At 35.2% G+C, this 68,685-nt stretch overlaps 9 protein-coding genes across 14 annotated transcripts; 4 read left to right on the top strand and 5 right to left on the bottom strand.

Moving 5' to 3' along the window:
• Window positions 1-1,253: 1,253 nt before the first annotated feature.
• LOC133871740 (hexokinase-2, chloroplastic) lies at window positions 1,254-6,747 on the bottom strand. 2 transcript variants are annotated; one of them, XM_062309153.1, is made up of 10 exons: window positions 6,591-6,747; window positions 6,062-6,349; window positions 5,593-5,743; window positions 5,320-5,502; window positions 3,415-3,489; window positions 3,172-3,327; window positions 2,972-3,067; window positions 2,747-2,874; window positions 1,884-1,965; window positions 1,254-1,747 (listed from the first exon to the last, which is right to left on the bottom strand). In XM_062309153.1, the coding sequence occupies exons 2-10, from the start codon at window positions 6,328-6,330 to the stop codon at window positions 1,409-1,411; spliced, it is 1,479 nt and encodes a 492-aa protein (XP_062165137.1). In that variant the 5' UTR covers window positions 6,331-6,349; window positions 6,591-6,747; the 3' UTR covers window positions 1,254-1,408. The 2 variants fall into 2 exon arrangements, with proteins under 2 accessions (XP_062165137.1, XP_062165136.1); XM_062309152.1 differs by lacking the exon at window positions 6,591-6,747 and having other exon boundaries at window positions 6,062-6,584.
• Window positions 6,748-10,615: 3,868 nt separating this feature from the next.
• On the top strand, window positions 10,616-12,742 carry LOC133871797 (WEB family protein At1g75720). 2 transcript variants are annotated; one of them, XM_062309216.1, is made up of 3 exons: window positions 10,616-10,642; window positions 10,790-10,945; window positions 12,025-12,742. In XM_062309216.1, exons 2-3 carry the CDS (start codon window positions 10,799-10,801, stop codon window positions 12,520-12,522), a joined length of 645 nt encoding a protein of 214 aa, XP_062165200.1. In that variant the 5' UTR covers window positions 10,616-10,642; window positions 10,790-10,798; the 3' UTR covers window positions 12,523-12,742. The 2 variants fall into 2 exon arrangements, with proteins under 2 accessions (XP_062165200.1, XP_062165199.1); XM_062309215.1 differs by lacking the exon at window positions 10,616-10,642 and having other exon boundaries at window positions 10,658-10,945.
• Window positions 12,743-13,435: 693 nt separating this feature from the next.
• Window positions 13,436-14,301, bottom strand: LOC133870051 (uncharacterized). The gene has a single exon (XM_062307085.1). It carries the CDS (start codon window positions 14,273-14,275, stop codon window positions 13,727-13,729), a length of 549 nt encoding a protein of 182 aa, XP_062163069.1. The 5' UTR covers window positions 14,276-14,301; the 3' UTR covers window positions 13,436-13,726.
• Window positions 14,302-21,054: 6,753 nt separating this feature from the next.
• On the bottom strand, window positions 21,055-23,469 carry LOC133871071 (uncharacterized). Its single transcript, XM_062308425.1, has 3 exons — window positions 22,835-23,469; window positions 22,664-22,764; window positions 21,055-21,877 (listed from the first exon to the last, which is right to left on the bottom strand). The coding sequence occupies exons 1-3, from the start codon at window positions 23,287-23,289 to the stop codon at window positions 21,249-21,251; spliced, it is 1,185 nt and encodes a 394-aa protein (XP_062164409.1). The 5' UTR covers window positions 23,290-23,469; the 3' UTR covers window positions 21,055-21,248.
• A 6,782-nt stretch (window positions 23,470-30,251) lies between these two features.
• Window positions 30,252-39,734, top strand: LOC133870157 (uncharacterized). Of its 2 annotated transcripts, none has more exons than XM_062307216.1 (13): window positions 30,252-30,579; window positions 30,705-30,832; window positions 31,934-32,054; window positions 32,423-32,504; window positions 32,574-32,644; window positions 33,458-33,499; window positions 35,061-35,185; window positions 35,558-35,651; window positions 37,401-37,503; window positions 37,582-37,760; window positions 37,841-37,946; window positions 38,587-38,673; window positions 39,383-39,734. In XM_062307216.1, the coding sequence occupies exons 1-13, from the start codon at window positions 30,455-30,457 to the stop codon at window positions 39,467-39,469; spliced, it is 1,350 nt and encodes a 449-aa protein (XP_062163200.1). In that variant the 5' UTR covers window positions 30,252-30,454; the 3' UTR covers window positions 39,470-39,734. The 2 variants fall into 2 exon arrangements, with proteins under 2 accessions (XP_062163200.1, XP_062163199.1); XM_062307215.1 differs by having other exon boundaries at window positions 37,841-37,967.
• A 1,453-nt stretch (window positions 39,735-41,187) lies between these two features.
• Window positions 41,188-46,738, top strand: LOC133871775 (transcription factor E2FC). The gene is made up of 14 exons (XM_062309194.1): window positions 41,188-41,594; window positions 42,549-42,732; window positions 42,838-42,891; window positions 43,057-43,142; window positions 43,375-43,463; window positions 43,879-43,933; window positions 44,574-44,626; window positions 44,711-44,761; window positions 44,850-44,898; window positions 44,998-45,063; window positions 45,140-45,219; window positions 45,440-45,644; window positions 45,768-45,825; window positions 45,968-46,738. The coding sequence occupies exons 1-14, from the start codon at window positions 41,388-41,390 to the stop codon at window positions 46,027-46,029; spliced, it is 1,299 nt and encodes a 432-aa protein (XP_062165178.1). The 5' UTR covers window positions 41,188-41,387; the 3' UTR covers window positions 46,030-46,738.
• A 3,658-nt stretch (window positions 46,739-50,396) lies between these two features.
• On the bottom strand, window positions 50,397-53,888 carry LOC133871382 (putative HVA22-like protein g). The gene is made up of 7 exons (XM_062308827.1): window positions 53,591-53,888; window positions 52,412-52,452; window positions 52,222-52,320; window positions 52,078-52,134; window positions 51,925-51,988; window positions 51,600-51,809; window positions 50,397-50,961 (listed from the first exon to the last, which is right to left on the bottom strand). The coding sequence occupies exons 2-7, from the start codon at window positions 52,441-52,443 to the stop codon at window positions 50,551-50,553; spliced, it is 873 nt and encodes a 290-aa protein (XP_062164811.1). The 5' UTR covers window positions 52,444-52,452; window positions 53,591-53,888; the 3' UTR covers window positions 50,397-50,550.
• A 5,098-nt stretch (window positions 53,889-58,986) lies between these two features.
• Window positions 58,987-61,226, top strand: LOC133871383 (protein SPA, chloroplastic). The gene is made up of 5 exons (XM_062308828.1): window positions 58,987-59,276; window positions 59,370-59,453; window positions 59,545-59,596; window positions 59,918-60,074; window positions 61,000-61,226. The coding sequence occupies exons 1-5, from the start codon at window positions 59,112-59,114 to the stop codon at window positions 61,019-61,021; spliced, it is 480 nt and encodes a 159-aa protein (XP_062164812.1). The 5' UTR covers window positions 58,987-59,111; the 3' UTR covers window positions 61,022-61,226.
• Window positions 61,227-62,096: 870 nt separating this feature from the next.
• LOC133871964 (L10-interacting MYB domain-containing protein-like) lies at window positions 62,097-65,481 on the bottom strand. 3 transcript variants are annotated; one of them, XM_062309450.1, is made up of 5 exons: window positions 65,288-65,480; window positions 64,342-64,478; window positions 63,552-63,618; window positions 62,979-63,308; window positions 62,097-62,904 (listed from the first exon to the last, which is right to left on the bottom strand). In XM_062309450.1, exons 4-5 carry the CDS (start codon window positions 63,306-63,308, stop codon window positions 62,308-62,310), a joined length of 927 nt encoding a protein of 308 aa, XP_062165434.1. In that variant the 5' UTR covers window positions 63,552-63,618; window positions 64,342-64,478; window positions 65,288-65,480; the 3' UTR covers window positions 62,097-62,307. The 3 variants fall into 3 exon arrangements, with proteins under 3 accessions (XP_062165434.1, XP_062165433.1, XP_062165435.1); XM_062309449.1 differs by lacking the exon at window positions 64,342-64,478; XM_062309451.1 differs by lacking the exons at window positions 63,552-63,618; window positions 64,342-64,478 and having other exon boundaries at window positions 65,288-65,481.
• Between the last annotated feature and the right edge of the window lie 3,204 nt (window positions 65,482-68,685).

The following is a 68,685-nucleotide window of genomic DNA, read 5'->3' as shown; positions in this document are numbered from 1 at the left end:
AATCAGCGCCTACTTTGAACGGATCAGCTCTGATTGGTTAATAATTATATAGTATGTTTGGCAGGATGAAGATACTCTACAATTTTAAAGAAATTTGAAATTCTTAAATTATGTAAATTTAACCCCTTTTTTTATATCGTATAACCGGAAAAATGTTACATATTAAAGATATAACATATTATTTTGGCAATAACAAAAAAAAAAATCATTCCAAAAAATGTATTTTCTTCACTTTTGAAGAGACTCTTATTATTTACTAAATCAAAAGACAGTTTTTTGCTCAAAACTTTTATACTACATAAAGTATAATAATCTGATAAAAATATACTCAATTCTCATTGTTAACATGTCACATTTTAATATATAGCATTTTTCATGCGTTCAATGCATGAAATGACCTAAATTCACATCATTTAAGAATGTCAATTTTTTTTAAACTTAAATAGTCCTGTTTGGAACCCAATTTTTTAAAAACAAATTCTATTAGGTTTTGCTTCTTTTTTTTTTTTCAAAAACAAATCATATTTTATCCAAATTTTTCTAATTTTATTTTACAAAGTCAAACCTCGAAATTTGTGCAATAAATTATAGTTAAATTAGTTTTTGAAAAAATAGAACACCCAAATGCTAGGAGAGAATATTCAAAAATTTTGAATAATTAAATGTGATATAACACACACACACACACACAACAAAAAAAAAAAAAAAAAAAAAAAACCCACACAAAACAAAACAAACAAAAAGAATGATATAATGCATGTTTGGTTTAACCGATTTAAAAAGTGCAATTTTCACTCTTTAAGAATTGTGGCTTAACCCTTTAAAATCGTGTTTTTTTATTTTTAAACCACTCCTTGTTGGGATTTAAAAACGTGAATTTTTTTCATGTTGTCAAACTACTATTTTTATAAACATTGGAAATGCTCCCACAATTTTGTCTAGAAACACATTTTTGTTTTTGGCATGCAAAATCGCGGCACCAAACGGAATCTAGCCAAACTAAGCATGAGGTTGATATTGCCACTCTTAGAAATTCACTTTCATTTGTCAAGGGAGGTTTTAAGAGACTCACATGGTGCACATATAAGGGGAGGATTGAAATGGATCAAAATAATTCAATGTGTGATTGAATACAATTTGTTAACTAGAATTCTTTAATAACCATTCTTAATGCATAAAACAAAACAAAATTGCACCATTTAATGATGGTGCATTTCTTCTACAAAACACTCCTAAATTACAATTTTGAAGAGAATTTTCAACACACACTGTGTTCTTCACTCTTATTCTTAACCCAATGCCAAATCAAATAACAATACAAAACCAAGTTCTCTACTTTCTAGCTTGAAGACAAATTACAAGGCAATATATATCACCGTGTCTGTGATCAGCAAGATGTTGTTAATCCCTAGAAGTCGTGCTCATATTTAGAGTTTGCTGCAGCCAAGAGAGCAGCTCCTATACCAGACCCGTCTTTTGAGTGTTCTATAATTACATTCTTTGATATTTCAAACCCCAAAAGCTCTGTAACCGCATCTTGTAAGTATCTTCTGTACTGGGGATAATGCTCATACAAGCCTCCATCCATAGCCACCACTGTCCTCTTCCCAAAGATGAGACCTTGTGAATCCTCCTCCATCTTCTGCAGAATCCCCACAATTCCTGCACCAGCTAAGCGGCCACCTCGCTTTACAATAGTGTCACATACCTCTACGACAATCTTCCTTGCACTTAAATTGCTCTCAACCTAATCTCAAGATTCGGAAAGAAAACAGAAGTAGGGAAATTTGGTTATTTCTCAAGATTCGGAAAGAAAACCTCTGATTTATTATCACATTATAGAGGCTGAATGTCAAAAGGGTGGGGCAATGTGAGGAGTTTACCCCCGCTATATCATAGAGGATTGATCCAACAGCTTTAAGATCATCAGAGTAGTCCTGCTGCATAGCAGAAAGATATGGGGTCCTGTAAAAATTAGTTCAGAACACATTAGTAAACTGAAAACTATAATATATTTAAATGAGGATTAGCTGCAGAGAAAGAAAGGTAATCCTGAAAAGAGGTCAGCCCACGGCACATGCCAATTGAATAAGTGAAAGCCAAGTCCTCAAGACTTACTATACCTAGCTTTCAAACGAGAGTAGTTAGACAGTATTTTTTGACTTGAAATGAAAATGCAAAGACACAAGTGAAAATGCAACGACACAATATCAAAAAGATTGAGTAGAGACTATATGATGGAAGACGACTACAATGTTTGGAGTCAACTAGCGTTCTTTTCCATGAAAGTCAATTTACATAATCATGAAGCTCATGCAAATAATCAGTTCTTATGTTTCACGTGATCAGCAGTAGAATTTATCTTTCATGGTCTATTGATTCCTAATAAACAGGTTTTCTTTAAGTTATAGCTTTTAGTGTCATTGTAGAACAGAACAAAGTGAAAAGAGGGGGCAACAGAGAGAAAAATATGAGAATATTGTTTTGAGAAAGGGTTATTTTTCCATTCATAACCAAGAGATTTATTCAAAGCATCATAAACATTTTTGTTATGGATGTGAGACTCAAATGGTGAAAAAAAAAAGGTCCAATGGTGGGAAAAAGACAGCAACAGCACAAATTGCATGCAGATTAACTATAGTTGGACCACATAGCAACATAATTGATTTAGATCTACGAATATTACTCGAGGCTAATTTGAACATCTACTATCACTAGATTATGCTGAAGAATTCTAGTCTAGAACCTGAGTACAAATGGCGTTGATAGTTTTTCTGGAATAGAATCACCAAAAGCTCCTGCTTCAGCAATCTTCAGTAGCACTCTTCGTACTATTTCACCGAGATACATTCCAGAGATTGTCTTTTCAAATATCTGTCCATGAAATATAAACAACACTCGATAACTTAGTCTGTATTTCACTAGTACCATCAAATCTAAGTTAACACTGACGGTAGAAACTATAGCTTACCTGCTCACCAGGATTAATGCTAGCAACATCCATATCTCTATCAAAAACTGTTAAAGGAAGACCATTTGAGAATGCACCCCACTCGGTGTTTATAATCTGAATCAACAGATTTTATTTTTTAAATTAAGGATTAAAATCTAAACTATGAGTAGTAGACAAGTTATAAAGATGGAAAAAAGAGTTGGAGTGCTCATATACACCGTTCTTCCAGAAGAAGACACATGGCCCTGAAGTTTAGCAATAGTGTCCGTCCGTTCAACGTAGCAAGCATTGGTTCCAGTACCCAAAATGACAGCAACCATGACATTATCATCCCAGTATCTTGCTCCAGCTAATGTTCCAACAGTATCATTGACCTAAATTGCATTGACTTATAAACTATTGCACTTTATTGTTCTACAAATTTCTTCACAAGGAGAATGCTAGCATGAGAAACAACATACCAGGGCAGACACTCGCATATCCAGTCCTTGCCTTTCCATAGCCTCATTCAAACAAGCCACTACATCTCTTCCTGCCTGTAAGGAGTTTGAAGTTCTCCATTATGCTTGTATTAATTTAACAGTTTTATGCCACCATTCTTAAAGAAATGGCTAATCTCTTATGCGCTATGAGCTCCCCAAGACCGAGGTTATGTCACTACTGGACACTAAGATGCGGAGGTTGAATCATTCTAAAAGTTACCATATCCAGGTTAGTAAACATTGACCCAAGAGTAAAAGTTACTCTGAGTCGGATCAGTGCTAAAACATTATAGTAAAAGTTTGTTCATTGTTCACTTTTCATGGAAATGGAATTGACAATCAAATAATTCACAAAACCATCAATGTGAACTTGATTAGTTTTACCACATCATAAACTGGCTCTATTTCTGCAGTCTCATCAAACAAACTCATGATACAACTTAGATCACAGCATTGAGAAATTTTGAGAAGTTCCTCTGGTATATAAGGATATAACCAACTGTAATAGAGCAGTGGCACAAGAAACTCTATTCCCAAACAGAAACTCACCAACCAAAAAGTCCTTTTCTGGAACTGGAGGGGAAATGCTTGAAAATTTAAGGGAGTATGTTTTCAATAAAATTGAAATTGTTCCTGATATATACTTATGGATGGATAATTGGCATCCTATGGGTGTTTTGGTGGGGAGGTTTGGCTTCAGAATTGTATATGATTCTCATAGCAATCTAGAGGCCTAGCTGAGTACTGTCTTAAAGGATGGTATTTGGTGCTGGAGGCCGGCTCGATCTGACGATCTAGTAGAAATTCAAAGCAAACTATCTGAGGTGCAAATTGGGGTTGTTGATAATCCCATCTGGACTATTGCCCCTTCTGGTTCTTATGTGAGTTCAGCTGGTGGCCTCTGGTTTGGCATTCCTATTCTATACCGAAGCAGGCTTTTCTTCTCTGGGTGGTTTGTCAGAATAGGCTCGTTACTGGGGATAGATTGCTGTCTTGGGGATTTACAGGGGACACTGCTTGTGTGTTTTGCCGTAACGTCACTGAAAGTCAAAAACATTTGTTTTTTGGTTGTGGTTTCTGCTCCCGTATATGGAGAACTTGCATGCAAAGAAGTAATATCCCAAACCCACCTACTGATTGGGATGATCTGCTTGAAGAAGGGTGTCAAACTTGGAAGGCTAAGTCTATGTTGGGGGTCCTTCGTCGTCTGGTGCTTAGTGCCTCTGTGTATGAAATTTGGAGAGCTCAGAATGATATTCGCCATGGTGGACAGCCCAAAACAGAAGAATATATACTGATATTCATTTTCTGGGAGGTTCAATTTAGTGTTTCTGGGAAGGGAAAATTTAAGAAGAATAAGGAGAATATTCGCTTTTGTTTAAACTGGAACATAGATGTGAATCTTCTGGTTTAAGAGGCGGTTTTAGTTGGGTGGTTCTTGTTGTGTTTCGGACTGTAATGTGTCTTGTTTGTTTTTGAAGTTTTGTTTGTACTGATTTGATTCTTTTGATTAATAACATTCCTACTTATTCAGCAAAAAAAAGAAGAAAAGAAATTGTTCCTGATGTCTTTAAGACAATCGTGCTCAAAATCCCCCCCAGTTCAGACTTTCCTCGTTGAACAGAACTTCTCCTTGGGGTCTCCTCTCATCCACAATGGAATTTATATATCATGCTTAGGTATATACTTCAGATATATTGTTCCTGCCACTTTTCAGGATAACAGCTAATTGAGTTGAAGAGGACAAACAGATTTTAGGAGAAGAATACAATGATCTACTTCAATCACGAATATTGTTGCTAACATAAACAGTAGAAACAGGTCAAAAACCGTATATAGCATTTCCTACTTACACAATTATCAGGAAAATGTGAAAATACAAACCGTTCCAGAGACCGCAAAACCCTTTGTCCACTTGATTAGTATGCCGGAATCAATAGAGGTCTGCCTCACGGGGAAAGAAAATGTGAATCCAATCTCCCTTTTCCTTCCAGCTGGAAGGTGAAACTTTCCACCCTCCGTTTGCGCAAATTTAGCCAACCCAGAAGCAATGAAATCGAAAAGATCCTGCAGTTTTGAAACTCAAAAGAATTAAGAATAGCTCATAAAATAATTGCCATAACATTGTCCCCTAAAGTAATTACTGGGCAAACAGACCTCAGAGTTACCAAACATGAGCTCTTGAGGAATGGATACTTGATCGAACTCTGTGGCGATCACACGCTCTTGCTTCCCACCTAACTGCACCCTCAGCACCCGGAAGTTTGTGCCACCAAGATCCAACGCATAAAACAATCCCTTCTCATTCCTTTCAGAACATAACATCTAAATGAGATAACAATTAAGAGAACGAAAGTTTGAGGGGAAAAAAAAAGATTCAGAGAAAGAAAAAGAAGGCATTCTTGATCTTTACCTGCATAAAATTACTTTTGTTCGACATGTAAGAATCAAAAGCAAAAAGAGAGAAACAAAAGTATTTCAAGATTTGCAAGATCAAACACCATACTAAACTAAAAGTTCTACCAAACTGAACTAAACCCAAGTCAAGAAAGTTTACACCAAATAAAAACAACATCAATAGAGTGAGGATCAAAGTGACATGGAATTCCAGAGATAACATACATACCCAGTTGGGAGACTATCAACATAGCTGAGTATCATCTTGAGGTCGCTACCACCATCAACCGCAAGTCCAGCGCGCATATCAGCCGCCATGGCGTCCGCCACGTGGCGGAGAACCGGCAAGGGAGTTGCACACTGGTGTTTTAAGTCGGTCAAGATTGGCGCAACCGAGATCGCGCTGGATCGGACTGCCATCCTGAACCGAGGAAGGCGCGGCGGGGATCGTGGGGCACAAAACAATCCCACGGCTGGAGAGGCTCCGGAAACTGACATTGCTCGTATACGGAAAGATCTATGGAGTAGAAGACGAAAGAAGAAGAAAAAAAGAAAAATAGTGAAAGAAGAGAGGTTGAGAGTTGAGACTGAGGGTACATAGTGACAGAGTGTTTTTCTTGCTCTTTTATTTCTTGATGGGAAGGATTCATGACAATTAGGTTCTAAATTCCATTATTGTAACAATAAAAATAAATAAATAAACAGAAAAGATAGAAGTTTTCTGCTAACGGGTTTTCCTTTGGCTAACTGGTCGTTACCTTCAACAGTTGGGTTCTATATGTTTATTTTTGCTTTTGTGGGAACAAAGCCACCGTCTGGGCGGACACGACGATGTGGGTACAGCATTTATGCTTTGTTCTTGTCCGGTCAAATAGTAAATCATTCTGGGATGAATTATTCTCATATGCGCTTGCGGGCACCATGCCCCCGTTGGTCCCCCGGCCTCACACTCTAATGGTGAATTTCAAAAATAGAAAAACCAGAGCAATATTTCTTAGTAATTCTCATATTCAAATTCTTCTCTTTATCTTTTTACTTTTTGAAATTGGGTATGTGGGTTCATATGAATTCATTACGGGAGTCTCACAAATTTAATGATAATTTTTAAAAGTGGAAAGATGAGAGAATAACAAGAGAAGGATATATAGTATATCAATATAACATTCAACCGTCACTTTTTATTTATCCCTTAGTTAGGGATAAATGTAAAGTCAATCTATTTGTTGGCTTAAAATACAAATCTTTACATGCAATATAAAAGGTAATTCAGAAGTCCTCGGAATAGGTTAAAATAACAATTTAGTTCCTACAGTTAAATTTCTCCAAAACACTTGACGCCATGAATTCCGTTAGTGTACCACGTCAGCACCAATAGAATAATGGCACGTGTTATCTTAATAAAAAAAATATTAAAAATTTAAAATTTAAATATATAAAACTTTAAAAAATATAATTAAAAAATAAATAAATGGGTGGCCTGCAAGCTACCTCATATGAGGCCTAGGGATGCGCGCGGCTACTCCCCTCCCCAATAGAATGATGGGGAGGGGAGTGGCCCTACAGTCAAATTTCACCAAAATACTTGACGTTATGAATTTCATTGGTGTGTCACGTCAGGACCAACATGATGATGGCACGTGTTATCTTAATAAAAAAATATTAAAATTTAAAAATTTAAATATATAAAACTTTAAAAATATATTTAAAAATAAAAAATAAAGGAGTGGCTTGCAAGCTACCTCATATGAGACCTAGGGATGCGCGCAGCCACTCCCCTCCCCAAGGATTGATCATTTTTAATTTCAATATTACCTTAAACCTATTCTTTATTGTAAAGTTATCTATTTTTTACATGAATGGAATACGGAATTAATGGATTATGGTTGATAGATTTGACACAATTAATTAAATAGGTTGAATTAAGGTTGACTAATATAGTGTTACACTCATGTCTCAAAACAACTCGATCGAACCTAATATATAACATTTAAAGCTGTCAATTTTTATACAATCTGCAAACTCAACATAAACCCAACACAAAATAAGCGGATTATAGTTAAGGGGTCTGACTCGCTTATTTAAATAGTTCGGATTGGTATTGACCTATATATATAGTCTTATATTCATGTATCGACATGATCCAAACCCAAAATACAAACTCAAATTGTTGCCCGGACTTTATTGGACACATCGAAACCGCTATTATGTTAATAATGCAATAAGTCAACTGAACTGTGTTATACGTGTTAGAGAATATATTGATACTATATTACGGTACTCTCCATATATTGGAAGATTTGATTTAATCCTCATTAATTGTAATTGATTATAATCAAATCAGATTTGAATACATTCAATTATGATTTGATTATATTCTCTCTACATTCCATTTTGTATTCTCTCTATATCCTTATAAATAGGGATCATTTGTATTGTAAATTAATCAAGGAATAAGAGTATCAATGTAGCCTTTTGGGCTTTACCCTGTGGACGTAGGTCATAGACCGAACCACGTAAAATCTATTGTCTCTCTTATTTTATTATTCCGCATTTTATTTCTTTTAAGTTTTAGATTTCTTTCATAGTATCATAGCCAAAGGTCCTGAGTTTGAACTTCGAACCTTGACTCCGTCATTTACCTCTCGTTTCAATTAAATATTCCACGTGTTAGGCCTCATATATCAAAATGAAGTCTGAGCCCACACGTGAAGAGGAGTGTTAAAGTATTGATTAAGTGATTAAATTTACCTCTTCTTATCAGCTTAAGTTTTTAAGACAAGTGATGATTTAACAATATGTTCATGAGAAATTAGTTACACCCTACTCGATCAGTACCCACCAGAATGATTTTTCCATACATTTCACTCGTGTATCAGTGCATCGAGTTTGGTTGTTAGTGTAAACAGATTAAAATTGGTAAATAAATTGGAAAAGGTGATTAGTATGGACGGGCCGACCAATATTGGGAGTGGTTACATTGGCCTCAACAAATGTTTAGTCAAATTGTTTCAATTTTAGCTAATTATTTTTCTAAAACACCATACATCATATACTCTAAATCTTTCTCTATTTTATCAAACTATTTTTTTATAACTTTATTATATATATATTATCTTGTATTTTTCTCTTTCTCTACTTTGGAGAGGACAAATAATAATAATAATAAAAAAGTTTAAAGAGTGCCACAATACACAACAAATTTGTTGAGTGTTGTAGCATTTTGTAATTAAAAGTCTCTTTAATTTTTTTTATTTTTTTTTACATGTCCACACAAGAGGGAGGAGGGAGGATTCGAACTATTGATCTCCGCTTTATGAGGTGTGACCTTCAACCGATTGAGCTACTCCTTGAGGACAAAAGTCTCTTCAAATTTGAGAGCCCGATGTAAGAAGCATTTTGGTGATATTTTTGTTAGAGAGCTAGTCAAATTTGTTAAAAAGATAATATGTTGAGTGTGATGTGAATGCTCGTGGCCTTTAATGATTAGTATATGTGTGGGGAAATATATTTTTCTTCCAATTGTTAGTGGTAAAATTTTAAATATTCCTAAATTAATTTGCAAAACTAATATTCTAACCGTACAAATTAACATCTAAACCATGTATTATATCCCGACTATTTTAAAAGTTTTAGGCCTTCTTATGTTCTAGCTATCAATTATTTGTTCATAATTTTTATTTAAAAAAAAAAAATTCATAATCAGTTCTATTTTGTGTATATGAAAAAAAAAAAAAAAAAGAAAAAAAAAAAAGAGGATTTATATTTTAGGATTTCTAGCATTAACTATGCGCCATAAAACCTGACCACAAAGAAACTGTATATATAGTATAAACAAAACTTAAAAGAGGATTTATATTTTAGGATCAAATCACGTGGAGGGGTTTTGGGAGAGGCTTACATTTATATCACATCAAAATGTTTTTTGTTTTTTTTGTTTATTTTAAAAAAAAAATAATCGAAACCATTATCAAACATGCCCTTATCATGTATTAATGTATGTTTAGTAATTAACAGTTTGAGATCACATAAAAATTGAAGATTAAGCCTATGTGGTATATATTAATTACTAGATCATGCATGCTATCTATCTACAGTTCTCAACACGTGTGTAATGAACCAGGCTGATCGACATGATGCAATGGCCACTCGAGCAACTTTTAAAAGGTTTACTTGTATTGCACTCCAGAATTAATGATAAGGAAGCATAAACATATATAAACCTAGGACTCGATCGGTCGATGTCCTTTTGATTTGAATGAAATGGACCTTTCTATATTTTAAGTACCAATTAATCAGTACTCTTTAAGGATTTAGATAAAACCACCCACTTGAATTGAAATGAAATGGAGATCAGCCATCAAGATTTTATTGTTTTTGCATGTATGTCAATATGTCATTCGAATTTTTTAAATAACGTAGCAAAATATTCATCAGGTGATATCATATAGCAAAATAAAATATCGACCGTTAAAAAACAGCTGATCCTATTACAGGAAGTTGTAACTTAGCCTCTTAACATTTATGCATTGTGTATCGTAAATCATTCAAGGAGGGAAAAGGAAAAATTGCCAAATTAATGAAACTCAACCGTCTGATATATTGTGTAAGTGAGGAAACTGAGTAGTGGGCCTTTTTGCCGTTGGGTAAAGCCGTATAGGTGAAGGAAGAGTCGCTCTCTTTTGCTGAATAAGTACGGGCCAGCAAGGTCCATAACCAAGAGCAATCCACCCACCGGCTTCACCTTCAAATATAGCAAGTAACAGAAATCTAGTGAAGTGGACGCGAAGAAAGGAAGCTCCCCATTATATTAGTCAGTTGTCACCCCTCCTCCCTTACCCTTAACCTCTCTCTCTCTCTCTCTCTCTCTCTCTCACACACACACAAATACAAATAAAAAGGGTATTCTTGTTTCCATCTTTCATTCAATATTGGGAGTCTCTTGCTCTGTGTTTCTTAGGGTACGTGAATGAACATGGATAAGGAAGATGGGCTTGTGCTGATGAAAAGGGCGGAGATTGACACAAGGGCACCCTTCCGGTCTGTCAAAGAAGCCGTGACTTTGTTCGGCGAGAAAGTTTTAGCTGGAGAGGTCTACACCAGCAAGCTCAAAGAGGTGCCAATAATATTCATTATAGATTGATCACCATGTAGTTTCACATTCATTATCTCTGATATCTGCTTAATTCGTAGTAACAGCTCGGTACTCTTAAAAACTGTGATTTCTCTTCTAGCTTCCTTACCATCCTATCAATCTTCCTACATAATATATACGGTTTAAAATTTTGAGATAATTAATTATTTAATAATACAGTATTAGAGCGAAGATCTTGCATATATTCGAATCCTGCATATGTCTTTGTAATTCATATCTTATTTAAATTACAAATTTTACATGTTAGAGAGTTTGAGCTCACATGTAAAGAGTTCACATGGGAGGACAAATATTAACATATTAATTAAATAATTAAATAAACAATTTCCTATAACATAATTATCCTCTTATAAAATTGTTGGGCTTCAAGACTGAGATGACATTATTATTTTTCTTTTTCTCTTACATCAGCATTAAATTCATCAATATATATAACTTCACTCTGTGTACTGCTCTATGTGCTTGCTTGTGCATAAGGTTAAACAGAAGTTTTCTTATTTTTGGTTTTCTTTATCATGTGACGGAATAAAGGTGGATATATAAATATTATTTATAAGCTAGCTGTACAATTAATACTTAACTCCCAGTAACATTAATATAAAAATGTAAATAAAACTTAGGTAAGCTTTATTAGGGAATCAATCTCTTTCTTTGCAATGAATGCATACCAAAGCATATAACAAGCATTAATTCTCCCTAAATAAAATATGTCATTTAAACTTTGGAACGGAGTCACAAGCAAGCAAGAACGAACCAGTACACATGCATCAATATATATAGCCTACAGTTTCATTTTAATAAACTGTCTCTACCAAAATAAAAAATAAGAACATATAAATGTATCTTTTTAATGATTAAGGTTTAACAAGTAGAATATTTAACTGATATAAGGGCAAACGTGCCTACTCTAATTCCGTACGTGTTGGCTTGTTATATATTTCATCAATTATCTCTGTAAACTTAACGTTAGTTATTATTGGCATTTCACAATATTACTGAATCTGTATATTAATTTGGTATTAAGTTGCTTGATTATATAGATGCACGGTGGAGCGAGCGAAAATGGGCATGGCCCGTGGAGGCATGGAGACGTTACATCTGAGCTAGAGGAGACAAAACAAAGCCTCGAGAAAGCAAAAGAAGAAAGCGTGGTTATGGCAACTTGCCTCACTTCTCTCAAGGAAGAGCTTGAACGGACAAAGCGAGAGCTCCGACACTTGAAGAAACGGGAATCCGAGAAACAAAAAATGGAAACAGAGATCGAAGATGTCAAGGTTGTTGAAGACTCGACGAAATTTGACGTCAAAACACAGACTTCTGATGAAGAAGGAATGGAATTCCAGAAGAAAAGATACGTGACTTTCGCAAATCCTCCCGCCTTAGCGCAAGTTGTAATCCCACAAGGTGTTGAAAGAGTACTACTTGAGAGACACCCTTCTCTCAAGAAGAAGAAGAAAAAGGCACTGATCCCTCTAATAGGAGGGCTTTTTTCCAAGAAAAAAGGCAGCCCAGAAGTCGCACTGCCACGAGTTCCCTGAGCGCATTTCCAAATTTTCAATATATATAGTATTTGAGGTTCCATTCCAAGAATAATAACGTACAAACTGTTTTTTCTTTTTCTTTTTTTCCCGACTTTTCTTTCAATTTCCTCTTAACAATTCTAGCGAATGATGTCATACATGGTCCGTAATGAAATTGTAAGCTGAGATTCTGAATGTTCAATAAGATCGATCGGGAGCCAAAGCAGCATACTTTTATTGGAGCTATTCGATTATCTTTTCCTTAATTTTTTTTAATGAAAAAGATACACTTATTCCATTAAATTATCGCTCAATTTGTAATGTCTTTTAAATTTTTTAAAAATTGCAATTGCCTCATCAAATTAGAATTTTCTGTTAAATTCAACAGAAAATGAACAAAATTATTATAATACCCTTATATCAAATAAAATAAAATAAAAAACACCACATCGTGCGTACGTGGAGACACACTGCCCAGCCAAGTCGTGGGTCTGGGTCTCCTACAGACTCGTGGCCGGCCGGCCCATGGCTCTCCTCTGGGAACATGACCAAGCATTAATGGGTCTCCTTCATCTTCAGTCGGATTTTATTTATTTAAGAAAACAATTATATTTTCATACAAATGATAGCGGTATAATAAATATTTTAACTATCTTATATATGGTGTATTTAACAAAAAATTATAACAGCGTAAGGCTAAGTAAAAAGACTATGTAGTTTGAGGGTCAGTTACAACTTTTTAATAGTTTGAAAAAAAACATTATAAATTGAGTTTGGGAGGAGATCGAATAAGTATGTATAGTTTTTTTTTTCTCTCTTTTTTTTTTTCTCCATAAAATGTAAATCTTTAAAATCTAATATAAACTTATAATAAAATAACTATTTTTCATGGCCTAGTTTTGTTTGTTTACAACAAGTCAGGAATGCCTTAAAAAAATAAAAAAATTGTCATCAACAGCAGCATCACTGTGGATCAAACCTCGGACCCGCTCCATTAGACCAATTATCAAATCCGGATCGTAAGTAGATGAAGCCCATATGAGAAACCGTACAGGCAATTATCAAAACAGGGCAACACTCATGAACTCATAATTTCCATTGGCCGTATGAATATATATGCGCTTAGAACCAAATGAAGCGATTGAGATTATAAGGAAGAAGAAGAAATAAAAAGAAACCTGAAACATGATTTCATTAGAGCATGCATATATATATGATGATATCAAACCATAACATCGGATTTACGACCGTCACCATCCAAAACCCCGTCCTGCGACGACTTGTTGAAGAACTCAATGCAATCAGCGATGGCCTCGTTGTAATGCGAGTGGGACGAGTAATATGAGCTGCATGAAGTCTTCGGCGGCTCAAATCTGTCAGAGTTTTTCTGCCGCGAAGCCGCGCCGGATGTGGATGAAGAGCCACGAGAAGGGAGTGAAAACAACAGCCGCATGAGAATCTTACGGAAGCGATCGAAGAGCTTCATTGCTGAAAAGCTGATGAACTTGGGAGAGACTGTGAGCTGATCAGCCTGAGCCTGAGGGGGTTGATGATGATCTTGAAGAGCTTCACAGCCTCTTACTTGTATGGCAAAGCTGTGTCTTTGAGGCCTGTGCATTGTATTCCCTCCCTTTGACGCCTCCGGGAAGTGTAACGCTATGATGGGTGTCGTTTGGTTGTGAAGGATATAAAAAGGGGTGAGATTTTCCAGGCATGAATTTATTCTATGTGGGAACTGGGAGGAGGAGTACTCGAACAAAATAAAGAGCATATTTTTCAGTTGGGAAAAAGATGTTGGCCTACTCCATGTGCCCAAATCATTTGTATCATTGTATGGTCCTCACATAATAGTTTGTTTATTGGATTTCTTTCATCATCATCTTCGACTAAAAATGCTTAATTAAGAGCGTTTAATTTGGGCCTTCGTTAAATTTCTCGAACCAAGTTTTTAAAACAGGGTTTGAAAGTGAGAGTGAATGATGAGTACTGACCCTTTTCTGTCCCCATAATAAATCCTTGGGGAATTGCCAACCATCAGCATTTAAACATTTGTGGAGCCTGTCTGTCCTATTAAATACATAATAGGGTAATGGAAAATGATTGGAATATTACAGTTTTTATTGTCACCCGGCCCTTTTATAAATTGACGTCTAAGTCCACAGGACACGGCCACGTCTGTCATAATATTTGAATTTAATTATTTAATGCTTATAAATTGATGTGTTAGTTCACGTGACACTGTCACATCAGTTACAATCACATTTAATCATTTAGTGGCTAATATGGTAACTTGCAATAAAAATTATAATACCTGTACTCAGGGAGTGGAACCATAATTTTAGATGGGGGAGTAAAACTAAAAAAATAAAAATAACGTTGTTTAAGGGTAAAAAAATTAATTTTGGGGTTCAACCTATAAAAAAAAAAATGTGGAGGCGTTTTTAAAATTTTTGGAGATTTTTACAAGTTTTGGGAGGCACCAAAACTTGACTAAATTGATGCCAAACAAAAATTTAATGGGACAGACAGGCAAGTATTACCACATGGCTTTGGATATGGATATGAAATTAAATTAAAATTATTTAATTTTTGAAAAAAAAAATTAAAAAAAAAACTATCACTGGTCCATAAATTAATTTATTAGTATTACCACAGGGCTTTGGATATGGATATGAAATTAAATTAAAATTATTTAATTTTTGAAAAAAAAAAAACTATCACTGGTCCATAAATTAATTGAGACTGTCGTATATATTATTAGTATTATAAAATAATTATGCAATAAAAATATAAATTCTAACCTTACTTTTTACTCTTTGGTAATAAAACATAAAATAGATGATTTAATTGGAAGATCTGGTACCAAAAAAAATAAAAATGTATAGGCCAAAAGTCTATTCATAAAAAAAAAAAAATAAATAAATAAATCTATTCAACCTTTATTATCATAGGGAGGGAGGTAAACTGGGAAGCGAAAGTGATGATTGACTAAAAGCTGAACCTGTAATTGTCTTTTAACTAGCCAGTTTAATCCAAAGGATGTGATTAATCAGCTTTGAGTGGTCCATCCCCTGTAAATTCTGTAAGCTGGCTCGTTTATACATGCAATTAGCCTAAAATTTGATAGGGACAAAACCCGAAGAACAAAACGAATAAACAAAAATTGGAACTAATGTGTTATAACATGATGAGATATTGGCTAAGGATTCAGTTGGTATTTTGTTAAGAGAATGCAGGGCTTGAGATAATAATGATTTGTCAAACACTATAATTGTGTCTCGTACTTTCTTCCTTAAACAAATCAAGTTGGATCATGATGAAGTCACCAGCTTCCTGCCTCATCAAATTTTCCAATTGACCCATTTTCACTCTATAAATATGGAAATTGAAAAGTTTTATCATTTTGAATCGACTTTTTAATGCCATAAAGATTGTTTTTATCTCATGTCAAAATCAAAATATATGGTTGTAACAATTTATGTAATTTTTTTTTTTTATTATTTTTTTTTTTTGAACAATATAGCATTTACTATCATATATTGCTGAAACGCCCCAAGGACAAGTACAAGGATAGAGGTACAAGACCCCCCTAAACCTTAAGTCAGAACCAAGTCTGACTTGAAGCAGATGCCTAATTACAATCCACAAATATTACAAGGACTCCAAATAAAATACCTCTTTACAATTAAAGCCCATACAATCAACATAAGAGGATTGGCCTAGTCTAACCAGACACCAAATAAGCCCATGAACATTTGTGCATTACAAATAGACAAACTGTGATTTACAGTAGACACAAGGGAATATACACAGAAAACAGAAACACCCAAAGCAGCTTCCGGCAGAAGACAATGGCAGAATCCGCCGGAGACGGCGGCGCGTGGAGGACACGCGCCGTCCCCGGTATCACCCAGCAGAGGAACGACCACCAGTGACCCCAACCAACGCCGTGCACGGCCAGAAAATATGGAACGTGACCAACACGCGCGCCGAAGAGCGACAGGCCTTCTGTCGCGTGTCGTCCACGCGCCGGGAACCGAGACCCGCCGTGGCCTGAGCTTCCGGCCGCTGGAGCGGACGACGACGGTGAACGCCGCAGGGGGGCGCGTGTCATAAAATTAACATCGGAGGAGTGTAGATCTGGCACCAAAAAATGAAGACCCAATTTTGAACTAATCCGGCCAAAACCTCCGTAAAAGACACAAAACCCGCCACAATCCCAAGCTAGAACACTTACATTTGAGCCTTCCTGCTAAGAAGAAGAGAAGGAGAAAAGAAAAAACACAAACAAACCACCATAGCCTTGAGAGGCTAGGGGAACAACAGCTCCACAGCCTTAATGGCTGGGAGAAAGCTAGCCTCACTGAGAAGACTCAGGAGGAACCAAAACCTTAGTCCAAGAGGACTAAGGGACAAAACAAAGCCAGGGGGGAAGGAGGCTGGCCTCCCTCCCCGGCACCGATGAGAACACTGATGTCTGCAAGAAAAGAGAGAGTTGAGACGGACACAATCGAGGTTATTTTTTGAGATGTAACAATTTATGTAATTGTTTCGTGAGTTCGTAAAAAGATTGTAGTAAAAGTGGTGGGAATAAAATTATTTTTTAAAAAAATTGGGTTAAAAGAATTTTATTTAATTTGGTCTATAAAATTGTCATTTCTTTTAGCATATTAGATACATAATTTTAAAAAATTATATGTTTCTCACATGTTAATTAAAAAATTATGTACTTCTCATTAACATACACGATAATTTAAAAGAAATTTATGTCCACGCTATAGTACACGTGCATTTTCTGAAATTTAAATGCAGTGAGCTAAGATAGTGTCAATTTGAGGAATACTTTGAGTTCAAATCTTATTATTTAAACAAGAGAAAAAAAAAATTAAAAAATAAAAGAGCCTAAAGTACTGATTATCATTCCACTCAATGATCCTTAATAAGATTAATAGATTTTTTGAAAGTTAAGTGAATTGTCTCATCTTGTTGTAGAGAGACGCTCTGTCTTCTCTCTAACTTTTCCTAAAAACAGTTTCTACCCACATAACACGGGAGGAGGGTGCTTCCCTCCTCCTCCTCTCCCTTTTCCTCTTCATTTTTCCCTCTTCCTTCCGGTGCTAACGCCTCTTCTTAGGCTTTTATCATGCTAGAGCTTGCTTTAACTTTATCCACCTCAACTAAGGTATTTTTCTTGCTTTTCTCCAACACAACACATCTATTATCGGTCGCCATCTCCTTCATCTACCGGGTTTTCTATAATTTTTGGCTTGGTCGTTGGTCGATTTATTTGGATATAGATCTAGTGGGTTTGCCGGCGTCTTCTGCTTCCTCCGACAATCACCGCGTCTTCATCTGCTGCCCACGCACCCCAGTTTTTGACGATTCCCTACGACACCCACTGGAGAGAGCCTCTTGCAGCTCCCAGTCACTCCCATCCACCAGATCTGTGTTAATGTTTATGTTACTGTATTTGTTTTAATTTCTCTTGTGTTTCTGCAACTTCTCCATGTTTATCCATGTTTCGATATTTGGGTCATCAGGACTCTTCACACACCATAAATCACCTTCACTAGTGGCCCAGGGCATCCGTGCCAAGTATCATTTGACATGCATCTTCAGAAGCATTGTCATTGCGTATTTACATTTTTAGTTTTTACTTTGGACTGCTCAATCCTCGTTGTTGTAATTTTCTTTTTTGATGTAATTTATTTTCATGTATGTTAAAAAAAATAATAATAAAATAAAGAGTGAATTTAATAGTTTATTGTACCTATGATGTGATTCTTCTTTCCATCATTTGGTTTATGGCACAACTTTTGTTAGATGCAATGATGTCCATATTGACCATTCATGACCAAGCCTCACAAATAATGAGCTGGAATTTGAGAGGTTGTGGGCTTATGGGCTATACAACCTGGTGAAGAGAAGCCAAGCCCAAATTCTAACTATGTGAATCCAGGAGCACATATATACTTTTGTTTGTTGCGTTTGAGCATTTTCATTGGGCTAGTCAAAAGGTTATTTTTGACTAATCCTTTCCTCCCTGTTTTGGAAGGGAATCCATTTCTTCTTTTTTGTGCCTTAGGTCTTTTCTGGCCTTTTCTCTGTTGTATTTTTTTTTTTTTAAAAAAAAAAAGAAAGAAAAAGAAAAAAAGGGACGGCTAGCTGCTTCAATATTAATGGACAATGGTAAACCTATTTTGTCTGTACCTATAATCATCTACTATACAACAAAGGAACTGACATTTTTTATGGGATATAGCACTGATAGGTGGAGGCTGGAATGGAACCAGAATTTATTATGGGAGTCAAACATGAATCATAAGCAGTTCAGTTTTTTGGTCAAAACGGGGTACGGCCTAGGGGGCCCTGGTTCCAACTCTGGGCCGAGGTAATGAAATAGAAATGTGGGTCCAGAATTTAAATGTCCCTTTGAAGGGACGGTAGACAGAGCCCAACAACCTCGTAACTAACAGACAATTCATATATATCTCATTCATTATTAAAACATCAGCCCAAATGAGCCTTGTGGATTAGAGATTAGTAGGACAGGCTAAAGCCCAAAGCTTACCAAATGTGTTTTGATAGGTGTTTTTTGTTTTTTTGGTCTGAAAATATGTTCTGATGTGATATAAATGTGAAGAGAAATTGTCTTTATTTGGTTGTACACTCTCTTCCGTTTTTCTAATTGTCTTTATATTTTTAAGAGTATTTTTGTAATTGATTTTTTTCTTTTTCTTTTTGGTAATCTTCAAAGAAAAAGGAAAATACCCGTCGATGATGAAACTCGTGGCTTTCCTTTATAGAAAAAGAAAGTGTGCCGAAAATTTTGAGCAGAGCCAAAGAGAATAGCATGCCTTTGGGTCAAAAAGAGGACGTTGTAGGAGAAAGAGAAGAATTAATGCATATATACAGCAGCTTACCTTACCTCTTCATCAAGCCAAGAATAATTCTTATCGATCTTCACTTTCCCCTCTATTTTAATTATTGTTTGGAACATCACCAACTATTTTATCCAATCTGTAGTGGAATATCATCAACTATATATATACCACATACAAAACACGTATAAGTTCCAAACCTTGCATTGCTTCCTATAGCTATTTACGAAAGGTTATGCGTATTCTTAAAAAAAAGTTGAAATACGTCGAAAAATCTGTGTTTTAAAATCGTAAACAATGAGTATATTTTTAAAAATGCATAATTTTAAATACTAAATTGTAATTTTTAAAGCAAAATCACATTTTTCAAATTGCACGTTTTGAAATAACATATTTAAACGAACACCAAGATTAATTAAGTATAAACCAAAGATGGTTCTGAATAACATGCAAATTGCAAAGGTACCTCGAAAATAGAAGAAAGATCAGTTGGGCAAGCACGAAGCTTCTTATGAGATCCCACTTCTATGTATATAGTTTTATGTGCAAGATTTTGGGTAATCTCAGTGGCAAATTCATTAAGAAACATGTAACTAAGGAAGCTCCTATTTGTTAATAGATGATTCCGCGATCCGTATGTAAATATAATAATCATTTTCCCGTGCTCCAAAAACTAGAAACAATGAATGCGCATATGCTCCAGCAGGCAGCATGTGTGCGCAACTATCATCCCTCACTGTACTCCTTCGCACGTAGGCCCCAATCTACATGATTGCCTTCGATCTGTCTGGTCAAAGTCAAACAAACTCCTTCACGTGGCCCTCTTTAATATACTTACTTTTTTATGATCCATCACGACTTTACTTGCTAGTCTACGTAATAAAAGCTAAATATGACTGTGATAAAAATCAAAGAGTTTTTTCTTTCTTTTTTAAGTACAATATATAATATTAAAAAGAGAGGGTTACAGTGAAACAAAAATACAAGAGGAATGGGATTCTTAACAACATATCCAAACAAAAGAAATAATGTCGAAACTAAAAACCCGAAATAGGAAATAGGTCCATAAATAATTTCAAAGTGACCATAAACTAACAGTTGCATGATCTTCGTAAGACCTTTCAACTTTGTCCGAAACCTTAAAAGAGGGGACGCAAGTAGAGGCTTGACACTCAAAAAACCATTCAACCCTAGCCCAACCGATATGAACATGACATTTATGAGACTCTTTAATCTTACCCAAATTTTTCTAACGAAAGAGACGTAAGCATCTGCAAACCACCAAAAAGTGGTTGACGAGGTAGAGATACTTAAAAAAAAAAAAAGAAAAAAAAAACCTATCATTAAAGAATTACAAACTTTGGATGTAAAGTTTTTTTTTTTTTTTGTAAGTTGGATGTAAAGTTTTGAGTTGTCTATTAAATGTTCTCCATTTGAAATTAAGTGGAAAAGAGCCGATTCTTTATAATATGAAGATAAAATTTTATTTAGACAAATCTACTCTTATGCTATAAGAAATTCCGCTCCAATTACTTTTGACATGGCTTCCAATTTTCAGACTCATGCATTCAATGAACGATTAAAAACAAAAACCAGATTAAATGGCAGGTGACAGGCCGGCCATCAGCAAAATAAAAGAGTTTAGGTTTGTGATTCAGACACAGCAAAATTAATAAACACGCATGTAGCGGAGCAGTTGAGCTTAGACCATTAAGCCAAAAAAATCTCTTACATGACGAGGAATAAAAAAAAATGAATTTATATACACAAACACAAACATAAGGTCAGCAAGCTTGGCTGACCGTTGGATGAGCCACGTGATTCTGATAGCACAAAGGTTTTGGGCCGATCCCAACCGCTTAATCAACAAGACTCTAGAGCTTTGTAAATCACCACGAAACAGGGAAGGATAGCCCTCGGATTAAAAACGATCAGCTCCTCTAGATTCGAGTAGATCCCGGCGCAGCCGGCTACGGAGTCGTAGGAGCCAGCCGACACGCTATCCTCCTCCGTAGGCGCATCGTGCCTCACCCTCCCAGCAATCACACGGCACACCAGCATGGCCCTGCGACCGTCTGTGCAGCGCAGTGAGTCGTGGGCCCTACCGCTGCTGGCAGTGGTCCGCACTCCCTTGCAATCACCGCCCTTGCCTTGGAATCCGTGCCTGATACTGGTGCAGACTCCGCATGCCGGTACGGACCCGCACAGGCTGGTCGCGCCACGCGCGCCGAGCGCGCACGTCAGGTTAGTGCAGTGGAACCGCAGGAGTTCGTTACCGTCCGCTGCGCATCGGGGGTTTTTTCTGGTGCTGTTAAGTGCACGGGTCTTGACCGCGTCTCGGCAGTCCTCGAACCGTTGGATAGTGCGTTGGGTGTTGTGGACCTTCAGTATTCGTTCGATCTTGCAGATGGGGTTGTCCTTCTTGAGCCAGCTTGACTTGAAGATGATCTCCACGATATTTCGACCCGAATCATCAGGTCCCAGCTCAGACACTGTACCAAAGATTTCTAATTTTAGGACTCTCAAGCCGACAGAGACAATAGAAGAATCTCACTTTGCAATTCGAATTTCTAAGGTTAATGTTACTGCAGGGGTGAGTGTCCACCAATGACGTTGCGCCAGCTCACGGAAACAGGTCATTCAATTTCGTTGTACAGGCACAGCTTTTATGGTGAACGAGATGGTCCCTACAACCTTGAAGTGGCATAACAATGACCCAGAGAAGAAGAAGTGGGCAGTGTTGGTCATGCATGATTCACCGACAATTAGGGAAGTGATCTTTTTCGCTTTATGCAAAAGTTGCAGTGAATAAATATGAAATCAACAAAATACGACGACGTTGTAGTACAAATTAATGATTCGTGTTAAACTGTTAATTAATGCTTCGCTTTTTTCAAGCTGAGCTCTTTGGTTTCGAATTTCAAAGCTGAGACTTTTCAGTTTTTACCCATCAGTGAAAAAACAGAAAAGAGAAACAAATCACTTTCTGTCTGGTAAATTAACAAAATTAATTGACAAAATTAGTGATTTCTTTTTCATAATCGATGAAACGATTGTATAGTAAAAATTGTACTACTCATAGTCTCATAGCATGTTGTACTCGTTTAGTAATAACAAGTCCAACCTAAATTTATAGTCCGTACTCTTTCTCCCACGGGAGCATGAGTAGGTGAATTTAGCATTAAATTGCATATATATATATGCATGCAATAGTGCAAAGGTAATGCTGAAATCCATCGAACAAGAAATTATATGTAAAAGAAATTAGATAATATTACCTGCATGACGAACTGCTTGGTGAAGCTCCAAGGTTTCAATCTTCGGAAAGACCTCTCCGCACTGAGAGCAAGCACAAATGGTGGTCCTTGGAGTTGGGTACCTGATTTATTAGCGATAATTTAGTTCTCCACCATTTTAATAGAATAGAAAAAATCTCAAACAATTAATACCTGCTGGGGTCAACGATCATACGACACTCATAACACCCAGAAAGCTTGCGGAATTGCATTGCTTTCGAAGAAGGCGTGCATGATGCTCCAACGCCGGATCTTACTGACCCTGAGAGAGACCGAGTAGAGGACCTGCTGACCGGTTTCCGGCTCAGAACCCCGGTTTCCTGACCCACCGAACTACTCTCAGGTGAGTTGTCAGCTCTGTGAACAACCCTCGTGTTACCATGAACCACGTCCCTGAAGCTACATATAGAGCTGCAAGAAGACCCTAGCTTTACGGCGGCGTTTTTTGACGGGTCGTGCACTTGTGACCCTTCGATCTGCTTGCAGGTGAGGAGGTTCTTGACTTGGTCCCATGAAGACGGTGGTTTGTTCTGAGGCTTTCGCTTGCGATTGGATTGTTGTTTTTTGGGCTGATCGGACGGCTCTGGAAAGAAAGTTAACAGAGCCATAAAGAGGAAACCGAGAAAATAGAAGAGAAGTAAGTAAAGCAAGAGAGGTGCTCTCGAAAGGTGAGCGTTTTGTGTAATGGAGAGGGATCCGAGACAGGTAATAAGGAGGCAAAGCGGGTGGAGTGGTGGGTCTGCCCGGGTTTATTGTCCCATTTATGCCTCTCTGCTTTTGGATTAACTTCTGTGCTTTTCATATGCTTCGAAGTGCATCTTCGGTGATGGTTGACCTTTCTGTTGACTGGTGGATTGAAAGGAAGTTCATCGTGAGGTCCAGGGCCATCTGGGTGCTTGGCCCACTACTTAATATCACAGTGATAGGGATATGATGAGTGTGTTTGGACGGCATAAACCTCATAGTGATTTCCCCCCACCCTATTTCTCTCTTCTTTTTTTTTTGGTAAATTGTTTCTGGTGGGTTACAGATGTCAATGCTAGGGGCTTAACCGTTTCACCAGTTTAGTAACTACAGCAGTTTAAGACGGCTGTTAAACGGAAAATGATTTGTGGGGAACAAAATATCGTTTCTCATTATTCTCTTTTGATTTTTTAAATTAAAAAAAATAAAAATTTATCCTTTGATGTACCATCAAAAGACAAATTTTAATTTTTTTTCATTTAAAAATGAAAAAAATGAGTGATGGGAGATAGTTTTTTCCATCCCCATGTATCAGCTCTCTAGTAAAACTGAGTAAAGCCGAAGTACTTGCGTTATTCCCTTTATGCCTTTCTTAAAAATATTTTAAAAAATTAAAATATTAATAATCAACTCAAAATACAAAATATTAAAAATTAAAAATTATTTTTATTTTTATTATTATTTTTTAAATCAAGTCAGAATATTTTTTTATAATAAAAAATAGATTCTAAAAAGCATTAACAAGCGCCTCCAGGCAAAAATATGAAAATCCTTTTGGCTTTCCTCTTTATTATATTTTTCTAAAATTATGAAAAGGCCTCAAATCCCCAAAACCCCCCTCAAAAAAAAAAAAATCCCCAAAAACCCTAAAAATATTATTAGATTTTTCTAAAACAAAGATTTCACCCCCAAGATCTTTTTTTTTTTTTTAAAAAAAAAAAAAAAAAACTGTATGCTTTTTGAGGGGATTATTTTAATTCAAACTATGACGTTTAATATGGCTAACCCTATGACAACGACTAAATACAAAGTTGTTATCTTGCATAGTAAGATATATATATATATGTTGTATGTTTTTTGAGGGGATTATTTTAATTCAAACTATAACGTTTAGTATGGCTAACCCTATGACAACGACTAAATACAAAGTCGTTGTTATCTTGCATAGTAATTGATATATATATATATATTTGCCTTTTGTTCGCGACCAAACAACAACTTATAATTCAAAATAATGTTTTCACTTTACATTAACCAGAAGTTAAAGTATTCAAACTTTTACAAACCTACTGTGTTTAGATAAATATAATTGTTTATTTTGTTTATATTATAATAGATATAATTGTAAGGTTTTTTCATTCTTAATTTATCAAATCTAGTAAGTTTTACTTTTCACAAAGAACACGAAAAAAAAATCTTCAGTAATTTCCTATATTAATTTTGTGTTTGTTATGGATGCAGTCACGTCGAGAAGCTTGGTGTGTTTTATTTATGGACTAACTCACGGATAAATTCTGAATATATATTTGTAGTCACCCAAGCCCTAGTGCTTCTTGAAAAGTAAAGTTATTATATGAAATATTTAATTAAAATAAGAAGTGAATTAAATAAATTTTAAATTTGTGATTTTTCATGTTAAATTATCACTTATTTAAAAGTTTAATCTTATAAAAAAAAAATATTCATTTAATATTTAATTGGAAAAATACTGGCCGGTTATGGCCGGGGCCAATTCCCATGACTACATGGAATTTTCTGAGAGTACTGGGCATTTGGTTATTTTTGTATCAAAATCACGTGTGATGGGGTCCAGATTCCAAAATGAAGCAAAATGAAAAGTGAAAGAGCCAAAGAGACATCATATAAAACAAGGAGAAAGAATATGAACTCCGATGCCAACTTGGGTCTCCCACTGTTCCCCGCTATCCATCTCGGTGGGCAACTTTGGCCTGATATAATCCGTCTTTTTCCCCCATTGTTATGCTCTGCGTATTCTATCTGACTATTTGGCACCGGCCAGCCAAGTAAAGCGAATTATCTAAGGCCTAACGACAGTTCAGTCGTAGGATCGGAAAATCTAAGCTCTATGAGTTGCTACTTGTTAAAGAAATTAAGATGCTTGGGGTTGTTACAACAGTTTTCACGTGCTGAAATATCAATTGGAAGCACGACAAAAGAGGAGGGAAGTAAGCACGAAAGCTTGCCGGGGTCGATAGGTGGGGATGATTCCGATGTTTTTAAGTTATTATGTATTTAAAAAATTGGCTTGAAATAAAAATACAACAGTATTATACACTATCTTCACAACCTCCTCGGATCTCCTTAAAGTCTATGTGACATTGTCCTTTTAACCAAAAAACTAATCTTAATATACCAAATGTTATGAAAGATCACGCTACATACGTTTTAAAAGATGTGAGAGTGACATGTGGCATTACGTTCCTCTGCTGATGGTCTTTTGAATGGTTTATCCCATGTTCTTTCGCTCCCCATCGAGCTTGATGATTGAGATTCAAGGTATATGAGGTGGTTATGAAAGTTACCCAGATAGCATGAATGTGGCCAAGTGGCATGGAAGTGGTGAAGGATTAATCTTGTGTACTAATGGTTTGATAAGCTCAGATCAGTAGATTGGTATGTCAGTTATATGAGCTTATTGGCCCAATAAACCCCCACACGGGTGTTCACATTTTTATTATAACTTTCTTACAAATTAATGCACGTGGTAGTTTACTTGATATTGCCACGTTAACGGTAAGAACCTTATGACTTCAGTTACAATCAAACTTAATTATTTAATAGTTAACGTGATAATAGTATTGTAAATTACAATTTTGTAAAGGAACTATATATAATAAAATCTAGCTGAAATTTATTATAATTTTAGCTAGTCTGGTGGGCTGTCTCCCTCGGCATGCGTGCCCCCACATGTCAATTAACGAGTAAACTAAAAAGAAGAAGAGAATCTTTTTTCAGAGTAGTTAGAACAGAGATGTCAGATATGGATTTGGCCAACCATTCGCTTAAGAAAAAAATAGAGAAAACATATGGTGCCCCCCTTGTCATCCCCGACTCGAGACCAGGTCGCTTTATATCTGGTGATTCTGATTCATTATGGAACCTTCACTTCACCAGCAATAAATAATTCCCCCCAAAATGAATTAAGAAAGGATGATATATATATTATTCATGCAAGTACGATTACAATTATTACATTATTTTCATTCAAACCAAATCATTAAACTATTCCTTGCCTGTTGCTTCAACATATATATAATAGCTAACCATTTTAGGGAAGCTTATAATTAAGTAATAACCCTTCCCCCGTCAACTGATGTTTGGCCAGTGGACCTAATATATATCCTCTCCATCAACCAATTAATCACAGAATTTCCAGCATGAGGCAATATGCATGATAGGTGTTGTAAAGTATAGGAAATATTCACAATAGGAAAACTTTCAATGAAGGCATAATACGTACGTGTGACAAACGGTTACAGCAAAATTTATTATAAAGAACGACATACATTAAATAAAATGAGACATTTGTCTCCTCCTATTGTATCTTATTTCACTCTCTCTAAGGTTATTAATTTCCTTTTATTCATACTCAATTATGCATTGGAGCCATTCTCGCTTGCCCGCTCCACCAATTTCTTTCGGTAATTATCTCTTCTCTCATTGCAAGCACTTCCGATCGTTACTTTGGCATTTTGTTAAATCCTATAGTAAGTGATTATTCATGAACAAAAGGAGTAGTTTCAGAGGCATGACCCCTAGCATTGAAATTTTACCTTAAAATTAGGCTTGACTGTTACGTATGTAACGAATGTAGGATGAAAACTTAATAAGAGCGATAGATATGGTGGGATTTTCGATGAATCCTAAACCTCCCATAAGCAATTAGAGGTGTTCATAACTCACAAATACAATGTTTAATAATTTTCTTGATTGATTGCTTTTATTCAATAACAAAGAGGTATTTAAAATATTGAAATACAATAGAAAATGGAGTCCCACATGAAATCAAACTTTCATTTGACTCATAACTCAATAACATAACTTACTGTCAACAAGACTCATAAAAAAGATAAAAGAGATAAAATTAATCATACCCAAATAATTACATAAAAAGATAAACATGAAACATACTTCTACGCATACAACAATAATAAACCGAACAACTAATAAAGCATAAAACATTAATACTGAACTGAATAACCTAATATATAATACTTCTTAACAAACCCACCACATATCAAACATTACACACATAACATTGAATGTACTGCTAGAATTAAGATTGGACATTCATTCAAGCTTTGACCCCAATACATATCATCAACAACACACACGAAACCAATCATGGGGAAAACGAAAATGAATTCAATTATGGGGTACGGTGGATCTGGTTTTTTTGTCAGTTCAACTACTATTCTCATGACCATTATCGTTTGCCTTACCTTATTACTAACAAGTCAAATGACAACATATTTCCAAGAAGTGTGCATTGTCACGTTACTCTAGCAATATCATCATGTTAAACTAGAAAAAGAAAAGTCCCTTTGTCATTTCAAGGCATGTGCATCGAAATTTATTGTTTGTCAACTAGTTGGCGATTCTAAAACTACAGTAGATGTCAACCACTCTGTCTTCGCTTTCTTGTACGTATAACATGTTCCTCATATCTTTCTTTACTCCCATCCAATAGAATAGTTTTTCATTTTAGTGTTGAACCATTTTTTTATTTTTGGCCAGACCGGACCGGCAATAGGTTCCTACAAATTAGAGAGAATTATCATAAAAAAATTGTCGGTTCTAAAGAATCGGAGGAGCGTTCGATGTTTAGGTCAGAAAGATACTTGAGAGAAAACTAAATAAAGAGAATGAGAGAAAGAGAGTCTATCTACTTGGAGATGCGTGTCTAGATGTCTGTCACTTGACGAGGTTGTGACCCCTGATTAGTTGTTTTGTACGTACCGAGGCTATTTAAGTGGCCTTTTAATATATTTATCGTATGTCCATTTTTTTTTTTCGGAGGCTTGAATCACCATTTATGCAAAAACAAATTAAGCTTGTAAGGACAGAAAATTCCTATGAACTAGATTGTAGGAGTTCTTACAACCTCACCTCTAAAAAGTAACATGTGTCTTTTAAAGCATATGAGAAGTATATACTATTAAAAAAATATGTGCTCCTTAAATGCTAACGGATACATGTCACTTCTTTAGAAGCTGGATTAATCATAGGAGTTTCTACAATTCAGTTTGTAGTCGTAAGAATTGATGAGTTTAATAATTTAATTAATATTATAACATCTCTTTATGTGTATGGTCAAACTTATCATTAACAAGTGAGATCCGACATGTGAAATATTTAATTGAAATGAGATGTGAAATATGGAAACATTGTTCAAATTGATGATCACTGCTAATTAATTTGATACTATATACTTAATCATCATTTATCTCAAAAAAATAAATTCATAAAAATTAATTAATTTAATAATTTAATTAATAGCTCAACATGGAGTGTTTAATTTTAACCAAGTTCAGCAGAAATGACGAAGAAATTAATAATTGATATCACGAAGAAAACTATCTTTCCAATCACATGTAGAGTTTAGTTCACACGACACCATTCATTTGGGTCACCCAATACTAAAATTTCAGTTTTATTGAAGCATAAACCACACAGTCCTATGTAATGAAGAAACGACTGATTCGCATTTTGCAGTTCTTTAAACATCATAAGTCTCGTTTGGCAAGCATTTTGAAAGCACTTTTTCATGTTTAAAGTAAAAAATATTATTTTCTCAAAATGGTTAACAAACAATTTAAAATACAAATTATTTTTAAAATATTTTTCAAAAACACAAAATACTTTTAAAATATAAATCCTACCAAACAACGAACACTTATTACTTTTATATCACATCAAAATACTTTTTTAAAACAAAAATAAAAAATTCACTTTTCAAAAACATTGGTCTTGTATTTATATTTTTCACTATTGTACTCCTCTAGAAGTCTTTTTCAGTTTTTCCTAGATGTGGAAGTTTAATTCATTGTATATTTATTTTTTGAGATTATGTCTCGTTTGGTTCGAGGAATAGACTCTTGGAATGGAATGACTATTCTTATAAAATTGTTATTCTTTTGTTTGGTAAGGGTTTATTCCTTAGAATAGTTATTCCCATTGGAATAACTATTCTCTTATGAAGAGGGATACCGATTTCTCTAAAAAATGAGAGGAATAGCTATTCCAATGGGAATAGACTACAATTTCCAGAAAAAAAAAAAACCACATATTTTTTTTTTTATTTTCTTTCATTTTTTTTTTCTCAAAAAAGAAAAGAAAAGAAAAAAAAAGAAAAAAGGAAACCCAACCCCTACACAATAGCTGGCCGACCACCCATCCACATGGAATTAGGGGGTGGTCGCCCCACCCACCATTTTTCTTTCTCTCTCTCTTTTTTTTTTTTTTTAAATATATAATGTGAGGGTTTTTTTTTAGTAATTTAGATTGAATTCCAAATAAAATGTATGTGTTGTTATCAAATTAAAGATTATGAATAATCATTCCATTTCACTTTATTTTTTATTCTTAGAAATAACTATTCATTTTTTCAAAGAAATATTCATTTCGCAAACAAAACGAGGTGCAAAGGTCGCTAAACCCATGCTTCAGCACCAAGGAGGCCCATAAATATAAGGGCCCACAATTTCACTGGGCCGAGATCTAGAGTTACCGGCCTTCGCAGGCCTCGAAAACAATGTACCAGTCCGACTACTAATCTGCCTTGTCAGTTGTCAGGTTTCGAACCAATGATTGACCGACCAATGAACGGTTAAACCCTAAAAACAGGGTTTTGATGCCTTCCATGGCTGTCCTTAAGGATTGCCTATTAATGATTCACTAATTTTCCCGGTCTCAGTGAATCTCTTCGGCTTTCTATTTTTATAATTTTTTAAAAAGTTTTTCATGTTCTTCGCAGTAAGAGTGATTTTTATTCAATAAAGAATAGCAATGTCTGAAAATAATTCTCAATCCGGCTCAGTCCAAAACCCTAGAGTGACATGGGAAGGTTGCAGTGTCTTGCTCGACATCAATGATGGCGACCGTTTGGTTTTCGCTCGCCTATCGGCCGCCTCGTAAGTCTTTTTCTCGCACAAAAATTGCTTCTTTTTTTCTTTGTTCATGTAAAGAAAATTGGCATAGAAAAGGTTCGGTCATTCGGTGACTTGACGCATTGATAAACACTTGGTGGTGTTTGCAGGACGTTGAAAATTGGGAATAAGAGCTACAATCTGCAGCCCCTAATTGGGTGTCCTTTCGGGTCTTTGTTCCAAGTCGAAAACGGCGACAAAGGGCCTTATTTGTCTCGCTTTATTCTCTCCATAGAAGGTTTGATTTGTTATTGTTTATCATATCATAAACTGAGCGATATTCTTGCAACATGTTCATGCTTGTAGTGCCTAAACTCTGTTCTGTATTACACATATTACATGACAAAGTAGTATAATCTTTGATTAATTTTGAGGCAATTATGCTAACAATTGGAAAAGCTAACTTAGAGTTGCCTTCGCAATCTGCATTTGCTTTCTTATAACCCCAAGGCGTGAATCAGACTCCTTTTTACTGTCTTAAGCTTAAAATCACATGGTTTACTGCTTTGCTTGCCATTTTGATTGTTGAGGTTCATGGGTGGGTATCCATTGTTGGATTTTGATACTATGGTATGTCAATGACAAATAATTGCTCCAGTGGGGTGGGTAGTTCACGTTGAAGGTGCTGCTAGGTGAGTTGAATTGAAGGAATGATGTGATCTTGATGGATGAAATTGGCCTATGTAAATTGATTGAAGCTGTTGATATGTATTGGTCAAAGAGTAGCTGACTACCTAGATGGGCTGAAGTGCCATATTGTAGTTCTGGCTTGATGCTTTGCATTCGTAAGCACTTGTGGATGTTCCCTCAATAATTTGAGTGATAACTAATAGTTCTTTTCCTTTAATGGAGATTGCATTACCATCCCATGTACTGTTATGCTTTTGATTGAATTGGCGGATTTCAAGGGGAAAGAGAGGATTTTCAACATCCATCGATTGGATTCTATAAGAGGGGAAAGCAGAGGATATGGGGGATGCTCGCTCCCCATCAGCTTCACATGTCATATTTTACTCCCACTCCTTTATTTCTTTTTTGGCCCTCACCCCTTTCTGCCCGATCATTTTGGGAGTTAAAAACTTTATATATAAATTTGAGTAAGTCTTTTGTTGAGAACTCCAATGATATTGCCCCTCTTGCCATGAATTAGTGGATTTAATCTTTTATGTATATTTTTCACCTCTGTACTCTAGAAGTCTATCTCAGATTTTCCTAGTTGTGAAGCTTAATATTTTTTCTCTGTTAATTAGGTTTTTAGTTCCTTATATATCTATTTGGAGGTCTTTGTTCATTATTTTAGCCTCTTATCTTTCATTTTTGGTTGAAATTTTCTTGCTAGGCAATAATATTCAAGAGAAAGGAGACTTTCAATCACAAGAGATAACCAAAGATAATCGAGCATTAATTGATAATAATAAAGCCCAAAGCCTAACTGGTGAAGATATAGATGCAATGCGAAGGTGAGAACATCATGCTCTGGTTAGCTGGAAGTTTTCTGCCAATGTTAACTCATGTATATTACACCCAGGTTTTCCACCAAAGTTAATTCATGTGTATCACATCTCATTATCAAAGAATTATGTGATAAACAAACTACGAAGAGATCTTTGTGCCATATATTCAGATAAACGTGCTTCTGTTGCGGTGGATATGTATTTGCTTGTATCTAATGTTGCAACTAGTATTTTTTTTAATTTTTTAATTTTTACAAATGTTTGTCATGGTTTAAGTTATCAGATCTGTGTTCTGGTGCAAAACCAGTTAGAATTTTTGTCTTATTTATGCTTACCTTGAGAAGATTTGACTAATGCTTACTGTTTTTACGCAGACAGGGTGCAACGGGTGATGAAATAGTTGATGCCCTTATTGCTAATAGCGCTACATTTGAAAAGAAAACATTGTTCTCACAAGTAAGTTAGACAACGAAAGTGTAAAATAGAGTTTATTTTGCAAATAGGCTGATTTTGGTGTGTTTGCAGGAAAAATATAGGCTTAAGAAACAGAAGAAATATGCACCCAAAGTACTTTTGAGGCGCCCTTTTGCTCGAAGGTAAATTAGCTTTGCTTGAGCCATTTTATTTGCTGATGCATCAGTTTAGCGCATATATTGATTACAATTAGCTGAATTAGTTTGTAATTGTGGATTTACCTGCTGCCATTCTGCACCAACCCTCTCTAGAATTTTGTTTTGAACTCTCAAGCTTTCACTTGAGCAAAATTTGAATATTTAGCATTAATTAATTCCTTATAAATGTTGAATGACAGTAACAAACCTATCATGAGGCTCCTTAAATAATTTAAGTCACTTTCTTCCAAGCGTGAGAGGTACGGTTGCAACTGAGAGAAGCTGAGGCAACCTTTAACCTATCTAGCTCAACTTAATGTAGCTTGAGCTCAGCTCTCCAATTATTTAATAAAGCTTGGGTATATGAGGTTAACAGAGTGTTTCCCATGAACAGAAGCTTAAGACATTTGAGCCAATCAATTAGCGTAAAATGTTTTAGGAAATAAATAAGCATGCTCTAAATTTAGTTTAGTTGAAATGAAGATGTGGGGAACTTGTAACATATGTGATTGAGAAGATTAGTACGGATGAGATCATCCAACCTAGAGGATAGCTAAGGCACACTTGGTACATCTTCAATTGAAGTTAATGATGTGAACTATCCAAAATTATATCATGTGCGAGAGCCTTACTAATTACTATCACCTGTGAGTATTGTTATGTAAAAGGGTTATCTAGAGGTGAATGGTCTACCTTTTCAACAATTAGACACTATTAATTTCTTTAAAACATGCTATTGTTGTTTAAATGATGATATCTGTTTTCTATTTTTTGATTTGTTTGTTTTTTCTTCCCCAGTATATGCGAGGCATACTTCAAGAAATACCCAGCAAGAATTGGGTAATGATTTAGTGTCTTATGAACTTATGATGATTTTGTAACTGTCTTACAGATGTCTATGTATGTTGAGTTCATTTCATCTTATTTATTATTTGTCTAGAATTTGTGCTATTATTCTGGGAATTGTAATTAACATCATGTATGTGGCTCTATGCATATCTTTATGTGTATGTATATGTATGCATATATTCATAGTTATTGTGCTATTGTCTGTGTCTTCTTTCATTCTTAAAATTGCATATTAGTGGACTTAAATGTTATTAGTAGAACTAAAATATACTCCTTTCTTTCTACAGTAGATGAAACATTATAAAGCGACATGAATTTTAATGAAACAAAATAAACATGTCAATCTTCTGAAAATACTATTAGTTGGGTCATGTTGTTTGGAACTACCCCACTTGCACCATCCCTTGATCTTGGGCATTTTGCAGGGACTATTATGTTTAATTTATTTCCTTAAAATGTGTGCCATTTGCAAAATTTTGTCTGTTATGGGATGGAGAAAATATCATATTATTAGCAAAGGTAGAAGTGGAAGTACAAGTGTGGGAGCGGGCGATACTAAGCTAGAAAGACTCTTGCTTGTCTTTTTGGATAAATTTTTTATCTCAACAGAAAGAGGACATGGTCTATAAAATTGTTCTAATCTTTTTATTTTTTAATTTTTTTAATTTTTTTTGGCATAAGATAATTTACTAAAGAGAAAGGGTGTTGTTCAAAATTGAATCATCCAGTTCCTATTCCATGAGATGAGAAATGAAAATTATTATCATTTTCAAAATGAGTGCCATCAAAATGCTTTGCGTTTCGGACCCTTTTTGTATTTTTTATAAATGCACCGGTCTTGCTTGTTAATTAAATAGCTTCACACATATTTTACGTTCTTATTTATGTTTTTTCCTCATTGAGTTGATGTAATGCATTCACAGAAGACAAATGTACCAGAACCTCTAATTGTAAAATGTACCTAACCTGATTTCTGAAATATTATGGAATTAGCCTATTATATTGACATGCCCTACCAGATGCTCAACAGTGCCTTTCCACTTATGATACTTGGCTTTAACTGCAATTGTGTCTTGATCCCATCAACTTTGATATCTTTGCATTTTGCTCGGTCTATGAAGCAATGATGTTTTTTAAGAAGCTATCCAAAGCGACTTTACATATACACCTTATGCTGTATAAAACTATCATCTGAGCTATTATTACTTCAATGGTGTTTTTGAGTTGGAGTATTCTTTTGCTGGGAATCTCAAGTAACAGTTACCATTCCTGCCGATATTAAGAGTCTGGGTTTTAAGATTAACCATTTAAAACTAGATCTTTCTTGTTCTTTTCTTCTTTTTTGCTTTTATGGAATTCTTTTTTACAGCTTTAGATTTAAGTTAGTTTTTGTTTTGGCTTTTTTGGGGGTTTTCTCTTGTGTACTTACTGTAGGAATCATGATAATAACAATTCTACTAATGCAGTTGTTGATATCTTGACATGGATATCCTTCAGATTAGACTTTTCCACGTGCTCAGAACTTATTTGTTCTTGTTTGCCTGTGATTCAGATTCTTGCGAGTGGACACATTATCTCTTCTGCTTTCCATGGCTAATGTTTCTGCAAATTCTGATGTTCTCGTAGTGGAAATGGTTGGTGGCCTTCTAACTGGTGCCGTGGCAGAACGTTTAGGAGGTCCGCCCTTCAAATTTTGCTTCACTTTATGGATTTTGAATTTGTGCAATAGACAAAAATCCGGAACAATGAAAACAAATGAGTGAAAGAATAAAGAAGTTACAAAGTAAATGAAGTTCTTTCTTTTTACTGCTTTGAAGAAAGTTCACAAAGTAGCGAAAACAATTCATGCAGGCAAATTGTGTTAGTCGAGAAAGAATTCATTGGGCAACCCCTATAGATTGGGTTACAGCTCCACACTCCATTTAAGAGTTGGATCTGCATAGTCTTTGCTATCTGTCTGTGGGAAATTTCTTTGTTATGGTTGACTCGTGTAATTAGAGCAATTGTTGTATCTACTATCTTGGTTGAATGATTTTATGTTTGTGACAGGTACTGGTTATGTTTGCAGTACATATCTTGGAAGTACACCATATCCCATTGATGTAGTCAGAATATTCAACTTCAGTGATGAAGTTTGTAAGAGGTAAATTTGGCTTTGAGTTCTCCCATTTTTAGAATCACTGTTACTTGAAGTTCTTTTTTAATGATTCACCTTTGTGGAAGTAAGTTGGATTCTGTTGAGATTTGAAGATTCATCATCTATCATGGATGGTTAGATTCCTGCATTATATATGGTTCTGATGTGGACCTTAATTTACATGATTGGAAATGCAACTTGGATGGGTTTGCTTGGGGCAGGGGTAAATTCAAGCTCATCGTGGAGAATAGGATCCCCTGGGCCCTTTAAACTCAATCTGTCCAATCTAAGTTTAGAAATTGGGCTTGGATTGAATAGGGGTTGGATGGGTTATATGGGCTACGTCATATTTTCCCCCTTGCAAGAAAAGGAAAGAGGGTTAGTTCCCACTTTCCATTCCTCTACTTGTACGGCTAGGGATTTCTAGGGTTCTTGTCCATTAGGTTTTGAAGGTGTTTGGCCTGCTTCCACTCTCATTTTTTTAACTAGCTGCTAGCAACTATTAGTAGTTGAATGATATTTCGTGTACAAACACTAACTGGGTTCAGGTTTTTTGGACTCCCAGCCCAAGGCCCAATGCCAGGTTGCGATTAGCAGCCTCCAGTATTAAAATGTAGCCCAGTCTTGCCTGATGGTTGAGTTGGCTCAGGGTTCAACCCAACCAAGTTGCAAGCCTTGATGTAATCACTTATAGTTGATTCCTTATGATCAACTTGGGGATTTACAAAATATATGTATGTATGTATGTATGTTCCAAGCAGGGAAGTTCATAGTTCTAACGTGGTAGCAGGTGAAGAGCATTTCAAGCTGAGTAAGATCATATGCTTCATGATGCAGTACAACAGTTGAAACCAAGAAGAAACGTAGAAGGGAAAAGAGGAAAGGAGAAAGAGGAGCAAGTGGGAAAGAGGTAGAAAAAAAGAAGAGAGAGAAAACATAGGAAAGAAAACAGCTGTCAAATTGTTGTATTCATTAAAAGATGTCGGCTAACAGTACAAGAAAGGTTTAAATAGACTAGGAAACTAAACCCTGGTATGACCGCTCACTAAAAATAACAAAAGGCCCAATAATAACATAACCTATAGTCTGGTATACGACAATAAAATAAGAATGCAAAATAACAAAAGTGGCAATAACAAAATCGCCAAACTCTCAATCACCCAACCACAAAGTCATAGTTTGGGCTGTCCTCTGACGTTGGTGTCTATATACACGTGTGATCGATGACCTGTATTTGGTGTCTGCACTACTTCAACTATGTTCTTCAGTACCGCTGATGTAATATAATATACCATCAGAGTTGAAGGTTGGATTTTCCGGACCATCTTATGCTTTCAGCAATTACTATAGTTGATTTGTTGTCTATAACAATGCAGTCCTGTTTGGTCACCTGTGTGGTTGAGTGCTAATGATTACATTAGCCTTACATGGTAAATTTTTTAAATTTGACTAATTGGTGTGCACTATATGGTAGTAATTTTGGGTAAAGGTTGATATCCTATGTTTGAATATATTTAAAATGACAGTGCCTTTCTTGGGTAGTGGCTGGAAATTCAATGTATAGAATTAGCACGTCTTTCTTGTATTGAGTGCACTTTAAGTGCCTTCTTTCTCATTCTTTGGCATGTCCTTTTGATGGTTATTTCATTTTATATTTTGATTATTCCTCCCTTTATCTCTTTTTTTGGGGGTTAATTACTCTCCTTTTAACCTTAACATTGTATAAACCCTTTTTTTTTTTTTTTTTGGGTCCAGGATTGTGCGGTCTCCTCTCACTGAGCTCTCTTTATCCCAAACTGAATCTTCTGAGCAAATTCATCATCAGGAAGATGTCCTTAACATGGAATGTCTGTTGAATGTAAGTGGCTCTGCCTTATTTTTGGCATATATACCATTTTATAGTCCCCTAATTGTGTCATAAGATTGATTTATGCAGCATCAGATGTCTTCATCAGTCAGCATGGAAGAAATTTCTCCTCCATGTGAAAATGACATGTCAGATCTTATTCCTGAGACAACTGTTTCTCTTGTAAACAAAAAGGGCAATTCCACAAAGGCTGGAAATAAGGCCCCACAACAAGCCATTGACTTGTGGAAGAAAAATGGTTTTTCTAGGTAGCCTACACTCATTGAGTATTTGGTTTACTAATTAAAAGAAGCATTTAGTTGATAGTTCTTTTAAATACTTTATGCAGTCTAATAATTGCTGCTCCAGAGCTTGATACTTGGGACCTGCTTAAAGATCTTCTGCCGCTTCTATCAAATTCAGCTCCTTTTGCTATTTATCACCAGTATCTTCAGGTCATTTCCTCCAAATTCTGGGTATTAATTATTTTTTATTTTATTATGTGTATTCTTTTCTGTCATCTTTTTGGAGATGGTGATTGTTAACACATTTGCTCTATATATCAAATCCTTTGGTAGACTTCAGTCCAATTTCTTTGAAGTTGTGTATTTGGAGTAGTTCAAATGTAAAGCATTTGCACGGCTAACTCCCAGATAGGTGGAGTAATATTAGGGTAATAATTGTGGTGTACCAATCTACTTAGCTTTTCATGTCTGAAAGTTCGAGATCGGTTCCTTGCAGTTCATTTGCAACTATTATGTGTGATCAAGCTGACATGGTTGTTGTTTGTGTTAAAATAAGTGTGCAACTCCCTCTCATAGGCCTGTGACTCCTGAATATTTTGTGGCGATTTGGGTTAATAGATTGTAGCTACTGCTCTCCCTTTATGAATACTTTTCATAATTGTATAGATGCAATCTGATTTGTATATTCTTAGCTGAATCTTTGTACATACCCTGTGTACACAAGGATTCTCATCTTTCATTATAACATTCCATGTTACTTGTTATTAAAAAGAAGAAGGGAGTGGTAGATGGATAAGATTCACTTACTGATAGAATAATAATCTAAACTACTATATCTGTTTAAATGCAGCCTCTTGCAACTTGCATGCACAATCTGCAGCTTGGGAAAATGGCAATTGGCTTGCAAATTTCAGAACCTTGGTTGCGCGAATATCAGGTTCTTTGTTTGTCTTTTCATGTACATTATGTTGTGGAAGTTCTCCTTTATCTATAATCCAATATTCTATGCTGACAGTTTCAGATGTTATGGATTAAATATTCATTGTTGAAATTTTCTTGAGAAAAGACTATATTTTTTCAGTGTCAAACACCAATTTTCTTTGTGGGTGTGGGTGTGGGTGTGTGAGAGAGATAGAGAGAGCCCTTCACAGGCTTAAGTCTGGGTAGAGCTTTTAGGGTGAGGCCATGGCCTTAAAGAGCCAACGCTGTATAATCATGACGAATGCTGTACTGCTCTTGTTGCTTGTTCCCTTCCTTTGGATTGCAATGCTGGTGAAAATGTTGTTTGTGTCTCCTCTTATCTGATGTATGTCGTACACTTGTCAACTACCGTACTGGTACAAGCTAGTTTCTTAAAGTTTACATTGTGTTGAACTCTTTAACTGGGGTTCAGCACAGTGCTTTTGAGGAAAGATCCATCATATATCTTGTTTAGTTATTGGCAATGCTGATCACTGATTCAATACTTGTATATGATCTGGAGCTTAGTTTGGCATTGGCAGCTTCTTTTTTTTTTCTTTTTTTCTTTTTTTGCATTGATATGTATCTTTATGCAAGGGAATACGTGGAGGAATGTAGTTCTTCAAATGAGATTGGCAAGCAGTCTTTTGACCTCTTCTCTTGATATTTGATAACTGTGCGTGCAGGTGCTTCCATCACGAACCCATCCGTGCATGCAAATGGATGCGTTTGGTGGGTATATTCTTAGTGGGACTAGAATATCTAGCAGCTAGCCCCATGTACGAAGGAATAAAAGCACTCGGTTCATGGCCATGCACGCTCGTGTTGCTTGTTTGTTGGCCAGGAAAACAGATGTCTCCGAAATGTACACTAGCTTTGCCTTTCATTCATATATTATCTGTAAACTTGCAACTGCAGTAGTTTTTTTTCTTGCATGGTTGCAATCTGTTTTACATTTTTCTAATTGCTAGTTATTGCAGTTTGTTTCCCGTCAGAATAATGATCATCCAGTTGCTCAAGTATTTCTTTTTCGTTTTTGGTTTGTGTTGGCAACTGGCAAGTGAGCATGTGGAGTTTTGTTTCGAGTCTTTTAAGGGTTGATCGCCCAGCTGCTTTGTGGGGAAAAAAAGAAGAAAAAAAAAGAGGAAAATCTTCATTTACTCCCTTTAACTGCTTTATAGTTTTTTCAATGCCACGAACATACCATTGGAATTGTGACTCAAAATAATAAAAATACTCTCCATAAGATGTATTTAGGAGGAGGTAGACATTGCAAAAAATGAAACATTGGGAGGACATTTCAAAAAGAATGGTAGTTACTAGTTAAATAGGGTAAATGTAGTTAACCCAAAAAAAAAAAAAAAAACCAGAACTAAAGGGTCTGTTTGGTTTTACAATTTTAAAATGTGCGATTTGAAAATATAATGTGTTTGGTAAATCACAATTTAGCCTCTAAAATTGTACGTTTTAAAAAAAGCACCATTTACCTGTAATTTGAAAAAGTAGATTTTTTTTGTGTTTTGAATCGCAATATTTTGAAAACATAATTTCAAATGATTTATTTTCTACAATTTGGTTTAAAATTACTTGATATTTATAAAATCGCAATGACAAATGCATTCTAACCACCTTATATCATTTCATAACATCTTTTTTGTTTGGTCTTATAAAAACGCTTATTGTTCTTGAGAATGCTAAGAATTTGGTGTTCCAATAATAGATTTCAGAGAATATTTCTGTTCTTTTTGTTTTGGGATGAAGCATAGGATTATTTCCAGGTTCGTTTATCAGTAGGACGGAGTTGGGAAATAAAGTGATTTTTTTTTTTAAAAAAAAGGGTATTAAAGTAACCTCAATTCATTGAAGCTGAGGCTTGAGGCTAGTGATTCGTTTAAAAAAAAAAAAAAAAAACCTAAATCTTTTTTAACAAATTTGAGGAGGGTACGGGGTTTGGCCCGTTTGGAGGCATGGACCCGTCTCTAGGTCTGTCTTAATAAGAATTGTTCTATGAATTCGTTGAGACTATTGCATCAGTATTATAGAATAGTTGTGAGATAAAAATATAATTTGTAACATTACGTATAAATAAATAAATAAATTATTGTTAAAGTAATAGTTTGCTTTCCTTTAATTTTTTTTTTTTGAAATAATTTTAACATTCTATTTTAATTATTTTTTTTGAAGTAGACTTGAAGATAAACGCAAAAGCATTCTTTAATTTTTTTTATTTTTTTTTAATTTTTTATCTTCGCTTAATTTTTGTTTCAGAAAACAAACAAGATTTTTATGAAAAAAATTATATGATTAATAAAATATGTGATTTTTACATATAAAAATTACGTGCCATAACGACATAAGACAATTAAATAAAATGAGTTTTCCTTTAAAAAAATAAAAAATAAAAAAAAAATTGTCCATTTTTAAGTGACGACCCCAAAGGCGCGCGGCGTTATTGATTCGAACTCTACCGCATCCGATTGCCGCCCTTCCCGCTGTTTCCTCGCGTCTCTCCGCTTTTGAGAATCCTTTTCGAATTTGGTATCACACACACTCACAAACTCACACACTCTTTCAAGTCGCTGATTATAGTGTTCGGATACAAACCCAAAGACCAAACCCCCCCAGATAACGTCTTTCTCTCGCTCTCTCATACCTTTTCCCTCCAACACTCAAAAAATCTCTCTCTCCGCCATGTCCAACTCAGGCGACGATACGAGCGGTCCAATTCAACTGCCGGGCTTCCAGCCCTGGCTGCTCCATTCTCATTCGCAGACTCAGAAACACTGCTCTGCCCGCAGAGCTCTCCCTTTCTCCCTCGTCGCTCCTCCCAACGACTCCAACGGGGACTCTCACGCCTACGCGCACTCCGCCGCGTTCGCTAAACAGTCTAAACTCGCGGTGAGCTTCCACTGACGATCACCGTCTGATTAGTAGTATTTTCGAGAATGTAAATTGTTAGGTTTTCCATTTTTCTGAGTGTTTCTTTGGATGGATTCTGGTTCTTGCTTTGTTTAAGACGATTCTAGATTCTCTGATAATCAATCTGTTCGTTTAAATTTTCATTTGGAGATTTTTCATTTTTTAAGATTTGGTTTTTGGTCGTTAGGTCAAATTCTATGCAGCTAATTGCTTAATGTTAATAATTAGTTGATGGAATTGTACTGTATGCGTCAAGCAAGCCGCATTAAGTGAAGATTCTGCTTGATTATCATGATGTCGAAATTTTCTGAAATTGTATGCATTACTAACATGTTTGTGAATGCAGCTTTTGAAAGTTGAGCATGGCGAAAACATTAAATCACCACTCATTTCAAAACCTTCCGGATGGGATAGGGTGAATTTAATTATTTTAATTAATATTTAAAATTTTCCTACACGTGTTGGTTCAAACTTTCACTTAGCGGGAATATTTAAGTGAAATGGAGGTGAGTTACAAAGACAAGATTCTGATACCATGTTAAATCATATGTCATCCCAAAAAGTTAATCGGATAGGAAAAATAAGATTTTAATTAATATTCTAACATATTTGATTTATTAAGTCATATTTTAGGCATGTCTGGAAGTACGGTTGTGGAAGAATATCTTTTTTAGAAGAAGGTCTATTTCTTTTTATTTGTCAAAATTGAGTGGCCAAGAAGGCTGTGGATCGTGTATTTGATTGCCATAGATTGAGAGGTTTCAGCTATATGTTCACACTCGCACATCTTGTTATCCACTTAATATGAAACCTTACTTGAACATGGGTTAAATTTTATGCCTTAACTTCTTTTGCAATAGATGTTACATGACCAGCAGGTGATTCTTTGTATCTGTTTCATATAATTTCTATAAAATACTGTTGTCATTGCAGTTGAGGCAAAAAAATGAATTAGATAACTGTGAGGCCCAGAAAAATGGACAGGCAGCCACTCCCGTACGGAGCAAACTAGCTAGTGAGCTTTCGCTTAAACCAGACTCTCGCACTGGTGGAAACCATCGGACTAAATTAAAGGTTCCAAAACAAGCGAAATCTGGGACTCAAAAAACTGATACTGGTAACACCTTTTATTACATCAATTTATGATTTATTGCAAATATTCATGTCCTGGGCCTTGGTAACTTGCAAATTGATTTCTATGTTGATTGGTTTTTCCTTGCAGAGTCTCCCAATGGTCTGAATGCAGCTAATAATTGTCGTTATGACAGTTCTTTAGGTAAGTTTAAATTAGTAAGGTTGTATTCAGTTACCTCTCTTTCTCTATGTCCCTAAGCACACACGTTTCTGTATTAAATTGGTAAGTAGAGTTAAATGATTGGCTTTCTCTTTTTTATGTGACTACCAAGGTTATGGTAAATGGGTTTTATATGTTTTCTTGCAGGCTTGTTGACTAAGAAATTTATCAGTTTGATCCAGGAGGCTAAGGATGGCACCCTTGATCTGAAGCATACCGCAGATGTCTTGCAGGTATTAAAAAAATACTCTTTAATATATTTTCCGCGTGAAATTCAAATTCAACCAGTGAAAGTTTAAAAAGGTTCTTTTGCCTTTGTTGTAAGTAGTATATTTTTTCCTATTACAAGAATTTAAATCTTTTCCACATGACTCTTTCTTGTGCCAAAAATTTAACTAGCTGGCACTGTTTAGTGACAACTTTTTATTCTTTGCTTGTGTATTTTGCATCTTATTGGTTTGACAGGTTCAAAAGCGGAGGATGTATGATATTACAAATGTTCTTGAAGGAATAGGATTGATAGAGAAAACTTCAAAGAACCATATACGTTGGAGGTAATGATATTGACCTTCTCATTTATCCAAAAAAGAAAAAAGAAAAAACGATACCCCTTCCGGATCGTAATTGTTGAAAGTTTACAAATGGTACAGATTTTAATGACAAACATTCTTCTGAAAATGTCCTTAGATATTCCAAGAAAGGTGGGTTCAAATTTTAAAAAGATATGAGCTCAAATTTAAAGGATAATTTGAGAAGTTAAATGGATAAATGCTTTATAGGTTATATAGAGTGCGAGTTTAGTATTTAGATATTATTTGCATAAATGATTGGCTTTTTTGAAAATTTTCATTTATTTCGGAACATCTTAAAAAAGAAGCATGTCATCTATTATGGATGGAGGCAATCTTGATTTTTTCTTCAATAGGCTTTTATATTATTAACTAACATTGACTCGTTAACAATAAACAGGGGATATGATGGGATGGGCCCACCTGAGCTGGATGATCAAGTTGCTGCACTTAAGGTTCACATACTTTATTTTGATCTTGTAGTTGTTGCATTTGCAAAATTACAGATTGATCAATTGATCGTATTGATAAGCATCTCAAGTTCTTGCTTCTTGCTTGGTATAAATTCAGATTTCTTTGCCGAAAGATTACTCAACTGGAAGTAGTTGAGCCTTGTACTTTATGTAGTAAAAAGTGGAAAGTTACCATACATGATCTATTTGCTGTTTTAGGCATTTGTGTGCAGAATGTTTGGTTGAGGTGTGTGAACTAGTTCACACATTTCTGTGGAGCTTAATTCCAGTTTCTAGACATATTGTTAGCTTCCATCATAATAAAAGTGCCAATGGATAGCTGATATTAAATGTTTTCTTGTATCACTAATTCAAGACTAAGACAAACAGATCTTTTATGAGTCAGATTGCTGATGAGTATTCATCTTCTCTAGCTGTTCTCAGAAACTTATATTTTAGATTGTGGTAATTGTTCAGTTGGATGAAACAGTATAAATGAAACTTCAACCTAGGTTTGGATAGCCCAAAGCTGGTTGTCACTAGCTGCTTTGTAAAGTGAATCTAGATAAAATGAAATTTAAGTTTTCTAACCATACATATTGACATAATGCAGTAACTTGAACTCTCTGTGGTTTCATTACAGGCTGAAAATAAAAGCTTATATCTTGAAGAATGCAGTCTTGATGATTCTATAAGGTTGGTTCACTAGGAGTCTAGAGATATGTTTTTCTATGATTGACCTCTTTAGTGTTTTGAGCTTTCATCACGTTCTTTCTTCAGGCAACAATATGAGCTTCTGAGGGGCCTGGAGAAAGATGAAAATTATCGAAAGTATACTCTGAATCTCTAGATGTTTTTGACTGTATCTGAGATACGTTTCATTCTTTCACTTTATACTTTGCCTCTTTTGACTGTATAGGTACCTCTTTTTGACAGAGGAAGATATTGTGACTCTGCCGTGCTTCCAGGTCTCTCTCTCTCTCTCTCTCTCGGGAAATTCCCTGAAATTTTTACCATGTCTGTCAACTCCCAAACTCACTTTCTGGTTGTTGCTATCATTTTCTCAGAATCAAACACTTATTGCAATAAAAGCACCACAAGCTAGTTATATTGAAGTTCCTGATCCTGACGAGGTGGGTAACATGGATGGATGGGGTTCGAAAAATTATGCAATGTAATAATATATAATTTGTTTGGTTGCTTGATCAGGAGGATATCGGTTTCCCCCAAAGGCGGTATAAGATGACTATTAGAAGCATCACTGGACCAATTGATTTGTACCTAATGAGGTATTTGTACTTTCTTTAGTTATAAAAAAAAGAAGATATTTGTACTTTCTTCATGCAACATGCAGCTATATCCCCCCCCTCCTCCCTTCTCTCTCTCTCTCTCTCTCTCTCTCTCTCTCTCTATATATATATATATATATATATATATATATATATATATAGTTTTTCTTGCAAATGAATTTAATATCTTTTCTAACAGCCATGTTGTCGATGCTTGTAGTAAATACAACAGCCAATGTGAGGATATGGATGTCAAGCAGGCTAAATCATCGGATTTACCAGCTGGTAGTGGTGGCCATTGCAGAGTGGAAGATGCAAGGCAGTCTTTAGAACACCAGGGCAATCAAAACATTTCTTCAGAAGGCTTCAGCTTACCGACTTCAGATGTGTCTGGGATTCAAAAGATTATTCCTTCGTATAAAGATGTAAGTATGTTTAGAGGCGTTTGTTTTCACCAGATATTTTGAAGCTTCAAAGTGGATCTTGAAGGGTGTCTACCCTTCCTCTTTTGGATCATGCTGAAGGAAGATTAACCAATTTGTTTGCAGATTGACAATGATTACTGGTTTCACTCAGATCCTGGAGTCAGCATGACAGATTTGTGGGGTGAGCAATATCCTTTATCTACTCCTTATTCAACAAGTTTCAATTCCTGGAATTCCTAGATCTTGTCATGCAATTGGAGCAATTTGAAGGCCCATCATTTTGAGGAAACCTGTATATGTTACGATTTACTTGTGAATTACAGCAAATGAGGACTGGGCCCAAGTAGGTGACTTCCTTGAAGATGGTTCTTCAAAGAGTACATGAGGAGCATGTAGTTAGGTTTCCCAGATAACATGAAGGGTGTTGCATACTCCCCTTCATAGTTTTAAGTGTAGATTTTATAGCTAGATTTTTTTTATTTTATTCAGGTCAAATTAGTTTTTACTAATCACAAGATTAGGAAAAGCCTAGCAAAAATGCCAATCTTCTGTAAAACCCACCAATGTATACAGGGTTGCTGGAATAGGTTGATATATGTCCCGATTATGTTAGATGACTGCATGAGAGTGTTTATTTTGGGGATCGTAATGCGGTAAAGGTGCAAAGATAGGGTTGGACATGCGTATATACAGATCCAGAGTTCTTCTCTAAATGTTGAAGTTGGTCAAGTACATATCGCCCAAGAGACCATTCGACCATACAGCCAGTCTAATGAATAATGATATATGTGAAGTTAAAGTCCTATCGGGGTAAGGTGCATTGAGCTTGCCTTTAGACCGATTACCAAACTTAGGATGTAAAATCTAATTAGGACCAGGAAAATGGAGAGGATCCTGTTTCCCTTCTTTTTCGGTCCAAGCACTCTGTTGATGGTGGATCACTTGAAATGGAGGTGATTCATATTAGGTTTTGACATATTTAATGGTGTATATGTTGTTACGTCATTTAAAATACACATTAAATGTTGTGAAATATAATTTAGACCATAAAATATACCACCATCTCCATTTCAGGGTTTACCAACCAAAGCTTGCAATAGGCGTAGTTCTAAAAGTGATTCCCTACAGAGCTCATTTTTTTTAAAAAAAAATGCTCATAGATTTACGTTCCCATTTATGAGAGAACCTCTTTAGAAAGTAGAGAGAAGATGTAAAAAAGAAAAGAAAACAGAAATACCGTCATATATTATGTTTATGTCTATGTTTACTTCTGGATTAAGTCGTCCATATTTGCTCTAATTTAGCTTAAGTTGACATTTTTTTTTTATTTTTTATTTTTAATATTCTCTGTTTCTATGGTCTGCCGCTCTTTTTCTCTATTCTTTTTTTAATTAAAAAAAAAAAAAAAAAAAAAAAAAAAAAAAAAAATCCGGGTTAAAATGGAGTCATCTCTCATTTAAAAGAGTCTTCAGCTGGTGCTTGGATAAAGAGTGCAGGAAATCAATTTAACCTTGAACGTCTTAGAGTTCATTACTCAAATTAAGGCTTTGCCATGAATAGGAGATCGAATTGCTCTCTCCATTGGGGGAGTCGGCCGACTGAGGGAGTTACTACATACTCTAGATTTCCCATATTTTAGCCCTTGGAGAAGCAATGTGCCACTTTAGCCTTAGGTCCTTCTCATGTGAACATATAGCAAATGGCAAGCAGTCAGCTATTTTAGGCTGGAGATGCGGTCAGAATAGAGACCCATTTTGACATTACATGCGTTTTACGCATTCCTGGAACACGTTGGTTTGGTTAGGCTGGCCGGCCATCTCCAAGAAAGAGGGTAATTAACCGCCCACAAGAGAGGTTGAACAATTTTTTTTAGGCTAACGTGACAGTTATATTGACAAGTACATAACCTAGCGTTACATACATTATCTAACATTTTGGAATAATTTCACAAAAGGGTACTGAATTTTCATGCATTTTGACAGAAGGATACCAAACTATCATTTCTTTTGAACCGGGGTATTAAATTATTAAAAACCTTCGAATAAAGGTATTTCGTCAGCTTTGGGCGTTAAATCATACAAAAATTCTCAAAATACTCCTATGTTTATTTTTTTTAAAATTTTCAAAGATTCAGGCATAGGTATTTTTGCAAATTCCGTTAAATTCTTACCACACCTAAATCTTAGCATTTTTTTTTCTTTTTTAAGAAAAAGAATTGGGGTATTTTGGGTATTCTGTTAAGAATTAACGCCCAAAGTTAACAAAATACCCTTATTTGAGGGTGTTTGATAGTTTTATATTCCGGTTAGAGAGAAATGATAGTTTGGTATCTTTTCGTCAAAAAGCGTGATATTTCAGTACCATTTTGTGAAGTTATCTCTAACATTTTTGTTTGATCCAATAAGGGGGTTTTTTGGGATTTCAAAACCTAACTTATTCCTAGGGATAATCCCAATACAGATATTCACGAATTCGAGGGAAATGATAATTTGGTATCCTTCCGTCAAAAAGCGTAATATTTCAGTACCCTTTTGTGAAATTATCTCTAACAGTTTTGTTTGATCCAATAAGGGGGGGTTTTTTGGGTTTCAAAACCTAACATATTCTTGGGGATAATCCCAACGCAGATATTCACGAAGCAGTGTATATCAAATGAGTAATGATTCAATGCCACTCAAAGATACAACTTTTCACCACCTTACTTATGTGACAAGGCGGTCTTCCACTACTTTTTGAGTTTTTTTTTTTTTATTTTTTAAAAATAAATTAAGGTAAGGGACCACCTTACCACATAGACAAGGTGGTAAAAAGTAGTATATTTAGGTGGTAGTAAATCATTACTACTCATATCAAATTCTCTGAAATTCTCATCTTGCTTGTAATAAATAAGCTGTAGATCACATGACTTAGAACCCACCGTCCAATTTGGGCAGTAATCTAAGGAAAATCAGACTTAACTACTACAAATTCCAGATTAATTATGATAAGTGTATCACTCACTTTAATCTATAACAAATTAAATACCAATTGTCAACATAATTTCACCTAACTTCACTTCCATGAGGGTCAATTTAATATGATAGGCGCAGACCTAATCTGGCAATCATAGGAATTAATTGGTAAAATACTCACCTTGAAGTCTAGTCTATCTATATCAGTTTTAAAAATAACAGAAAATCCAATTAGTTATTTATTGGATTTTAAGGCCTACTACTACGATTACGTTTGGCCCCACAATTTCATAGGTTAACTACTTGTTTTGAAAATGAACGATTTTAAAGTTAATTTAAGACTTTTTTTAGACCATAGATTTTTTCAAATGCTTAATTAGGTTTTTAAAAAATCATGTTCTTATTAACTACATTTTAAAATTACGATTTTTTATTTTTTTTTCTTTCAAACGGTATATTTTGAAACCACTAATCCAAATAGACAGTAGATAAACAAAATAATGAAGTTCATCCCCTCTTTTCTCTTAGCTAATCCTAGCTATTCTCCAAACTATACTCCCTTCCAAGTTGCAACTAGCTTTTCATTTTTATTTCCCTGGATTCTACACCAACCCTCAACGACTGAAAAAAGTAGGACCCTTGTGGATAAATGATAATGCCTTCTTTTCTATTTAAAAATTAGGACTCTTGTGGATAAATGATAATGCCCTCTTCTTGAAATAGAAAAGATATATGATGAAGAGTAGTGATTCACTACCACCTAAATATACAACTTTTCACTACCTTATCTATGTGGCAAGGTGGTCCCCACCTTAATTTATTTTTAAAAAATAAAAAAAAAATCAAAAAGTAGTGGGGGACCACCTTGCCACATAAGCAAGGTGGTAAAAAGTTGTATATTTGGGTGGCATTGAACTATTATTCTATGATGAAACATTCGGAAGCAAAAATTTCTACCTTGATGACGACCCTTATAGTAAGCTTGAAAATTCAGTTCTTACTGTTTTTTAAAATTTAAATTATACTCAGATTTTATCCAATATACCTCAATGTCAACAACTAACCAATAAAAATAGAGCCAACAGCAAGAAATTTTAACGCTACCCAGTAGTAAAAACAATCCAGTAATTCGAGTTTCTCAGAAACAAAATAAAAAGGAGAGAAAAATGAAAAGCCTCAAATATTAAATATTTTCTCACTATCGAGTATCGACTACCAAAAAGACATGAACTAATTAGCAGCAAGAAACGGTGACAAAGCGATTAAAATTGGTTAGAAACAATCAAAAAAAATTAAGTAGATAACGGGCAAGCACTGTAGCAAAATGTTGACATTATGTCTGTTGGAGCGATCTTTTGACGTTTTATTAGCCAAACTTTAGAGAATGGTGGGGTTTAAAATATCTGTTGGAGATGCTCAGAGAGCAAGAGGTCTACATAGAAGAGAAGTTATAAAAGCCTGCCCTTTCAACTACCACAAAGTTCAGAAGAAAGAAAAACAAAAAAAAAGCACGCATCAAATTCTAATCGATGAACCATGTCAAGACAATATTTACTGTGGGTTCTAAGAGTAGGAAAAACTCAAGCTGGTCTGTCAAACTAAAAGGATGGTGCTATCGCACCTATCTTGAGACCTAAAGGCATATAAATAATATAAGAAAAGCTTTTGAAATCTAGACATTACTTCAACACCTAATGCAACTTTGTTAACCCTTCAAGGTCACCCTCCTAACCTTGCCAATTATACTTTTTATTCTCATCCCCTAATCATGCGAGAGTTGCAGCTGCTAACACACGTTAAAAAAAAAAAAATGAAACAACAAATGGAATAGAAGCTAGAAAACAACAGATTTACATCCACGTCCACATCACAATTCAATACCCACCACTATGGTCCACCTAGATGAAATGCTATTTTTGCAAGATATAAAATTGGAAATAACTAACTCCATTCTTTTAACTTTTGACTGAAGAACGGTTTTTCCTCAGCCGGCCACGTGTAAACCGAATGGCATCTTCCATTACTGTTTCTTTTGGGGGAGGATTTAAGTTCTCATCAGCTGAAGCAGCAGGTGCTGCAGGTGCTGCTTCAATCAGCATTGGTTGAGCTTCGGCTGCTGTGGCTTGGCTGGTGGTTTCAGCTGGAGCAGCTTCTTTTTGAGTATTCACACCTGCTGCAGGTGGAGCTTCTGTAGGCACTTCTGAAGGGCCAACCTCTTCCTCTTCCTCTACCTCCTTTTGGTGTTGACTGGAAGATGTACTTGAAGTGGGAGATGGCGGCTCTTCAGTTTGTGGTTGTGCCGTAGTAGTTGGTTGACGATTAGGAGTAGCAGGGGGTTGGCGACCCCTGACACTTGATTGTTGTCGCTGAGATTAAAAGGAAATAAATTGGTCAGCAATAAAAATGAATAAAAAACAAAAAAGAATAGTAACATGATGTATGACACAGGAGGGATAAACCAGGGTAGAAAAAATAAAAAATAAAAAACGTAAATTTTTATAATACGTCACCCTGTACCGGGTTTTAATCAGATACAAGTACTCAAATTGAATTCCACATTCATAGGCAGTAGATGCAACACTTATTCAATATTTCATGAACTAAGCGCACATATCATTGTCAAAACCTTAAGGGAGAGGTATTTTTATTTTTTTGATAAGTAGGGATGAACCTAGGCTATTACTACCCTCTCCCTTAAGGATATTGACTAACAGAAAACCCGTTGATTCATAGTTAGATCTGAAATTCCAGTCGAGAGTTCCATTTATGATTAGAGGGCAGGCTTGCAAGATCACCATAAAACCCCAACTAGCCTAACTGAAGTGGGTAAAGTGGTTACCCACTTCAATATCTAGATCAAATGCAAAAGAAATATTCACTTGCAAAATTGCCAAAAAATAAAGGTCTACTTTTGCCCTGAGCACTTTTTTTTTTTTTTGCTGGGGGGGGGGTGTAAAAATAGCAAAACAAACCCAAATCATACTTGTTAATTGTTATAGACTACCTGAGGAGGGCGAGATTGCGGCGTTGACTGTGCAGCAACATACTGCAAAATCTCAAATATTCTTGTCTGACCATAGCTTGCAGCTCGTTGCCAATACAAAACTGCAATATCTCCAGCCCTAGTCCTCAGTTCCAACAAGCTACGATCAATCTCAGTCTCATGCTTCGCGACATATGGTCTAAAGAATGAATCATACACATACGTCGTTCCCTGACACAGTTACAATATGGTAAATGAAAAGAAAGAGGCGCAGGTACATTAAAGGCAAACAAATATTTAGAAAAGCATATAGTTTCACTCCAGAAGCGCAAAAGATATCCAATACCTTTGTTTTAGGGTACCACAAATATATAAAGAATGCCAACTTAGCTTCACTGTACATCGGAACCCTTCAAGAAGAAGAAAAAACATAATCACAATACTGAAAGAGATTTATCGAAGAATGGAAATTGTCTCCTTATTCACATTAGAATCTTACCATGAAATAAAAGCATCTCCAACTCTCTCACAAACTGTCAAAACAGCCACCAAAATCCTGCAATTCAAAAGGGGAAAAATTACTTTTTTACCACTAGACATTTTTCATACCGATTGTTGGCACAAATAGCTATATCTAGCATACCAATACTGGCACCAGAAGCGAAGTTGCTCGATCTCCGGCTTATTCCTTTCAACAGTTTTGTAGCACTCATAAGCTGGATAAGCATAGCCAAAAACCATTCTGCCAACACATTACAAGTAATTGAATTTTGACAATCAACAATAACAAACCTACAAAGTCAAATGAGAAAATGGGTTGCAGTGTAGCATACACGAGTCCTCTGGTGAGAAAGGATCCTATCATTCTGTATACCTATCACATCCAGATAAACTAACCAGTTAAGAAAAATATGGCAGGTTAACCATTTTGTATACTTAACGAACAGCATAGTAGCTCATGGTCATACAAAGCAAAATGGTGTCTTATTTATACCAACAGAACTGGCAGAAGACATCATACTAGTATATATTTTTCAATTTTTCAGAAACGAATTGCAGATATAATATTGATGCATAAGCCAACTACAGCTGATGAAGATCTTTATACACAAAGACAAGGAACGTCACTCAGATTTGTTTACAAATTTAGGTCAACTGTGTATCAACTTAAAAGTCCTTCAATTGTTTACAACCAAATAAATTTCTTTCTTTATAATGGCAAGTAATACACGCACCCGGTGGGTCTTGAACCAACAACACGACCCACCATCACCCAAAACAAATTTGAAGTCTAAATGTCTCTCTATTTTTTTCCCCCAAATCAATAAAAAATTGAATTCAACTAACCTAAATCATTAAATCACGCCTCATCAAACAGAGTTTGACCATTACTTGATCATAAATCTCAGAAATGTTTGAATAAACCTAACACAACCACTTAGGCAAGTTCAGTAGCCGCATTTTAAAAGGCAAGATCACATAAAACCCCTAGAGAATCCCATTTTACATTTGTCTTCCTCACTTTCTCTCATCAGCCAAACAAAGAATTAGCGTTTGATACAAACGTAAAACTAAAATTTTCACTTAAACGAATTAATAATCACGTCACGCGATGCTTGTGGTCCACAAAGCTTAGGGCAAAACACAATGCGAGAAAAAAGAATCACACGGAACAACCACCTAACAATCAAATGGACCAAACCTAACAAACATTCGAGCAATTTTTTATTTTTTTTTGAAAAAAAAAATCGACCATTTCAAATTTAAACAAGAAAAAAGAAAAACAACAACAACAACAACAACAATCAACACCGAAAAAACTATAAATGACCTAAAAGGAAAATGGAAATCCGCAATCGCCAAAAAAATATTTGAATTTACAAAATATCTCGGGAAATATCGACTTCAAGGTAGTGTTCAAACATCCAAACATCAAAATCAAATAAATTACAAGATTTAGACTCGGAGAGAGAGAGAGAGAGAGAGAGAGAGAATGAGAAATCGATCAGTACCTCTTGATTATTTTCTTGGATTCAAAATGAAGAAATTAAAGGGAAAAAAAAATGTGTAAATCGAAATGAGGCTAATCCGAAGCAGTGGAGGAACAAAGTCCCGGAGAAATTCAAGAAGATCGCCGGAGCGTACGGAAAAATCGGTGCCGCCGAAATGCCAAGGAGAACCGTTACGATTTCGACGAGTGAAGGAGAGTCTATTTTTGTACACTCAGAGAAAGAGAATTAGAGTGAATGAGCAGTCTTTTGTGCCGTTTAAATTTCCTTCGTTTTCTTTTGTTTTTACTTTTTTTTGCTACGGACTTGTTCGTGGATTAACCTTTGTTTTGGGTTCCGTATTAAGAGGAAGTTTGTGCGTGTATTGTGGGGCACGAGTGCGGTGTGAAAGCTAGGGTCTGATCACCGTTAAATTGTAACCGACGGTTTAGATCAAAATTTCTATTTTCTATTTTATTTTTTAATTCTTATTTTTATTTTTATCATACTATCATATGTATAAATTTTTCTTTATATATATATATTTAATATTTTTAGCAACTCGATATTTAGATCTCAATAATAATATGATAAAATTCTAATTATTTTATTTAAAACTAATATTTAATATTTTTTTTTTAACTTAATCTATTAAATTGACATGTATCTAAATTGAATTTAATTTAGTCTATTTCCCATTTAAAGAAAAAAAAAAAAACTTAGTCTATTTTTCTGATTGAATTATAAGAGTGATACTAAATTATTAAAAAAATATAAATTTTAACTGCTTTATTAAAAATATTTATAAAAATTAAAAATATATGTAAGAATTATATGTATTTTAAATATATATTAATTTAATAAATTTAAAAAATATATCCATAATAATATCTCAAGAATTATAGACGGACATGTTTCAACCAATGTTTCTGCGGAGTGCGGACAACGGATAATGGTTTCATCTCTCACCAATTTACCGTGTTGTCCTCGATAGAAAAGTGGGAAATGCATGACAATTTAAATTACGTGGTGGTATTTATGTGAACACATAGGGTAGGCCATGGAAAGAACGTCACCGCGGGGTGAGCGAATCAGTGCTTTGGATAAAGTCGAAGCGACAATGAGGCGCCGATTAGTTAGCAAAGAATCCGATCGTTATGGATAACGAGCAAAGTGAATACTATTATTAAACCCCAAAGTGAAAAATAGAATATGTATATCAAGCCCCAAAGCGATATCGTTTTAGTGAGAAAAGGCCCAAGGAAGTTTTAAAATTGGGGCGTCTAGAATTAATGTTAATATCTCCTAAAATGTTTTCAAAACAACATTGGGCTCCCACCCAATCATTTTTTTTTTTTTTGGGGGTTGGGAATTGGGGCTTTAAGGTCCGTTAGATTATCAGTTGTTTTAAAATCTTAACGGATAGAAAGGGTCTTACGTATGGACTTAAAACTCTTTATTAATAAGCGAAATTTAATATGTTAAATATTTAGCTGAATGTGTTTAAAGTAAGAGTGGTAATTCGTGTCCGCATGTTAAATTTAGCTCATATTGAAGAAGTATAAGACTATATAAGTCAATTGTAACTTGACCCGTTTAGTTAATGGGTTAGACCCATAAACCCTAATTAGTTAATTTTGTATTAGGTTCGTTAGTCGTATAAAAAATCGTAAGCTCTTATATTGTGTGTCGGGTTTGGATCGTATCGAGATATTAGTATAAGACCATATAGGTCAACCTTAACCCGATCCGTTTAATTAAACGAGATAGACTCTTCAATATTAGCTTATTAATTTTGTAACGAATTCACGGATATTATGAAAGCTAAAACTGTAGAGTAAAGGATTGAAAAGGTTTAATATATATTTTGACAAAATCTCATCCTATTTACGTGTCTTTCTTTTCCATTCCTTTTTGGTCACACTCTTCTACTTGAAATCCTTTCTCTCTGCTTTTCTGTCACTCTCAAATTCTCAATCTGACTTTCACTTTTATTCTCACATGGGAAAATGCATGACGCCTTGTAAAAGACTCTTTACCATTTTTATTAGATATGCCGATGCATCTTCTTTTTGTTATTTCTATCACCTTAAAAAAGGATTATGATCTTTATGCTTTGTTTTGCTGATTAAAGCAGGCTCGAAATGGGTTGAGAGCTTGGTTTGCTTTAGCCCACTACATGTGTAAACAAAAATTTAATAAATCAAAAGGGGGAGCATGATTTGATTGAGACCACCAAAATTCAATCCAATGAATGTTAGATCGATGCAAGCATAGCATCAAGTTTCTTCTTCTTTTTTTTTTTTTTATGAAAAGATCAAGTTTCTTCTTTTATGATGGAGTTTGATCATCAAATTTAAAGACAACATTGAGTACTCACGCGTGGAATCAAAATAATTGCAGCCGAAAGCTTGGCGGTGCCACTCTAATATGTGACTCGAGGTTAATTATATTTCAATTTTGATTGTTTAAGAAAGATTCAAGTTAAAAAGAGTGCTTAATTCCATTAAGTTAAAGTCATTCAATAATTTGAAAGTACTGTACTTTTATTAATTCACATTAATAATTGAATCAAATATGGAGAGAGAATATCCATGGCTTATCTCCGGGATTAGGATCTTCTCCATTGATTTAAGTATAATTGAGAGAAATTATTACATGATTTAGATTAAGTTTTAAGGATTTAACAGTTTATATATATATATTGTCACGTAATAAATATGTTATCATATTATTTAAAAGTTTTAAATGCTTGGTACTATGCAGGTAGATGTAACAAAACAAAATATGAATTGTGAGATGATTCCTCTCTATCTTGACCATGTATTATATATTGCCTTCTTAATTAAAGTACTAATATTCTTCACACTCATTTATTGCATCTATTTCATGCCTGTTAATGTGACTTATTTTAAGTAGCTTCCTATGTCATCCACTTAAAAAAAAAAAAAAAAGTCACTTAAAACACGTTATGTGAGCGGGTGTGAAACAAATGTGATAAATGGGTGTGAAGAGTATCATTAGTATTCCATGTGATTTAAGTAAACTCGTATTTTATTTTTTCAAAGTAATGCTAAATACTATATTTTTATCCCACAATGTTGATATGACACTCTTGACTAATCACTAGATTTTCTTTTTAATGAAAACTGGTTCAAAGATTATTTGGGACTGCTATGTCAACATTAATTATGAGATAATTATGAAAAAAAAAATTATGATATTTAGCATTATTTATTTATTTTCATTATCGTGGCCACCAAGAGTAGGGAGTACTTTTTAGCAACAACCGACAGTACTTAAAACAAAATTGGCATCACATAATGAATTTAATTATACGCACCTAATTGATCTCAATATCAGCTATATGTTATAGATCGAGCATGCAGTAGGTCCTATATTAAATCATGCTTTTAAAGTAATGTGATCATAATTAATTAACCTAAGCCAATTTTTTTAGTTAGTTTTTAAGGAATCAACCATCCATTTTTAACCCACTAGCTGTCTTTTATTGGCAAGCCACGAGGCTTATATAGTGAACAGTAAAGTTGTGCAGGTCGTTGCTTAACCTCAAGATCGAGGATGATGCAATGATCATGAGCAATTTCAAAGTCCCTTTGCAGCCTTAATTAATTAACGATATCTGTAAAACTTTAATCTAGACCATAAAATAATCATTCTCTATTTGGATCGAGCATCCTATTCGATCCCATTGACGGACTCTTTACGGTTTCATGGAATCACAAAAGAAGAAGAGAAAGAGAGAGAGAGAGAGAGAGAGAGAGAGAAGATAAATTTCCATGTAGCTCCAGGGCAGGGCAGGACAGGACATGCATGGCCCTTTATTTTGTGATTGTGTCAAGTATAAGAAAGCGAAGAGCACAAATAATGGATAATAGACAGAAAGGAAAGTAAAGATAAAAAAAAAAGTAAAAAAAGCAGGTTTATGAGAAAGTAAAACTCTATCTAGAACGCAAGCAAGGTGGAGAGAAAAGGAGAAGCATGTGGAAGTGGGGGAGGTCCCAAAGCCTTGGATTCTACGTGTTGATAAAAGTAGTACTATTACAGCGCTATGGAGCTATAGTCCGCTCCATTTTATGAGACAAGAATCGCACATTCAACATCATCCTCAATTCTCTCATCTCATGTGCTTTCAATTATAGTAGGTTGGTGCCCCGTCGCTCTCATTTCTTTCCCCCTTTCACTCTCTCTCTCTCTCTCTCTCTCTTTACAACCAGCATACTTCCATTTGACGCGCACCGTTAATTTCATTGATCAGGATGTCCTACAAGTATGGAATGTACTTCTCTATGATAAAAAATAAAATAAAAAATGGGAATATAAATTTTCCCAATGCAAGCAACTTCAATGCCTTTCTCACTCTTTAGGGCAGTTCTTTAGTCATTAACACGATTTAAACTGTTTTTTCCTTGTCTATGAGCTGACCAATATATGAAAAAGGGGATTCTAATTTTTCCCATCACAAGCAACTTCAAATGCGTTTGTCTCTTTACGGAACTCTTTGGTCGTCATTAACTTTCATTAAATTTAGAAAAGAACAAAAAAAAAATATCCATTATTTTATTATTATTATTTTTTTTATTCATTTCAAATAAAGTTTAGCTGATAGGCTACATTATTGAATAGGCAACCCTCGAACCATCGAGGGTAGTCGGTCACTCCCATAAAATATTGAAGTGGACGAATGGTCATACAATTTCAATCATCTCCTCAAAAGATAAAGCATTGGTCGACCACTCTTCAAGGGGATGACCGACTACTCAAGGTGTGGTCCGACCACGTCCCTTTTACTAATAATTAGTTGCTTCTTCTCCTCCTTTTTTTCTTTGAAGACAATGGCAAGAGATTTGGTTTAATTTGGTGCAGTAGAAAAACTACAATATATGTGGGGGTAGTTTTTTAATGATCCAAATTTACTTTTACTCTCTATCTTTCTAACGAAAAATTTAAAATTAAATTTAAACGTTAAAAAAACTACAATTAGTTTGCCGTAATTTTTTTTTACAGCACATCCTATCGCAAGATCCAAACCGTTCGTTTGGATCTGAGGATTGAAATTCCAAGAAATTGCCCGAGACCTCGATCGTGGGTTAAGACCCAAAATTATAACAATGTGGTGGCATTAGGGTAAAGATATTGGGCTGGTTATGGTTCAACGCACGCCATGAACCTCGGACCACCGTTTGAATTCAGAAACCCCCCACTGGTCCTGCTAGAGTGCTAGATAGCTAGAGAAATGGGCTGGACACCTGAGGCCTGGGCTGCTTAAATTTTAGCCCACATTTACCAATGCTCGTCCATACAGCCATAGACACGTGGAAGAACTTTGTCGTTTGTGATACACGTGTTTTCCAACTGTCCGGTGGTTAACGTCTGCGCCCACCCCACATATCCAAATCCATTAGCGCTGGAGTTCAGCTCAACACTGCTTCTTCTAGCCTTCTAGTGTTGAGCAAGAGTCTTTCTCGCTCTTGTGTGTGTGTTTGTATTGGAGACCCAGAAGAAAATTGGATTAGTCTGAGAAATGTCACAAGCACCGTCTCTCCCTCGCTTGCGCTCCCCGTTTCTCTGTTGCCCTCTCAAGCTCGCTCCTCCTACGACTTCTTTTCTCTCCTACAAACCCACGAGAAATCAACGGTCGCCGGCGTCTTATCCATGCATTCGAGCTCTTGATCTTGATCAAAACACGGTCCTTTCTCCACCCACTTTATCTTTTTTTTTCTTAAGATTGATCAATGCTGCACTTCATGTGAGAGGGGTGACTTGGAGATAGTGTTTGCAGGTAGTGGCAATATCGGTGGGGTTTGTGAGCGTTGCGGTTGGAATAGGCATTCCAGTCTTCTATGAATCCCAAATTGATAATGCTGTAACTGCTTTTTACCCTTTCTTCTAATTTCTAATCCCATTTTGTTTTACTTAGTAAAATATGAAATTGAGGGTTGTTTATGTTGCTGCAGGCAAAGCGAGAAAACACTCAGCCATGCTTTCCGTGCACTGGCACCGGGGCACGTAAGTAATGGTGAATTTGTTACCACAAGGGAAATTACAGGTTCAAAGTTTTCTTGTTAATCCTGTTAAAATGCATCATATGCTCTAAGAACAAATGTTAATTTAATAGACTGATTTGGAGGAAAATTTTGTCCAAATTATGGATATATAGATAGTACGTGTTACTCTTAGAAAGAACCTGTTGAACCCAACTGCAATGCCATAGGCTAATTGTCTAATTGACATGACAGAGGTAGCAGTGCTAGGGTTCTTAACTTGATGAATTATTATGCTCGCCAGTTTGAAATCTTTCCTCTCATAAAAATGGGTACTCTTCACCAGAGAAATGCAGATTTTGCATGGGAACTGGCACGGTGACAGTAGAGCTTGGTGGGGATGAGAAGGAAGTCTCTCGATGCATCAATTGTGAAGGTGCGGGTTCATTGACATGCACCACATGTCAAGGCAGTGGCATACAACCCCGATACCTTGATCGAAGGTTCGTTTTTTCCCCTGTGCAACAAAAATATTTTAGTAAGATACTTGATTTTTCTCTTGGGGGGCTGAATTGATAAAATAATATTATATTTTTTTCAATAAATTATTTTGTTTCATGCAATTAAGAAGAAAAGAAAAATGACCGTTTCAAAGCATAACTTTAGGTTAACATAGAATCATCACCATCTTTGATTGAAACAAGGAAATGAACTAACCAAAATGTTGCATCGCACTAGTTGATACATTACTCATGTGATAATAACCACATGAGCTTAGCAAGCTCGAAATCAGATACATTAGGATTCTGTGGACGATCAAGTAGCATGTTGCTAGATTTTACATAATGACTGATCAAATTCAAATGCAGCAGATAATTCAAAAACCAATTGATTGAAGAGCAAGAGAGAATGATAAGATTCATAAGAACATAAACAGAAAATTCAAAATCAAACTAATTTGAACTTTTGTAATCACTATTATAAATGATGCATAACTCCCGCATTGGATTGACAAGGCGAGAAAACAAATTTTTCCAAAATTTTGTTGTTCCTTTATACTATCAGAGAATAACAGTGACTAACGTCTATTTTTCTTCTTCTGACTGTTCATTCAGACATTTCGTCAAACACTTTCCCTGCACACCCCATTACACTGGTGGCCATTGGCCAGCTCGTCTCTTTCCTCACCCAACCAGACTAGCTCTTCATCTATTTCAAGTTGATTATTGTTACTCAGTTTATTACCTGTGTTTAGCTTCATACCATATTACGACAATCAGTACTAGATACTGCTTAGCAAATAAGCAAAATAGTTCAAAAGTTTGGATATCTATATGGGGAGAAACAATTATGGGTTTATATAGTAGACTATTCACAAAGTGGCAATTATGTGCATCCTATTGATGAGTGTATGTTTGTTTTGAACAGAGAATTCAAAGATGATGACTGATTCCCAAGAAGAAGTAGCAGTGATTTTGAAATTGGAAGAAATTAGCGTCTCACTATTTTTGACTGCATACACATCTTCTGCATTCTGTCTAGTGCTTTTTCATGCCTTTCATCTTTTGTATAATTTGATCATTGATACAACTATCTATCTTATTCTTTTACATATGTTTTGTTGTGATTTGATGAAGATAATGATGTGTGCTGTTTCTTTGGCTTCAATGGAAGAAAAAAAATGTTATTATTTTATCGATAATCAATCCAAGAATAAACCATAAACCACCGGACATAAATTCCTACAAACTGGCTTATAGAAAATTTCCTACATATTAACTTCTAATAGTGACATGTGTCCATTGCATATGAAAAACATGTTTTTTTTAATTGCATATACTTTTCACATTTTTTTTAATAGATTAAAGAACACGTCGCTTTTAGAGGCTGGCTTGTATAAGTTTACAAACCAATTTGTAAGAAATTTATGTCCATAAAGCACCATCCAAGAATGTGATGCTTTTAAGTGGACTCGACACTCTCCAATTTGTTCCAACACACAAGATGTTATCGATAAAAGTAATGCTAACAATCACATTTTTATTTTACAATATTAATGTGACAGTTCTAACCAACAGTTCGATCAGTTCTTATATATATGGCTTGCAGAAAAATCACTGGAGATTCTTCTGTGCAATAATGAATGGTCAAGATTGCCTCCATAATTCTCCCCCAATCTCGTAATTTTGACTGTTTATTTTTGCACAGTAATTTTTTTTCGCAAGCCAAACTCGTCCAGCTAAGACAATTGGTTCATTGCTACTTGCCAACTCACTTGGGTGCCTTCTACACAATCAACATAAAGTGCGTACAGCGTAGTGCGTTTGTCAATTTGCATCTGGAACTAGATTGGAGCCATGTGCCACCCTTTGTGGTTCTGGTTCCCCGAACTGCTTAGAAAAGGAACCCATTTCTCCATGAGAGAACCTAAATCAACTTCGAACTTCACATGTAAATCATCGGTCAGCTCCATTGGTGGATTAATCTGCAAGCAATACTTCACACACATAGGTTACTCCCATTAATAAATCATCTCATCCCTGAATCATGAAATCAATTATGAACAAAACTACAGCAGTAGAAATGAGATGCAGTGTTTATAAACAAACTATTTCCACCTAAAAAAGGAAGACATTAATAATATGTACAATCTACTTCACTCGAGCAAAACTATACTAGTAAAGTTGACATTTACATTCCCAAGTTCAAATTAGCAAAAAAGTCGTGGTCCCTGAACTAACTGTTGGTTGGTTTACCACACTTCCCCTGCAACCATGTCAGCCGGATCTTGTTGCCTTTTAGAGATATGAATATCTCCCTTAAATTGGCGTCCTCAAAGAGGTCCAGAGCAGCAAAGTAGAGCCTGTCATCAATGTCCTGTATTTCATCCAGTGCTCGAATGCAATTAGTGATAGTAAATTTGTCATCACTTGGCGTTATTGCAACTGCCCTCGATTTCAAAGTAGCAACCATTTCTAACATGGTTTCTGCCATAGTATCATACATCTCTTGATCCTTTCTGCTTCCACCCAAAGAAGAATGTGTCTCAGATGGACCTTTCCTTTTTCTCTCAGCAATATTCTTCGTTACCTTTTCTGCCGATGACATGTTTCCTTGCATAGGTCTCAATGATGATGCATTTGCATATCGTGGGGTTCCACCATCATGACATGAAATTAGTCCTGCAGTGTCTATTCCAACAGACCTGTCTAACTCTTCATAGTGACTGGATTGTGCATATTTCCCTTCAGTCACTGAATCTGTGAAGATTTCACATAGCTGCTCGTATATAGGGCAGTCCTTGACTTTGATTATTTCAGTCCTAGGCTGTGCCTACACGTTAAATCTATCAGAAACTCAAAATAAGATATTCATGGAAGTAAACTTCCTGAAGAAAAGAAATGTACCCCAATATCTTCCCATAGGTCAAACCCAATGCAGCAAGAATCATCCAAAGCAAAGTCGTTATTTTGATCAAAAGCTGACTTCAGATTATAGAAGCGCGTTCGCAGAACATCCAGGTGCTTCCTCAATTGATTGTTATTGAAGTTGAGATCTGTTTGCTTATTAAATTCCTCACGAATGAGATTCCACGTTTTCTTGTCAAACACATTGTTTGGTCTGTTCCCTAATTGAATCTGCTTAACAACCAAATCAGCAAATATTTTATCAAGGGATGCTGTCCACCTTGTCCTTGAACGTTCCTGCTTTGGTTGATGACTGGCTTCACTATCCATCTACAATAGATGTCAACAATATGCCAATTAGCACCAAAAAAAAAAAAAAATCTTGCTAAGAAGCAAAGCTTTTTGAACACCAAAATAGATATTTAAATTAAGTTAATGGCTTATGAAAATTCATTATTGAAAGTATTTGGCAAATACCATTTATAACTAGGGCATGAGTATGATGCATTTGACCTATAAATAGTCTCATCAAATGCAGCAATAAAAACAATCCTAATAATTTTCAATCATTACCTTGAGTTAATTTTTTACCCAAACGATTGTCACTGTTGCATGCATAGGAACAGCAGGTCGTGCTCCTCTGTTAGATGGCATAACATAACCATATGTTATTAATCAGTAGCAAGGTGAAACCAAGATTTATAAAACAAACAGGTCTGTAAAGTTTTCTAAAAATTGTTATTCACTACTTTGCACCATATGACTTGAAAATGGTGGAAATATAATAGTATCAAGTGCAAGAAAAACCAACATGAACATAACAGATTGTGATAAAATTGGTGATCCTGAAAACAAGCAGGGATCAAAATCATTTTCATATCACAAGATGGACACTGTAAGGTGCAAAAGTAACAAATAGTATTGGTCAAACACAAGGAAATATGTGCCGGTCTACAGAATATTACCAAACAAAAAAAAAAGTCGCCCTAAAAATTGATATTTTTTAGTCTCTATAAAGCATAAGTGAAACTGATATACTTGTGATTCATAAACCCCAATGAGAGAGAGAATTATGCATGTCAGACTGTATTACTATATTCTACATCAATCTTCAATTAATTAAATTCCTTATACAATGAGCTGTCCTGTAGGTACAGGTGCTTCCTCAACAGTCCTATCATGAAAAATAGCTGTTTTCTCAAAGGGTAACAGCAATTCCGATTCCCATTAATTTTAAAGGGATAAAGGTATGATAACAATTTTCCGTGTTGGGGGTGTGACCTAACACTGGGAATTCTTGCCAATTCAATCCAGATGTGATACATAAATCACTTGAGTTAGAGCAGAATATCTTAGGACTTACATAACCAATCACAAGAGATTAACATTGGAAGAAGAAAGAGATCCACAATCATTTGTATGCAGCCTTTGCACTCTCAAATGCAAAAGCTTACATAATTCTCAGCTCCAAAAATAACAATTCCCACCTTCTTCTACTTCCTTTTGCAAACACAGCAAACATATTATCAGATACTAATATGCATATAATTATAATTCATTTGTGCATGTTTTGTGGCGGTGGGGTGTGAGCAGAAAAGTTTTCAAAGAATGATAAGAAGTACATTAAATTCATTTGTGAATAAAAACTACTGCCTTTTCTTCTCATCACATTGTGTCCCTATGGTTTTGCCAACTTCCTTCTAACCCTTGATTCCGCATATCTCCCTTGTCTGACTACATTAAGTTTTCTCGCTAAATATGAGCATTAGCAAGAAAAGATGTACAATGTATAGGATTATTACGTTAAATTGCTCTCTTTTTGGAGTGGTTGACCAATTTCAGTCTAATAAAAATCTACACAGATTGACCATACACAGCCCTCTAGATTAAAGTCAAATTATACAATTCACAATACCTCTGTTTGGTTCTCAGGAAAATTTTGAGGGAAAGGAAACACCTTTCCATCATAAGCAGCTTAATTTTTAGTACGTTCCCTCTTGTTTTTGGACTCATTGATTTCTTAAGAACCAAACGGACCCTCAGATTGAGTACTTTTCAAACCCTAAAAATAAACAACAAAAAGAACAACAGTGCTACCACAATCACGCTTAATCTTTTAATCGCTTATACAGTTATACTTCAAAAATGAAAGCATTTTCTGAGGCAGCAATTCGATTTCACAACTCAATGAATGTATTCAAACATATGAAATGCACGAAATCGCTGCATGTACACCAGAATATAAAAAGAAGACGAAAATAATAATATGATAATTACAGTAAACAAAAACAATAATGGCGATGGAGTACCTGATCGGAAATAGGGCCAGAAAGTTGCGCCGGCGAGAGAGAGAGTCTAATAAGACTCGCCTCAGCTCTATTTTTAGGTTATATATATATATATATATATTTTTGGCTGAGTGGGTTAAGATGTCAGTTGGAGATTGGGGCGGTCTCCGAAGTGGCGCGTCTTCTGACTCGGTCACTCACACACCATTTTGTGAATTGGGTTTTTTTGTTTTATCTACGAAGAAGATGCGCATTTTGGGTTCCACAATGCATGGCTGTAACCATGTGTTTTGTTGTGCACCCTTTATGTAGGGTATATATTAAATCATACACAACACAATTATAACAATTACACAACAATCTCTCACATGAGGGTGGACTTCACACACATGAGAGTGGACCCGGGATTTGATTCTTGTACAACACCAATACAACAACTGTACAACAATTCCTCACATGAGGGTAGGTCCCAGTATGTGAGACCCACCCTCATGTGAGAGATTGTTGTACAGTTGTTGTATTGGTGTTGTAAATCTAACATTTTTCGAGTGGACCCCAGTGTGTGGGGTCTACTCTCATATGAGGGGTTGTTGTGTGATTGTTGTGTTGGTGTTGTAAATTTAACATTTTCCTTTTTTTAAAGAAATCCATATACATGTTGTGCACATTTTTTTGTTGTTGTGTATATATCACTTTTCATTAACTATTATGAGATTTTTAATGTCGTCCTTCAAATTATTCAAAATTAGAATGTCAATGTTTGATATTTTAGTCTCGTTTATAAAATTTAAAAAATATATAGAAAAAGTGAAAAACATGGACCTTGGAAACCCACGGCGACACCATGGGTTTGGAGTCGTGGGTCTTAGTCGCCCTTTTGAATTTAATTAATGATAAATTTGTATTTTTATATTTTTTACATAGGTGCAATAGATATTTTACTTGTTGGCCGCTTTAAGTTAACGGAAAGAGATAATTGCACCGTTGTTCTTTGTGGTATGTCATAATTAATTTTACTCTCTATGGTTTAAAAAGTTCATGGGAAGTCCATGTTGTAAGCAATAATTACAAATGGATTCCTAGCGTTAAATTCTATTAAATTTTTTAACAGATTCAGTCAAATGTCACGTCAGCGCTACGTGTCGCGAATAAGATGGCGATACGTGTCCATCTTAATTAAAAATAAAAATTTATTAAAAAATAAATAAATATACTTATTTTTTAAAAAAAAAAATTAAAATTCAAAACAAAAAAAAAAAAAAGTAGCAAGGGGTAGCTGGGGGTGGCCAGGCCACCCCTTGCTTCACGTTTTTCTTTTTTCTTTTTTTCTTTTTAATAAATTTATATTTTTTTTATTAAGATGGACACGTGGCGCTGCCGTGTAGAGATAACAGACTCCGTCAAAATGATGGACGAAAAATCGACCCAGGGAGTAAAACGTAATTATTGCATAACACAGGGACCTCCTATGAACTTTTTAAACCATAGGGAGTGAAAAATAATTATGACATACTACAGGGGCCAACGGTGCAATTATCCCTAACGAAAAACCGGAATGGTAAGAAGGGAATTGAAATGGGCTAAAACATCAAACATCTAAATTGCAACTTTTGATAATTTAGATGTGAGATTGCAAAAGTGATGACAAAATGAGAGGGTTGTGAACACCTTGTACCCAACCCCCCAAAAAAAAAGAAAAAAAAAGAAAAAAAAGACTACATATAGCCCTCTCTAACTACCAATAATTTTGGTATGGAGTGGCGGAACCATCTCAATTTTGCCCGATGGGTGGCTTGAGGCACCCCTCTTTTTTTTTTTAAAAAAAAAAACTTTTTAGTTTTCTATTTATAAATAGCTATAGTAACACGTGTTTGTTTTTGAAAGTTATTAGAATAGTTTTTGGTACAGTGACATACATCTTTGTTGGTACTTGCTTCAATTACTGCAAAACAATAAAAGTAAACAAATGAGCTCACGAGAATATTGGCAGGATCCCACTCCAATGCTTAAGTCGGCATGTATTTCAGAATGAAAATAACAATGAACTAGGATTCTTTAGGGGAATTTCGTCCCCCTTTATCTAATACACTGTGTCCATTTTATAGGATTTTTGGTAGCTAAGCCTTTGCTGTGGTTCCACGTTCATGTGGTGTTTGAGAGATAATCTCAACAACAGTATCTTAAATATTCAAATCTTAATATCTTGGGATTTGACTCCCTATTTATGAACTATAACGATGAATAGCTCTTATCATCCATCTAACAACTTATTTGAATGAAATATGGTTGAGTGAGACTCATAGTGAGATTTTATGACATGGTTCTGTCGATTTATGAACGGAAAAATTCGAAGTGTGGCTTTTTTGTAGACCTGAGATTTTATGCATCTCAAGCCAAGTATTCTTTGTCTCTTTGATGTGCTGCACTACAGTAGCCTACCTTATGATATTCATTTTATATCTACTATTGAAGTGGAATGCTTGCATATGGTGGCTGTATATATATATACAGAAAAGAGGTGCTCATACTTCCCTAACATGAAGTGGATAAGTATCACATAAAACTTGTATATATTTTTTAGTCCCGTCTTTATATCTCAAGAACAATTCAAAAACCTTGGCACAAGTGTAATGCTCTTTTTTGGTTTTTTAGGAATTTTAATGATTTTAAAATGGAAAAAATGGATGTGTTGAATGAATAAAGGAATGAAATCTGAATGGGTTGTGTTGATAAACTGGAATGATCGAAAACAAAGGTTTGCTGGATTCCAGTCTCCAGATCAGTAGGCTCCCCAAGAAAGAAAATACAATTTCAACAAATCTGTTCTGAATGAATAATCATAATCCTCCCCATACTTGGGCCTGGGCCTTATATTTTCTTAACAAATGGGGCTCACTAACCTAATAGACATATTACATTTCTAAACCGTTCAAAGCACATTACCCACAAGGTGTCATTGCAAAAGCGAAAGCCCACTTTTTCAACACAAGAAAAGCCCCTTTAATTTCGCCTTTTTCTTTTAGTTTTTTTTTTTTTTTTTTTAAATTAAGGTAAATTTAATTTGTATAAATTTTATAGGGGTACTAATCGTCTGAGTTAATAAAAAAACTAACGGCAAAATTAAAATTAAAAGATACTTAAAAATATAATATTAACATTATAACTTTTGATAATTCAACGGTAACATTCAAAGCCCGTGACATATGGAAAATGATAATTGAAGTTTTTCCCACAAAACAATACATAACTAAACTACAAACGAAATGAAATAAAACAAAGGCAGACACGGAGGGTTGTCCATTGAGACCAGCTGGGTCCAGCTGGCATTGGAAAAGGCAGAATTAACAACCATATTTCATTTTAGGTTTCGTTTTAATCGTTCATCCCTTGGTGGCTCTCACATGTGAAAAGACAGCTGA

The sequence above is a fragment of the Alnus glutinosa genome, chromosome 6 (genome assembly GCF_958979055.1).
Source record: "Alnus glutinosa chromosome 6, dhAlnGlut1.1, whole genome shotgun sequence".
Classification (NCBI taxonomy): Eukaryota; Viridiplantae; Streptophyta; class Magnoliopsida; order Fagales; family Betulaceae; genus Alnus; species Alnus glutinosa.
Note: the sequence above shows the minus strand (reverse complement) of the source record. Positions and strands in the feature narration are given on the sequence as shown.

Coding starts and splice junctions, on each gene's coding strand:
- LOC133871740 (XM_062309153.1), bottom strand. CDS start 6,330: ATGTCAGTTTCCGGAGCCTCTCCAGCCGTGGGATTGTTTTGTGCCCCA. Junction 3,490..5,319: donor GTTTTGCGGTCTCTGGAACG/GTTTGTATTTTC, acceptor AACTCCTTACAG/GCAGGAAGAGATGTAGTGGC. Junction 1,966..2,746: donor TCAACGCCATTTGTACTCAG/GTTCTAGACTAG, acceptor TAATTTTTACAG/GACCCCATATCTTTCTGCTA.
- LOC133871797 (XM_062309216.1), top strand. CDS start 10,799: ATGAACATGGATAAGGAAGATGGGCTTGTGCTGATGAAAAGGGCGGAG. Junction 10,946..12,024: donor ACACCAGCAAGCTCAAAGAG/GTGCCAATAATA, acceptor TTGATTATATAG/ATGCACGGTGGAGCGAGCGA.
- LOC133870051 (XM_062307085.1), bottom strand. CDS start 14,275: ATGCTCTTTATTTTGTTCGAGTACTCCTCCTCCCAGTTCCCACATAGA.
- LOC133871071 (XM_062308425.1), bottom strand. CDS start 23,289: ATGGCTCTGTTAACTTTCTTTCCAGAGCCGTCCGATCAGCCCAAAAAA. Junction 22,765..22,834: donor ATGATCGTTGACCCCAGCAG/GTATTAATTGTT, acceptor CTAATAAATCAG/GTACCCAACTCCAAGGACCA. Junction 21,878..22,663: donor CCAAGCAGTTCGTCATGCAG/GTAATATTATCT, acceptor TCTTTGGTACAG/TGTCTGAGCTGGGACCTGAT.
- LOC133870157 (XM_062307215.1), top strand. CDS start 30,455: ATGTCTGAAAATAATTCTCAATCCGGCTCAGTCCAAAACCCTAGAGTG. Junction 30,833..31,933: donor CTTTATTCTCTCCATAGAAG/GTTTGATTTGTT, acceptor TTTTCTTGCTAG/GCAATAATATTCAAGAGAAA. Junction 35,186..35,557: donor CGTGGCAGAACGTTTAGGAG/GTCCGCCCTTCA, acceptor TGTTTGTGACAG/GTACTGGTTATGTTTGCAGT.
- LOC133871775 (XM_062309194.1), top strand. CDS start 41,388: ATGTCCAACTCAGGCGACGATACGAGCGGTCCAATTCAACTGCCGGGC. Junction 41,595..42,548: donor CTAAACAGTCTAAACTCGCG/GTGAGCTTCCAC, acceptor TTGTCATTGCAG/TTGAGGCAAAAAAATGAATT. Junction 44,627..44,710: donor AGTCTTGATGATTCTATAAG/GTTGGTTCACTA, acceptor TTCTTTCTTCAG/GCAACAATATGAGCTTCTGA.
- LOC133871382 (XM_062308827.1), bottom strand. CDS start 52,443: ATGATAGGATCCTTTCTCACCAGAGGACTCGT. Junction 52,321..52,411: donor TTTCTCACCAGAGGACTCGT/GTATGCTACACT, acceptor ATGTGTTGGCAG/AATGGTTTTTGGCTATGCTT. Junction 50,962..51,599: donor CGCAATCTCGCCCTCCTCAG/GTAGTCTATAAC, acceptor TTTTAATCTCAG/CGACAACAATCAAGTGTCAG.
- LOC133871383 (XM_062308828.1), top strand. CDS start 59,112: ATGTCACAAGCACCGTCTCTCCCTCGCTTGCGCTCCCCGTTTCTCTGT. Junction 59,277..59,369: donor TTGATCTTGATCAAAACACG/GTCCTTTCTCCA, acceptor TAGTGTTTGCAG/GTAGTGGCAATATCGGTGGG. Junction 60,075..60,999: donor CCCCGATACCTTGATCGAAG/GTTCGTTTTTTC, acceptor TGTTTTGAACAG/AGAATTCAAAGATGATGACT.
- LOC133871964 (XM_062309451.1), bottom strand. CDS start 63,308: ATGGATAGTGAAGCCAGTCATCAACCAAAGCAGGAACGTTCAAGGACA. Junction 62,905..62,978: donor ACCTATGGGAAGATATTGGG/GTACATTTCTTT, acceptor TTTAACGTGTAG/GCACAGCCTAGGACTGAAAT.